The 72,089-nt window shown below is 36.5% G+C and overlaps 3 protein-coding genes, 1 long non-coding RNA gene and 2 pseudogenes across 5 annotated transcripts; 5 read left to right on the top strand and 1 right to left on the bottom strand.

Annotated features, from left to right (window-relative positions):
- Positions 1-12,554: 12,554 nt before the first annotated feature.
- Positions 12,555-12,647, top strand: LOC147515328 (small nucleolar RNA R71; annotated as a pseudogene).
- A 32,867-nt stretch (positions 12,648-45,514) lies between these two features.
- On the top strand, positions 45,515-46,051 carry LOC147515327 (uncharacterized). The gene has a single exon (XM_086592868.1). It carries the CDS (start codon positions 45,515-45,517, stop codon positions 46,049-46,051), a length of 537 nt encoding a protein of 178 aa, XP_086448994.1.
- A 565-nt stretch (positions 46,052-46,616) lies between these two features.
- On the top strand, positions 46,617-46,985 carry LOC147515326 (uncharacterized). Its single transcript, XM_086592867.1, has one exon. The coding sequence runs from the start codon at positions 46,617-46,619 to the stop codon at positions 46,983-46,985; it is 369 nt and encodes a 122-aa protein (XP_086448993.1).
- An 836-nt stretch (positions 46,986-47,821) lies between these two features.
- On the top strand, positions 47,822-48,690 carry LOC147515325 (uncharacterized). Its single transcript, XR_015213415.1, has 3 exons — positions 47,822-48,137; positions 48,233-48,299; positions 48,435-48,690. It is a non-coding gene; the product is annotated as an uncharacterized LOC147515325 (long non-coding RNA).
- Positions 48,691-52,973: 4,283 nt separating this feature from the next.
- Positions 52,974-53,960, bottom strand: LOC147515324 (receptor-like protein kinase ANXUR2; annotated as a pseudogene).
- A 3,839-nt stretch (positions 53,961-57,799) lies between these two features.
- Positions 57,800-60,222, top strand: LOC147515323 (copper-transporting ATPase RAN1-like). 2 transcript variants are annotated; one of them, XM_086594467.1, is made up of 3 exons: positions 57,804-58,992; positions 59,425-59,484; positions 59,584-60,222. In XM_086594467.1, the coding sequence occupies exons 1-3, from the start codon at positions 58,801-58,803 to the stop codon at positions 59,650-59,652; spliced, it is 321 nt and encodes a 106-aa protein (XP_086450593.1). In that variant the 5' UTR covers positions 57,804-58,800; the 3' UTR covers positions 59,653-60,222. The 2 variants fall into 2 exon arrangements, with proteins under 2 accessions (XP_086450594.1, XP_086450593.1); XM_086594468.1 differs by lacking the exon at positions 59,425-59,484 and having other exon boundaries at positions 57,800-58,992.
- Positions 60,223-72,089: the final 11,867 nt, after the last annotated feature.

Genomic DNA, 72,089 nt, shown 5'->3' with positions numbered 1-72,089 from the left:
GAATCCTTCTAACATTTCCATGCTTTCTTTTTTTTAAGAGCTTGTCATTAGTAGATGCTTGTTTTTAGTCATGCAGTAGCCCTCTTCATTATTATTTTTTGCATCTTAATCTTTGACTGCTCTCTTTGTCAAGGTCAGAATCTGCTGTCACATAGGTTAATTGCTTGGTTGTTGCTTGGGGTTACTCGAACCATTTTATTTTTGATATATTATGAGTGTTCTTTTGCTCAGACTTCATTTCCGATGTGTCCAAATTTGATGTCTCATGGACTGGTTTGTAGAATTCTTTTCCAACAATAAGTTATCTCCTGAAGCTCTATGCTTTGTATGGTGATTGTAAAGGTTATGTTTCATCTAACCTTATAGGTGTAGGTAATTTGGAGGAGATAGAATGGTTGATTAGGTTGGACCGAGTTCGTATGGACGAACTGCCTACATATCAAGTTCTCTCTTGGAAGTGGAACTTGAATCAAGTCTGACGTAGTTCCTCATCCTCTTTATATAGGCAAAGGGTTCTCGCATCCGATCAGATCCAGGTCTTCAGATCACTTGCGTGCCATGATGACAAGTTAAGGACATTTATGGTGAAGCGTACCTGAAGCTACGGTCTTGATGATGGTATTTAAGACTTATGTTACTGACCGTTGGTGCGAGCGAGAATCTGGGAGATCGCTATTGGAGAGAGGTCGTTCGTATGTAGTGAGTCACTATGAAGCGAGCTCGTGTGACGAAGACTTCATGTCGGTTGACTACTGATTAGTCAGATCGATCTCCATAGTTGAGTTGCTATGAAGCGAGCTACGAGGATGAGGATCGAGGGTCGATCTGCATTCATGTTTGTACTCAACACGTGCTTAATATTCATTGGATGTGAATATTACTCCCTCACAGTGATCTCTTAGTGAGGGGGTGTTCCACATGCACCCCTACTTATTTCATTTAGGGGGAATTCGACTTTTGTTGGCTGAGTTTCCCATTGCTTCCGTTGCTTAGTACTTAGTACTTACCTTCTGCACTTTGTTATTACTTCGATCTAACCTTCACCTTTTGTCTTTTCGTGACAAAAAGGGGGAGAGGTGTTTCAGTTCTTGTTTTATGTGCAGCTCGCTGATCTTATTGCTTCTGCAATTTCAAGCACTTTGAAGATCTCTGGTTCAGTTCTAGATTGGATTATATGATGTATTGAAGATCTTGCAGAGACTGTGTATTTGTTGTGGAAATGCTTGTGCTACAGATGAAGTCAAATAAGAAGAGAGCTGACTGATACTGAAGTGAGGGGGAGAATTGTTTTCTTTGCTGAACCGAAACTTTGTGTTTTGAGTTTTCTTGAGTCCTTTGTAATTATCATTATGTCATTAGCAGGAAGTCTTTTGATGCAATTTGTAAAATCCTATTTTTATTTATCTAATTAATTGTGGTATTATTATTTATTAATATAATTTTTGAAAATTTCGAAAATTTCGAAAATATAGAAAATAGAAATTTTGGTTTAGCAAAACTAGGAGAGAAACGTGGGATAGATAGTTATCAAGGATAACTCACGTAGCTAACTTTTTCTTTCTCTCCCACGTTTACAAAAAAAAAAAAAAAAAAAAACCCTACTGAAAAAGAAGAAGAAAATAAAAGAGAAAAGGGGAATGCAAAGTATTGGGCTCACCGCACTATTGATATTCATAATTGTTTACATATTGTAAATTTAATAAGGTGAGTTATATTTCTTTTTTTTTTTGTTTCCATAGAAATAGGATATGTTGTTTGTTATGTGTGATCATATGGATTGTATATTTGGAGTATAAAGCCATTAATGAACTATATAGAGTTTTGTGAAGAAGATGAACAGTTAACAGTAAACATCATTCCAAAAAACTTGTCTGCGCAGTCTTTTAATTCTGTTGAGATGGAGATCTTCCCTTACTCGGATGTCTCTCAAATATAATCCTTAGTTACCTGATACATTGAACTTTGACATATATAAATTTTAGACAGATCCAACGGTGGCGTTTCTGTCGAGGCACGCATAAGCGTGACTGGTCGTAGTATATACTATGCCAGAAAACTACACTGCGCAGTCATAAGTTTAGGCATAGATGAAGGATGAACACATATTGGATCTCCTCAAATTTGATCTGAATATTTACAACAAACAGTAGTCATACCCATTAATTTTGTAGGGCCATCCAACGGTAGGATGTAAGTCGAGGCATTGAAATACGAAACTATTGATTTTGGATAAAGTTGTGAATGAATGGAAAATGGTTAATCTATTGAATGGATTATTGTTTATGATTATTGTGCATAATTTGCTACTGCCTGAAATTAGTATATTTACATAAAAAGTGTAACCTTGGTTTATTTGAATATAAACATGGTAATTGATTGAGCTTGTGCAAACTGTCGCTCTTGGGAGTGTGTTATAAGAAATATTGTCTGGAAAGTATTGTTAATTGTTTCGACCAAATATGATCAAAACACTAAGTGTTGATAAAAGAGACGAAGAACATAGAAAAGTAATTGGAAAAATGATGGTGATCGGGGGAATGATGAGACTGTACCTTGCGGTTGCCTACGTACCTGATAAACGTAAAAAGAATATTTTTACTAATGAATAAAGCGATGAAACTCTAAACGTAAGTAAAACTAAACGATAATTTACGTGCCTAATTTATCAAAGATTTCTACTCTCAATCCTATTGAGATATAGTGGAGTAGATGATTCGTTCCACTCCTAGTTCTTCCGAATGTTAATGTTCTCTACCTATAAGTAATCTTAACAAAAAAGTCTAATGAGAGATTTACGAAGTGGCAACTAGACTACGATGCAACTACTCACAAGATGCAACTAGTCGACTATTAGAACAACTATGGGAATGCCACGTTGATTCTATGATAAGGAGTTAGAGGGGGATTGATTCCACCTTAACTCGACTTAATCCTACTAACGACGAATTATCGTAATCCGAATTGAACTGCTTCGCAGAACAATATGGTTATTCCTAATCCCTAATTACATATGGCATTCCTACCAATTCATAACTAGCATGTGAACGATTAAACCCATTCTCATGGTGAACTAATCGCTTCTAGAGTGGAAAGGACATTGCGACGACTCTACGATAATCGGAATCAAGCTTTCATCAAGGCTTCTCAACCCCCTCTAATGGAGGTTTAGCCGAGAATCATTACGCAATCATTTCCGATTAAATTAAAACTAAACATAATATAAAGAATTGAAATATACTAATCTAAATTAAACAATAATTAAAATCTAATTAATAACTAAGAATTGAATAACAAGTAATAAATGAAATCAGATCTAACACAAATATAAATGACAAGAATCGAAATTAACAAACTAGCTATTTTATTAATCAATCTAATTAAGAATAATGATTCTAGAGTTTAATCTAAAACAAGAATTGGATTTGAACTAAACTTAACATAAAGAATTAAATCTAGATCTAGAAGCTATTCTAATGACTACTTTCTATTCTAAGCTACTTTTATTTTCTAACCTAACTCTCTACCATTAACAAAGAGTGAAGCTTTGGTTTTTATACATTCAGATCCAAAAATCGTGCATGGGCTTGGAGCCATGTTTTGGGCCAGAGAATCAGGCCCAAAACCCAATTCTTTCAGTCCAAAAAGACCTCTTCAGCTGCAGTTGGCTTCAACAGACTTTTCGTCCACTTCTGCTCCTCTGATTGGGTCAAGGCTTAGACCATTGGAAAGCTCTTTCCGAGCCGGTCGTTTTGACATAAGGTAGGCCCCATTCTGAGATCTGAGTCCAAAGATACGGCCTTCAGAAGTTCTCACGACTTTGTGTCTTTGTTTACGCCCGGCGTCGACTTTTCAGCTTTTGACCGGGCTTTAGAAAGGCTGGTCTTCTTGAATCTTGGCCTTTAATCACGGAACTCCTTAGTAACCGACCTTTGCTCTTTTATCTCGCTAAAGTGGCACATTTCTGCACATAATAGACTTTGAAGCCTGAAATGCATAAAAATACGTGTCGTGTTAACTCTTAATTATTACTCACATAATTGGTCTAATAGTATGATCAATTACAGGGGTTAAAACTACAGTTTTGGGCTCTTATCAAACCACCCTAAACAGCATTTTGCTTGTCCTCAAGCAAAGATGAGAAATTAGAATAAGTGACAAAAATGGAGTTCTATCTACTCGTTTACTGAGTCGCGATTGCATTGACCATATGCAACAGGGCGCTTAAACCACTAGGAATTCCCTAGTGGACAAGTTATAACCTCGTGAGAGTTTTCCAATGAAAGGTACTCACAAACTTCATCTATACTACAACGACTAAGAAATAAAACTATTGTTTCCTTATTCATGCTCTAAATTAACTATACCTCTCACTAGAAATGCATATAGAGTAATCATGTCGAAACCCTAAGCTAATATATACATAATAATTAATCATCTACAATAAACATATATACAATGAGTAATACTATGAAATGCCTAGCAGGTTCGTTTATGAAACTTCGGATAAGCCCTTAAGTAGGTTCTCACAATAATAGTCAAGATACAACACTCGATTTTTCCACTCAAGTTTATTACTCCGATTAATGCGGGCACACTTTACCTTACAATCTCAATGACAACAAGGGAAGCCGGAGTCGATCAAACACATCTGCCACTTACTATCACACTAACCTATTCCTAATTGAGCTAGAGGTCTTTATTAGGTGTTCTTGGGGATTAGGAGATGGTTTAAGAAGGAAGGAAATAGATATTCAAAAAGGACAAGTCCGAGATAATAGAGTCTTGATTATGTAACTAGAGAAAACCTTGTTATTTACTTTTGCTTTTACACTTTGTTTCCATCCTTAGCCATATTTTTTTTTTTTTCTTTTTCTTTGGCTTTTGACTCCCTTTTATTCTATTTTTGGAGTTTTTATTTTATTTTTATTTTTATTTTTATTTTCTTTGGATGGAAACTTCTTTTATTTATTTTCTGAAGCCATTAACTAACTTTTGTTTACACAAGTTTTTCTCTTCTTCTTTCTTTCTCATTCTATTTTCAGACTTATCTAAATTGGGTAGGTTGAATTTTTTATTTTGTTTTGTTTTGTAACAGGGTAAAGGATTTGTGGTTTATGAAAGGCTAAAGAAAGGCTCAGAGGGGCAACTAGCGAAAAATAATTCATAGGTTTGAATTTCTGGCTATATCGATCCAAAGAGGGCCTAAATTCTCGCTTAGGATATGACATAGTGATCAAGCAAGTGGACGTGTGATTTCTCTATCCAGATTTTACTTCTCCCTTGTGTCATTTCTCAAATGTTTCGCTCATATAAGGCTTTAGGCTATATTATCACAGGATTTGTAGAATAAGTACTCTAGCCTAGAGTTCAGAAACTTACTGCTAACAATCATAGATACTCATGTAATATATTTATAGATAGATGCAAAGATTATTACCTACATATTAACCTAAGTTTCTAAAAATTATTCTAATGCAAAAGCTACGTGAGACTTCTAGATTATTAAGAGCATAGAGAAGGAAAACAATACCACTATTCCTAAGTGTATAGCATGAACTTATTTATTTATATTTTTGAATTTTTGAAATTTTAACTAGAAAACAAATGCCTATCATACATATCTATATTCTAACAGATGCCTTAATTACACGTGTTTCTATGCCCCCAAACAAGAAGCATGCTTTGTCCTCAAAGCATATAAATAAAGAGGGTAGGAAAATTACCAATGAAGCACGTGAAATTCAGGAACATCTGCAAAACAAAGTTAGAACGTACTAATATAGGAAATAAAAACTGACTCAACTCTATAAGAGTTTTACCCATTATGGGGTTAACAAGAATGAAATTGCTTGGGACATAAGTAGACACTAAATAGAATGAAAACTTACCTTATCTCCCACATTACTCATCATCTTCCTCATCCTCTTCTTCCATAAAGAAGTGAGGTTCCTTTGCGTCCTGCCATGCCATGATAATTTGCCAGGCTTCCCGCCATTTATCATCTATTATTGCTAACCTATTAAGAGCCACTTGGTCTGACGAGGTGTAGGGTGCAACCTGATGAGGTTGTATCCTCCACCCTTGCCAAGTCATTGCACGGAAGGATCGAATAATACTATTGGTGGGTCGCATGCGATTAATAACCGTAATCCAATCCGCGGAAACGTGTACAAAAAAAGGGAAAGAAACATAGCATAATACGGAATCGGAATGGGCATAAGAAGGTACTTATGCCTCATGCTATGATCGAAAGCTAAACTAGACATCAAGGTTCGGGAAGGTCATGACACATCGTCCCGTGGCTAAAGCAAGGAAAACGCAAAGTGGCATCATTCACAGAAGAAAAACGTCATTCCCTAAAATGTTTAGCATGATCCAAAACATAACAGTTCCTATGTTCATGGACAGGCTACCAAAGGCGACGTTATATTCCCCTTTGGTCCTCGATACGGAAAATGCCCGCCCCATACGACTCATGCAAAAACTCATAAGTGTAGACATACATATTATCTACCCAATAACACCATGGGTCTTGTATTTCAGCCGGGCATAGCAAGTCCAAGAACAAATGCTAGCAAGAACCCGTAATTTCCATTGGTTCATTATCAATGTTGATGGAGAACACTTGTTCTCCATCCGGTCTTTTAAAGAAAATGCGTTATCGTAAAAATAAGATGCTAGTGTTGGAGAATAAAGTGCATCGGGTTTTACCATAAGCGGCTCCCAATAACGTATGTGATCGCCACGAAAACTAAGCACCATAAGTAGTGCTTTGGAACAAATCTTCGAAAAGACTGTTCGGTATCAATGTTGGAGATGTCATCTCAAAATTACGCTCTGGAATAGCTGCGAATGATCCGAAACTACCAAAGATAAAACCGAAATTTTTCTGGTCCACGGAAGTTAGAGGCGCGAAAGCTCTCTTAGAAGCGAGTCGCTCTGAAGATTTGAATTCCAGTGTTTGAGCTGGTCGCTCACCTTAAGCGCTGAAAAGCGCTCGACAAAAATCTGAAAAAAAAATTGCGAGTCGCGAGTCGCGCCTCTAGGGCGAAAAAGTCGCCGGAGTTCTTGAAACTTCGAAAAATGAGACGAAACGTGGGAATCTTGGGAGTGAAAGGTGAGTGATGGAGGTTAGGTGTAGTATGAGTTGTGAGTGTAGAATGTATGAAGTTTATATAGGTTTTAAGTTGCTAAACCGGATCGGGAAGTTGCCAAAAGGTTTTCTGGCGGTTTAGGAAATACCAAAATTTCCAAACCAGAAAACGGAAACAACTCATTTTCTTGATTATAAAACAAACCTAGTATCTTTTAGGTTGAATTTATGATAGAATCTACCTATTTAATCGAGATTTCATCCTACCATGATACTTATTCATAGATATGCCTAAACGGCCATATTTTCACCTTGACTCTGCAATAAATTCTAAGACGAGGGTCATATAAAAATCATGCTGGAATAGATAAAACCACCCCCAAACAATTTGGGAAGGTGGGATCAATATTAAACAACCACGCATAATGAAAATAACCGCGTTATATTAAAATTTTCATTCGAAGTACATTTCACTACAAAATTCAAATTACGGAAATTAAAACTTACATTAAAATAAATAACAATAATGAAACTACAAATAAAAATAGAAACATCAACTGATACTATCCCTAACCACTCCGGTACTGGTAGCGGAGGGCACACACTCCGGAGATGGCTCCTGAGCTCTCGATGGGCCAGCACCATTCGTCATTCGGCGACGACGCTTGTTCCTCGATGGTGTGTCCTCAGAAGGAGAATCCCCGTGAGGTGGGAATCGTGCAAGCATGTCGGTCCGGAACTGACACTGAGCTTCTAGCTCGGCCCTCATCTGTTCCCACCTCTCATCCTCTCTCTGGGTACGGATCTCGAAGTTATGATGGATAGTTGCCTGTCAAGTCCGGAGGTCTTCGCAGATAGTGTTGAGCGAACGCATGCCACGATGAATTACGGCCATGCGTTCTGCATCTGACCAACACCTCTCTAGGGCATCCGCATCCAAACAAGTCAAGTCCTCCTCATCCTCCGAGGCATTCTCATTTCCCCCATCCTCCTCGGCATTTTCATTTCCCCCATCCTCCTCGGCATCTTCTCTATCCTCAGCCAACCTCCAAACTCGTTGGACACACTCCTTATAGATGCGAGGGTTTCGGTGTAGGGTGATGTAAGACCTATCAGATGCCGGAGCTGCTCTCAACTTCAAAGATGATCTTGGTTATCAACACGAGGGAGAGGTGCAATAGACTTCCCTACTCCCCTAATCATGCTAAGCAAAACTCCAAGATACGTAACTTCGTACTTCCGCTCCGGAGTATCCATAAGATGTGGAGGCGCTTCAGGCCGATGTCGCCGACCTTCTCCTTCCCGGGGCGTTAGAATCCATCGAGCTGCGGCCGGTTTGGTTCGAGGATGATCGGGCGAACACAATCGCGATCTCGCATTGTAGTTCCCTTCGTAACGGCTATCACGCGTTCATCAATGGTTCTACCCCATTATATTGGGACTCCTGCAACATGACATCAAGATGGATTCTAGGCGAATGCCTAGAATCTCGACCAACAACCCAAGAGTCACTTCCTTCCTCCTCTTCGCCACCATAACAAAATCCTAGTCCCTCCAACTCCCTCGTATTGTAGAACCGTCCGGACTAAGTCTTCGTGGTAATAGGCTTCATTCGAAAGTACCACAAACTATTCCAGATCTCTCTATCGATCATTTCACACCGTAAAAAAGCGCCGAAGTGGTCGCCAATAAAAGCTTGCTCTCCGCAAAAATTCGTTGTTGAGCCATTGGAAGTTTGAATACGGTTTGAGGTTTGTAGAAGGTAGGGGAAGCAATGAGGACACCTCACTAAAAAAGAACGATGGTGGTGGTGGTGTGGTGTACGGCGATGCGAATTTTTTTTTTTTTTGATTTTCCGGTGGTTTTTGTTGATGTAAATTGGTGGAGGTTGTGGGGCGGCGCGGTTGGAGTAGATTTGGGTTGGGTCTTGGATTGTGGGCGTGGGTTAATTAGGTTTTCTTTTTAATTTATTTTTTTAGGTCGGGTTTGAAGGTTTGTTAATGGCGGTTTGTGGAAAAAATGATGAACTGATGGTGAAGGTAAAGAGCGCGGGTGCTTGTTTTCGGCTGGTCAGGTTGGAGCCCAAATCGAAATTTGTGAATTTTTCGATTTTTTTCGCTAAACTTCAAATCAAAATTGCCGCTTAAGTACGGTCCGATTTTTACGAATGAGATATGGAAATGATCAGGACAGAATTTCCAATCCAATGATCCATAAAACACTCTATTCCGACCGTGGATGACATATAAGATAGTGGAAAACGCCTCGAAGTGTGTGCCTGACGTACGTTATGTGAACGACTGATCTCTAAATTCAAGATTATGTCAACCCGGATCGTAATACAATTAAACAGCCTAAGCAACTGTAATGGGACATAAACATTCTAGGGCCGAACATTTAACACCCCCCCCAAACAAATTTTTACAACAAAGCTTAGAAAATTTGTTTTTAGCAGTGGGTCTTTTAAAGTCAGATTCCCGAGACTTCCTAGATTACTATGTTTATTCTTTAATATATATATAAATTATATATATATATATAAAAAGAAAAACAATAAACAAGAAAGACATAATTCACCCCATAGAGAAACATGACTCAAAAATCTGAGAAAACATGCAAGAGTGGAAAACGTGAATTATGTCAAACGTGGACTTAGGATCCGGTACTTACAGCCACACACTCCGTAGGGAGGGCCCGGTTACCTTAATGGTGCACTCACCAATATATGGAAATGAAAGGAAATGTACCAAACACAAAAAGCCGAGTCGCTTATAGTCGATACTTTCGAGACTTTATCTAAACATATGTATGAACATGCAATTTATCATATATCAACAACCGAAATAGTTGTGGATCATTCCATAAATAAATATCACAGAAAACATATCCAAACACAATCAAGCACCAAGATTTCCTATGACGCAACCTAGTGAAATGAAAACGAAGTTGGATAACCCTATTACGTAACCCTATTACCTTCTTTTTCATTTTTGAACGAGTGGGTGTTCTAGTAAATAAGTGTGGAAAAGTGAATGGTTGTGGAGAATATGGTGGATATGGATAAGTTGTAGAAAGACAGCATGTAAACAATGAGGATGTGATTTTAGCACAAAACTCATTCATGGTGTGTGTAGGGACTGTTTCAAGTCTGAAAATGAAGGTGTCAAACGCTTTTGTCTTCTGAAGTATTTGTTTACTAGGTGGATTTAAAAACTTATGAAGCACAGAAGAAACAAAAGGATCGAGTGCAAACTCGAGATTCCGTTGAAAGTGTGGAAGGAGGGAAGTCGAGGTGGATGTTGTGGAAAGTAGTTCTTGATAGGGTGAATTATCACCTGCTCTAAGAAACTCATCGAATTGCTCATCTAGATTGGTCATATCCTCGTTACTATGATAGTCCTCTACATCTTTGAGAAAGTCATCTATCTCATCCTCATCCGTAATATGTGTATCGACTAGTGTAGGGATGGAAATGTTGAGTCCGAACTTCCAAAGGAAAGAAATTTGGGCATATGATTATCGGGGAACGTGTTGTTGAAATAATCTCGAGCAAAGCTCTCGATCATGCTAACCTCTCCATCCATAGACGAATCGGGTAACGTAATGTTCTTTGTTTTAAAAACATTGACTTCAACAACAAGATGGCCAAAAGACATGGACATTGAACCATCGCGACAATTAATGAGCGCATTGGCAGTTGCCAGGAAAGGACACCCTAAGATGATCGGGACAGAGTCGTTAACGACTTCTGTATCGAGGATGACAAAATCAGCCGGATAGTAAAAATCCTGAACTTTTACCATAACATTTTCGACCACACCCTTAGGATACTTAATAGACCGATCAGCTAATTGCAATGTCATTTTAGTGGGTTGCATCTCGTCTAGACCTATTTGTCTATACAAATAAAACGGGAGTAAGTTAACACTAGCCCCCAAAGTCTAATAACGCCGTCGTCAGATAAGAATCTCCTAAGGTGCATTATGACAAAGATAGGATCGACCAGGGTCCTTGTACTTAATAATTCCATTATATTCAGATAGAGTTGGGAATTGTTCTGTTAAAAAGGCGTCTTTTGGTATATTGGTCTTACGCCTAGTAGTACACAATTCCTTAAGAAACTTAGCATGGTGTGGTAGCTTTTTAATAGCTTCGAGGAAGGAAAGGTTTATAGTTAGATTCTTGAAAACGTCCTAACCTCCTCATAATTTGTATCCCTAGTTAACACGGCTAATTTTTGTGGAAACGGTGGTTTTACGTCTATATTTAGCAATAGTATCACCCGATGTTTAACCGTTGCTTTCTTTTTCTTAGGGTCAGGTTGTGTTATCGTACCTCTACGGTAGTAGGCTCTTCAGTTTCTATTTCGGTATCTAGTAAAATAGCAGGTGTAGGGGCTACTGGTGGGGTAACTATAGGCATAGTTACTTTGTTATCAACCACTCTGCCAGAATGGAGAGTGGTGATGGCCTTTAGCTCACCTACATTTTCATATTCATTACTAGTATTATCGGTTACCTCAAAGGCTGTATTTGTTGTTTTAGGATTAGGTATTTAAAGTGACACTGAAACACACCTTTGGGTTGGGCTTTATCTTGAGCCAACAAATTGGGTTAAATTATTAACGGATTGTAGAAGTTGTTGGTTAGATTGAGCCATGGTTTGGAAAAGTTTTTGGCTTACTTGTATGAAGGTGTCAAGACGATCCGGTTGTGTGGGTGTAGTAGTCACGGTGTGGTGGACCGAACTATTTCACGTGAATTATTTATGGGTGGATTTTGATAGTTATTATTTACCTAACGATACCTCTATTAGCATTATAATTATTATAACTACCTTGACCTTCAGGCTTGACCTTGTCGAGGTTGCACTTGGTTGTTATAATTATTAAAATTACCCCTCGACCACATCCTTATTGTCGTGGTGGAGCTTGGTTATAACTTTGTGTTGGCCTAACATATTGATTATTGTACCACGGAGGTGTGGCGTGTTGGTTATTTCTCCAACCGAAGTTGGGATTTTGTCTCCAAGGGGCGTTAGGTTCACTATTAATGGAACAAGCCCTGTTCATAGGCTATAGGGCGGTGGGAGTCGGGATGCTTAGGGCTCCAACAAAACTACATGGATTTGAATTTACATTCATGACGGGGATAGGCTTTTGTTGAACGTAAAATGGCCTCTACCTTTTTGTGTGAGTGATTCGATTAGAGTTTTAAGCTCGGGATCGTGTTTAATTTCAAACATATCGGCGGCTTAAACTGTATTTGATGAACTAGCGGGCGGTGGATATCATCACTACCCCCCCAGTTGTTATTTTTCCGCTTTAGTTTGATCCTCTAAAATTTATAAGCATCCGAGGCTCCTTTGCTTAAGAAACTACCCCCATTCATTATGTTTAGGACTTCTTTATGGTGGTGTAGAAGTCCTTTGAAAAAGGCACGAACTAACGTGTCTTTAAGCTAAGTTATGATGTGGACACTCTATAAGGAGATCGGTGAAACGATTCCAAGCCTCAAAATGATTCATGAGGATTTTGTCGAAAAGAAATGAATCTTGGAAAGCACATCATCCGTCTTTAGGGGTGGGTAAAAATGTTCCATAAACAAACAACAAGTTTAGCCCACGAGTCCACGAAATTAGGCGCCAAGCGCTTAACCAGACGCCGCCTTTATCGGGCTAAGGTGAAAGGGAATACCCTTAGTTTAATTTGTTCCGCACCGACCGTAGGATGGTGGAATGTTGTTAGGACTTGTTCAATCCTACGATAAGCCGATAAGGTTTCTCATGGTCTAATCCATGAAAAAGCGCGGGTAACAAATTAAAATATTTGGGGGATTCGAAATCCCCCACCGGGTTTGCTAGAACGATGCAAGATTTGGGGCTATCGCCAAGGCTTTGTAGAAGTCGAGAGAGAGGAGTCACTTCTTCGTCGGGCATTGTGTCGTGATGTGTGTGAAATAGTAGCTAGAGGTGTAGTGGGTGGTATACTAGATAGACTTGTTTGTTGACGTTGTTGTGTAATTACGTTCGTGTTTTTAGTTCGGACCTTAATCTCATACAAGGCTAAAACCAAACTTAGCTAAACACATCAACACTCCAAACAATTCGATATACTAGTATAAACCTCTAACGGAGATGCGAGGTATGGAAGAAAGGAATACCTGATTAAGTCCCTGCTTTCGCTTATGAATAGCGTCTTGTTTACGCGTGTTCAGTGTATATAACAAGTTAGAACACTGAAAAACTTGAAAAATCAAAGTTCGAATCAAAACTGTAGAATTACTGAAAAATATATCTTAGGGCTGGGCATGCGCAAGCCAGATAGTGCGAATGGTCGCTCGTGTTCCAGTATAGAGCAGAGTGCGCTCCTTATAGGCGCGATCCCGCTCAGTGTAATTTTTCAACGATGAAATGGAAAACCACAGTACGAATCAAACAAGGGTGGGTGGGTGAAATGGGACTTTAAGAAAAGTATTTACACTACGAAAACAATGCGAATGTGAAACTAAGATGGCAGCGGCGCCATTTGATAAACGTAAGAAGAATAGTTTTACTAATGAATAAAGCGATGAAACTCTAAACGTAAGTAAAACTAAACGATAATTTACGTGCCTAATTTATCAAAGATTTCTACTCTCAATCCTATTGAGATATAGTGGAGTAGATGATTCGTTCCACTCCTAGTTCTTCCGCATGTTAATGTTCTCTACGTATAAGTAATCTTAACTAAAAAGTCTAATGAGAGATTTACGAAGTGGCAACTAGACTACGATGCAACTACCCACAAGATACAACTAGTCGACTATTAGAACAACTATGAGAATGCCACGTTGATTCTATAATAAGGAGTTAGAGGGGGATTGATTCCACCTTAACTCGACTTAATCCTACTAACAACGAATCGTCGTAATCCGAATTGAACTGCTTCGCAGAACAATATGGTTATTCCTAATCCCTAATTACACATGGCATTCCTACCAATTCATAACTGGCATGTGAACGATTAAACCCATTCTCATGGTGAACTAATCGCTTCTAGAGTGGAAAGGACATTGCGACGACTCTACGATAATTGGAATCAAGCTTTCATCAAGGCTTCTCAACCCCCTCTAATGGAGGTTTAGCCGAGAATCATTACGCAATCATTTTCGATTAAATTAAAACTAAACATAATATAAAGAATTGAAATTTACTAATCTAAATTAAACAATAATTAAAATCTAATTAATAACTAAGAATTGAATAACAAGTAATAAATGAAATCAGATTTAACATAAATGTAAATGACAAGAATCGAAATTAACAAACTAGCTATTTTATTAATCAATCTAATTAAGAATAATGATTCTAGAGTTTAATCTAAAACAAGAATTGGATTTGAACTAAACTTAACATAAAGAATTAAATCTAAATCTAGAAGCTATTTAATGGCTACTTTATATTCTAAGCTACTTTTATTTTCTAACCTAACTCTCTACCATTAACAAAGAGTGAAGCTTTGGTTTTTATACATTCAGATCCAAAAATTGTGCATGGGCTTGGAGCCATGTTTTGGGCCAGAGAATCAGGCCCAAAACCCAATTCTTTCAGTCTAAAAAGACCTCTACAGCTGCAGTTGGCTTCAACACACTTTTTGTCCACTTCTGCTCCTTTGATTGGGTCAAGGCTTAGACCATTGGAAATCTCTTTCCGAGCCGGTCGTTTTGACATAAGGTAGGCCCCATTCCAAGGTCTGAGTCCAAAGATACGGCTTTCGGAAGTTCTGCTGACTTTGTGTATTGTTTCTACCCGCGTCGACTTTTCAGCTTTTGACCGGGCTTTAGAAAGGCTGGTCTTCTTGAATCTTGGCCTTTAATCACGAAACTCCTTAGTAACCGACCTTTGCTCCTTTATCTCGCTAAAGTGGCACATTTCTACACATAATGGACTTTGAAGCCTGAAATGCATAAAAACACGTAATCAGTGTTAACTCTTAATTATTACTCACATAATTGGTCTAATAGTATGACTGTTACAGGGTTAAAACTACAGTTTTGGGCTCTTATCAGTGCCCAAATTATCGATGGGATCAAGTCTCAAGAACGTAGTTCTGAATGAAAAATAGTTTGGTATTTATATAGGTAGAGTAGAGAGTCCTTGTATCTCAAGTAATCTTAATTGAACATAACTCTTAATTGATAATTATCTCATTGATAAGAAAACGAATCTAGACATAAATTAATGTACATAAGTGGCAAGTCATGTGGCTAAGGTTCAGCCTTAGACACATGAAAGTTAATGGGCCCGTACATTGATCCATGATATGCGAATCGGGCTTTAGCCCTGTCGATTAAACTAATAAAGTGGAGACTCCTACCAATGGACGCTTTTAACGTAGGTGGGGGTCGAACACCGCCCCCTTTTGGCATGCGAACAAAGTTCATATGGCAAAGAAGAAAGAAAATGAGCGGAATGTATAACGGCGTCGTCGGCAAAAAGAAATAATTGGAAAATTGATTTGTTGAAAAAAATAAATGAATTATCGAAACGAAATAATGTCAAACTAACGTATACGGGACGCAATGTAGTTAAATAAAAGATGGCCGAAAATGCATAGAAAAAAATAAAATATGCACAGAAATAAAATTGCAAAATAATTCGATTGGCGAAAACTGTACCGAAAGCGTCACGTAATAACACGAAATTTGAATTCAACGATGCATGCCAACGGAATAGCGATACTTGGATTATACCGTTGAAAATTAAACGTAGGGGCAGTTTAGTAAAAATAGTAATAAAAAGAAGTTAAATACTAATTGGACTCAAAGTGTTCGGATGTGATAAGAATATGGAGTAGATAAGAATTGAGATGACGGATGAAGTTTGGAACAAAAAAGAATCCCACCGATACTAAAAAACAGCTCGAACCTTATATAAGTGTTGTGCCGCATATTCCAACCTATGAAAAAACCATGGACGCTCATCAACCAGTACTGGATCAAGGCTCCCAATAGTCAAGTATCGCGGAAACACGCAACTGTACTTTGTTCGCGAAACAACCCTAACAACCTGACAAGAGTTACAGCTGCACTCCTTCGCGTTGCCTTACAGGTACGTTTCCTCGACATCAATCTTGGTTTAGATATAGATTTACTTAGGTTTGTTTAGAACGTTGCATGTGGAGGAAACACTGGACACTCAAAAATACGAAGGCTGAGGAAGAAACGCTGTGAAGGCGATACTGACGATGACGCCGATTAAGCTTTGGGTGCGTTATGAACGGTGGTATCGTGTTTTTCCTCTCCCTTAACCGTTCTCCACCCGCATCTAATCGGAACAAAAAGAATCATGAAGAAGAAACTCGTCATATGCAAAAACACAACTCTGTTGTCGTGAAAGAATTGTTGCATCTTTTCCTTAGGAATGTCTTCTGTATGGAACATGTGGTGGCGACACAAAAATATATTAACTTTGGTTTTTGTTTTTTTTGCTGTAGTGATCCTGAAGACCTGCTGGAGAAGACGGTGAGAAAGAGGTACTGAAGATGGCGCTCATGTTCAAACTCATATTAACCAATATGATACGGTGCAGCGCTAGTTAATAAAGGGCACCGTACCTGCTCTTTTGTAATATGGCCAGGTGCATCCGTAACTGAAATTACAAAACATGATACGGTGCCATGCTAGCCAAGGAGGGGCACCGTACCTGTGTTGCCTTGATCTGACCCGGTTCATCCTTGTGGAGCTAGTGCATCCGGTTTTTGAGCTATCCGACCCGTTTTTTTTGCAGGTAGAAACGATCAGATTACACGGATGAAAGATAATCGAAGAAAAAAAACTCGATGATGATCGGAGACTTGGTGAGGTGGAAAGAAGGTGACAGATCTGACTACCAAAACCGCGTCGATGGTCGCTAAGGAAATACAGAAAATACTAGGACTCGAAAATTTGAGATGGAAGAAGTGTAACGAATTTGAAACGAAAAGTCGAAGAAGATGAAGTAGTAATGGCTTACACACAATTAAATTGCAGGAATACAATTCCGTTGAATAAAGAAATTGCGCAATTATTGGAATGGTGGCAAATTGTACCGGGACAATTGCCAATATCGTTCTGGTTAACCTTTACGAGAGCGCACCGTTTACAAAATGAATTTAACAGAAGGTTTGGGGCTCAAGAAATCTACGCGTTGATACGACCGAAAGCCATACTGACGAAAGGGTACATAAAATTTGAAGTTGAATTCAAGGATTCAAACATAACTTTTAAAGGGTTCCCAAAAGTATACACCGGATGGGATAGATTTCTGTACCGCTTGCGAGGGAAGTGGAATCCGATAGAGTTTAAAGTGCCGAACAAATTTCGAGGTAAGCCAAAACATAAGTATTGAAAATTGTATTACGACTAAACTGTTGACTAACACGAGTTATTTTGTGTCTAACAGAAAACGCGAGTACACTACCAGACATTGAATTGGACAAGGAAGTGGAGAACAACCTTCGTTTCTTCTTTCATAAATGTTCTGACGAAAGATTGGTAGATCTGAGCTATTTTGATGACATTGTTGATTTCCAACACTATTGGGGTATTGAACAACAACCCGATAGGTCCAAGGAGACACATAGTGAAATGGCTAAGAAGAATAAGATTCTCGAATGCAATATTTGGCAAAATTATAAGCGATAGTGAAAAAAGAAGATGGAATGAAATTAACACAAATGAGAACTAGTCTTTGAGCTTGCCAAGCACAAATAGCGAATTGTACAAAAAAAGATGTTCCACAAGAAAACGGGCGAACGGAGACCAAGAGAGACAACCAACATTACAATGTATGATGCCTCGAGGGACGAGACTGCAATGCACAAAACATCCCAGACGAAATATAATACATTCTCAACATAAAGAGGAAAAGGTATGTACCATAGAAAACATAGATAAGTAAAAGTGTGGTGAGATGTAATATCTCGCTTTGGTTTAGTGTATACAGGAAAAGAATGGCGGGGAAAAGAACGAAACAGTGATACTTACAAAAGATAGTGCAGTGAAGAACACAAAGTCGGTGAAAGAACACAAACGGCAAAACAATATGCAAGAGCAAAGAATCTAACCACCACTGGCAAGTACTGTCCGGGGTAATACTACTCATGGAGGAAAACCACAGAATCTGTTAACAGTAAGTTGACCGTTGACTTTTACTATTGCGTTAGGACGGTAAAGAAATTTATATCCAACACTAAACCGATGAAACTGATAGATGAAGCAAAGATGTTCAAGTCTGGAAGACGAAGCGAAGGTATCGCCAGGGACCACGCCAATGGAGGGGCTCGAAAAATATCAAAACTGTGACCAGAATACGGAGAACATCGGAGAATATGACAGAGCAGTGTCAATGATTTTCGATAGTATGAACCGTGTATGATTTTTTTTTTTTATCAGTTATTGCAAACTTGTGTTTAAGTCTGAAAGATTGATGAAAACAGATATTTTTCGACGCAGGTTAAAACGGCGGTAGTACGGGCCAAAGAAATTCATGAAAAAGTTGTGAAGAAAAGTATCGTTCCGAATGAAGTCAATGCCGTAGAAGAAATAGAGAAAGTGAAAATACTCAACCGAAAATTGGAAGAGGCAAACAAAGCGTTAAGCGGAACCAACAGAGAGTTAGAAGACGAAAACAAAAACTTAACTGAGTGGACGGAAGAAGCTGAGCAGAGATCGTACGAAGACTTTGGGAAAGCCTGTGAGATAATGGAAGAACACAAACACTTAAAAGCAGATGTGATAGAATTAAAGGCACTCGTGGCGACCAAAGATCAAGAACTTAAACGTGCGCAAAAAGAGGCAGAGAAAAATAACAAGCGAATGACAGATTTAAATGAGCGGCTCGGCCAAGATCACGTGCAAATGGCACATTGTGAATCGTCCGTAAGACAATTGACTGAGACTTTAATAGAAACGGGAGATGAACTAGAACGTGAGAAGATGAATTATAAATATTTGTACGAGTTGTATATGCAAAAAGTTTGTAAGAAACCATTGGATTTTCCCAAACCAATGATTATGTGATTATGCGTTTGTAATACCATAGAGCTAAAAATTCTTTTTGAATAAATTAAAGTATGTGTTGGCAATTGAATATTATTGTGATGTCAGATAACATACCTGTAGAAAACTGACATGTTGTTGAATTATATAGATAACACGAAATAGAATGAAACGCCCCCAATGCTAACTTTAAGCTTGCAAAATTAGATTGAGCGAAAAAATGCTCCGACGCAGAATTGACGAAACGAAACGGGGTAAGTTCATCAGATATTAACATAGCGCGAGTAACTGACTAAGCGAGCTAAAATCGTTCAATTTAGACTAACAAAATTAAACGTGGTAATTTCGTCAGATTTTGTCAGAGCGATAGTAACGACTAAGCGAGCGTAAAAGCGTTCAACTTAGACTGACGAAATTAAACGTGGTAATTTTGCCAGATTTTGTTGTAGTGATAGTAACGACTAAGCGAGCGTAAAAGCGTTCAACTTAGATTGACGAAATTAAATGTGGTAATTTCGCCATATTTTGTCGGAGCGATAGTAACGAACTAAGCAAGCGTAAAAGCGTTCAAACTTAGACTGACAAAGCTAAACGCGGTAACTTCGTCAGATTTTGTTGTAGCGATAGTAACGACTAAGCGAGCGTAAAAGCGTTCAACTTAGACTGACGAAATTAAACGTGGTAATTTCGCCATATTTTATCGGAGCGATAGTAACGACTAAGCGAGCGTAAAAGCGTTCAACTTAGAAATTAAACGTGGTAATTTCAAATTGATTTTGCTCGGGCGATAGTAACGACTAAGCCGAAATGCGAAAAGCGTTCAACTTAGACCCACGAAATTAAACGCGGGTAATTTCGCCGATTTTGTTGTAGTGATAGTAACGAATTGCCTAAAGCTGGCGTAAAAGCGTTCAACTTAGATTGAAGAAATTAAACGAGGAAACTTCGTCAGATTTTGTCGTAAAGATAGTAACGAACTAAGCTAAGCGTAAAACGCGTTTAAACTTAGATCGACGGGCTAAACGCGTGATAACGTCGTCAGATTTTGTTGTAGCGATAATAACGAACTAAGCGAGCGTAAAAGCGTTCAAACTTAGACTGACGAAGCTAAACGCGGTAACTTTGTCAGATTTTGTCGTAGAGATAGTAACAAACTAAGCGAGCGAAAAAATGTTCAAACTTAGACTGACGAAGCTAAACGCGGTAACTTCGTCAAATTTTGTCATAAAGATAGTAACGAACTAAGCGAGCGTAAAAGCGTTCAAACTTAGATTGACGAAGCTAAACGCGGTAACTTCGTCAGATTTTGTCTGTAGCGATAATAATGTTGCGATGGAAACAAAATTATGTCATTATAACTGAAGTGAAAGAAAGACTTTATTGATCACCAAATCTTGAAAAGTGCAAAGATGATAACAGAAAAGAAACTATTGAACTGGAAACAGACTAACAAATTTTTGTCCGGTTTTTTGTCCAACTTGTTAATTTTGTCCGCTCACTTAGTAAAATAACTTGTTGCGACGAGCAAAAAACGAACACTGTCAGGGGCTATTGAAAATAAACCAACAATGTCAAAGCCCCATTTTGCAAATGACCAAGGTTTATGGATTGGATGATGCTTCGTCGCGAAAAGTTGACCCATATCATATATCATGTGTTTGACAAGGCACACACTTCTCGGACAAATGCTTAACATCCTTTGACATGTATGACCACCAATACCATTGGGTCATTGCTATGTGAGTGAGACTTCGCCCCCGGGAATTCCTGAGCATCGTCAGCTGCATGATCCTCGTCGGTAGATACCGAAACATTATTAGTGTCAAGCTCATTGGAATCATCTGACAGCATAAGTGGTTAATCCAGTGTTGTCGTTACAGTGACGACTTGATTTTTCACGGATAAGTATGTAATAGAATCAGGATGTCTTACATCATAACGTGGATACTGTACAATATTGATAGATGTAAAATTTCATGCAATTCGTTGAACGAAGTCCAAATAAACGCCCATTCTATCATTGCGAGCCGTATATTATCATTCAAAGTGGCTAGCGACTAATTTAGAATAATTAATCGTAACTTAGTTGCCCCCAACTGAAGAGTTGTACGTATACCGCAAATGACAGTTTCGTACTCGACCATATTATTTGACGCGTCAAATCCCCAATGTAGAGACCTCTCAATTATGTCTTCATTCAGCTTCAAGATGACACAAACAAGACCGGAGGCAGACTTATTATGCGAACTATCGGTGTAAATTTAGCAAGTAGCTAATATATCCGATAAATATTTCAAGTCATCGCCCCCGGGAGGTAATGACAATTAGAAATCGACGTTTTCCTCATCGAGTAATGCTTTCGACATAGGAATATCATCAATAAGAAAGTTAGTCATTAGCGAAACCAAAGTTTGTCTTTGTTTAATTGTATGAGTGTCAGAGACAATGTTGTAAACGCTAAGGTAACTTTTCCATTCTGCGACTTGATCCGTAGACGTTGCGAAAAAACTTGCGCAGCGGATATTCGACAAGTATAAACTTCGACTATTCCTTCTTTGAAATAAGTTTAAGACGTCTGACAGCATGAAACAAGGCCAGTGTAATATTTTCAATACAAGAATGCCTCGAGACATATGATGGACATTATCCGCAACAGATGACGAAGAATCGTCAGAGGCAATAACTTCGTGTTGAATAATTTGGCGCATCGGTGGAACGGTAGCCGGGTCGTATGCAATCGGATGTTGAAAAGGAATAGGAGGGAGTAGTTTGATACCGCCAGGTTGACCTGGAACCGCACATTCGTGATGATCATCAGTAAATGCATCGAGAACTTAGGCTCGTCGAGTATTCGTCATAACTTTTGTAGAACGTGATCGTCGGTTTTGCATAAGAACTGCAGACGGCGCCAATTATGTTTCGACCAAATATGATCAAAACACTAAGTGTTGATAAAAGAGACGAAGAACATAGAAAAGTAATTGGAAAAATGATGGTGATCGGGGGAATGATGAGACTGTACCTTGCGGTTGCCTACGTACCCAAATTATCGATGGGATCAAGTCTCAAGAACATAGTTCTGAATGAAAAATAGTTTGGTATTTATATAGGTAGAGTAGAGAGTCCTTGTATCTCAAGTAATCTTAATTGAACATAACTCTTAATTAATAATTATCTCATTGATAAGAAAACGAATCTAGACATAAATTAATGTATATAAGTGGCAAGTCATGTGGCTAAGGTTCAGCCTTAGACACATGAGTTAATGGGCATGTATATTGATCCATGATATTGTGAATTGGGCTTTAGCCCTGTCGATTAAACGAATAAAGTGGAGACTCCTACCAATAGACGTTTGCCACGTAGGTGGGGGTCGAAACATTAATCGTGGAAATTTATTTTGTTTTGTATAACATATATACTATATGGATGTGAAATCATTAGAAAAATTATGACAATATTAGAATAAGATGGACATTTCCCATACTCATGATATGATGATTACGTATTCCATCTCTAGGAGATGTGACGTGAATACGGGTTGGATATATTTGATGTTTTGATGCATTCCATCCTTGTGAGATGTGATGTAAATGCAGATTTGGATATGTTTTATGACGCATTCTATCATTGTGAGATGTGACGTAAATGCGGGATTAAAATTTATAACAAGGTTCCATCTTTTTAGGGGAGGAACTAATAAGAGATGTGACGTAAACCTTGGATATGTGGATTCATATAATATTTTATGACGCATTCCATCCTTGTGAGATGTGATGTAAATGCGGGATTAAAATTTATGGCAAGGTTCCATCTTTTAGGGGAGGAACTAAATGTCCTTTGCCTCACTAAGAGATGTGACATAAACCTTGGTTATGTGAATTTACATAATATTGGTATTTCACGAGTTCAAAGTGCGGAAATGGGAAATGGTCTTTTAGGAAATATAAAAGATGACTAAGATAATTTAATAAATCATGGGGGGAGGGGGTCTTAATTAAAAAGTTTATTAATAATTTATATAATACTTGAGACATTATTTTTATATTTTATTGTTATCATTGAATTAACTTTGTTTTGTAGGAGGGTGGGCTACCTAATCCTTATTGCAGGGATGAAGCCCACTCTAGACTGTTAGGTGCTAAGGTATTGTATACTTCTTAAAGTTATTATTTAGATAGTTGGTTACAATGTTATATTAAATTTTATGTATTATATTGGTATGTACTACATGGATTGCACGTTAAGAGAAACTCTTGTCAGTTGGTGACAAGGGATCGATGTCTCTAACGTAGCCGAATAATGTAGACGTGGTATACGTAACTTCATGGTGATAATGTGTATTGTTATGAACTATCATGAGCATTGCATTTAGGGCACTCACACCAGCATTTTTAATGCTGACTCCAGTTTTCTTTGCATTCGGGAGTATGTTCCTCATGGAACCTAGACCCTTTGCAGGAACCGCAGCAGTAACTGTTTGAGTTGGAAAACCGTGGAGCTACAGTTGGAGTAGTTGGCTTTTCTTAGGAGTTGTTTTTCTTTGAAGAACTACCTTTTTGATTGTATGTTGGATTTTGAGTTAATAAGTTGAGATGTTCTCGTTTATATTTATTTCGGTTTGACGTTCCTCGACATATCAGGATGATTGTAATTTAGAGGTTATTCATTTTGGATTTATGCAAGTATTTTTATTCCAATATTTGTTTTTTTGCTGTAATTAAATGCATGTTTATCATAAAGGTACGATATGATCTCGGTTCACGCCTCGAGATTTGTAGGATTTGGATGATGTGGAAATAGAGTAAATATCTATTTGTTGTCGATTCAGATTCTACAAAAAATTGGGGTGTGACATAATTTCTAGTAAATTGTTTGTAAGGTCTCTGTAAGGTTTTGTCACGAAATTGGCCAAAAGGGGGAGATTGAAAAGCCCATATTGTGTTTGGCCCATTTCGTGCCTAAACAGTGTTCTAGGCTCATCAGTCAAAGAAGAGTTCGGTGGTAACTATGGAAGAAAAAGAGATTGGCGGAAGATATTGGATATCGATCAAAACTATTTGGTTGTTAAGAGGGATTAAAACAGATGCGAGATTCTCGGATATGAAATCTTTTTGAGAGAGTTATAACAGAGTTGATCTAGTGAGTTCGAGGTTGCTTTAAAAAGAGAAAAACGCACATAGTCAAGTAGAGCTTTTTCACCAAAAAATTTGCTGGAGATATTGAAGTGGATTTCTTCATCTTGTCAATCTAGTGATCTTATTGTTGCGACTACATGATATCACTAAATTGAGTTCTTCCATACTTGTTTATTGTTGGTGGCTCCTGCGAAATGAGGCAAAAGGTTACAATATTGGGGAGTACGATATTTGGGTAATCATGGGACTTGATTCCCGTTGTGAGTTTTCTTACTTTGTAACTGATTGATTTATATAGTGGATTTTTATCTCACTACCTGAGATAGGTAGTGATGTGGATGTTTCCCCGTGATTGGGTTTACCACGTTAAAAAAATTCTCTGTGTTCTCTTTGCTTAGTTGTATCTTTATGTTTTACTTTCTCTCCCTGTCATAAATCATCGTACTAGTCTGTTGCATCATTCAAAATTCATTTAAATATATTTGGAGGAATTTTCAGTCTGTACCTTGGTGGGAACTGTGGTAAGTCAATTTGCCACCCCTTCCAAATGTGATGGTAGAAACAGGAACCTTCATTCTCTTTTCTAGCACATAATAAGATTCCAGTAGGGTGTGTTGCCAAAATTGCGCAATTATGGAGTGGAAATATGACAAAGATGTAGGAGGTTAAAGTTGCATCTTCAATGAGTCCTACATTCACGTAAATGGATCTCGTAGTAGGCTTAATCACCAATACTGTCAGGTGAAGGTATTCACCTTTGTGAACGTAGGGGCGTACTGGTTGATCAACTTGAGAAGAGTTAAAAATGACTTCTGAGTGCTGCAAGCTCTTGCATTCAATAGGAACTCTCTTCAGGAAGCTACAACCTTTCTCAATACAACCTGGCTCCTTTTCATCTCTCTTCCTCCCAGATGCTTGCACTGTTTTCTCATAAGCTCGAACTTTGTCCTCTAAACCAATGGGAAGATCTTCTATATTTTTCATAGTGTATTCAATCACCATGTCCATATGTTCTGCTGCCAAATTTGTACCTTGCAGAAGCTTTTGAATGAGTTCAAGGAGTTCTTTCGCTCATGATCATCAAATACTGGCCAGGTCTCTGTGGTTGCCCATTCCCACGGATTACTTTTTCTCAATTCAGAATTCCACAGGGATTCAACTATAGGCAATGTAGCAGAAGTATTTATTGGTGTCCAAGTTCTACCCTTAATCGCCGCTTTCCAATATCCATCAAGTGCAAAACACTGGACATAATCCTGTTCTGTTGACAATACTTCAATGTGATTTTTCTCCATAAGATGCTCAATATGCAATCTATCATTACCATGCAAATGGCTTATTACAGCAACAGCACATCCGAAATTTCCAGTTACTATTCTCCCTAACAAAAGCCAGAGCTTCTGATATAACATCCCTTGCCCATGTATCATTTCGTTTACTATAATAATCCAAAAGATGTTCAGTACTCACCTCAAGCAAATTTTTCATCTGATCTTGACTCAAAAAGCGGAAATAAGGTGCTATCTTTTGCCACCCAGACAAAAAGTTCTGTGTGTCCTTCTTCTGCATAAGTCGTTCCATTCAAGGAGAATGTGAAACTGGCCCAGATAGATTGTCTACTCCAAACAAGTCCACTGTAGTAACACGCACTAGTTTCTCCTTCCTTAGCTTTTCTTTCGTCTTAGTTGCCTTCTTGAATTGACCTCCAATGGACCATCTGAGACCTTTTGCGCGCTTTTCTTCATTTTCAAGATCATCCTTCGCTGTTTCCGAAGTAGTAGTACTACGTCCCTGAAACACGATCAGAAAGTTGTTCTTTCACTTTAACAATCATTTCTTGAGGAGATGAAATCTTCATTATACTCTCATCTTGAATAATATCTTCACCTGGATTAATTAGTTCATCTATTGCGTATGCTCGATTGCATTCCTACAAACTTAAGACAGATCTCCTTTACTTTGAATTAATTTGGTTGAATTAATTTTGAATATACTTATTGTTAAGTAAACAAGAAAATCAAATTGATATAACAAATATATCATGAATAAACCTTTAGTTCAACAAACAAACAAACATTTTAGTTCAACTAATGAACTTAATTTACCAATTATTAAATCCGAGCCTAGTGAAGATTCACTATGTCCTTAAGACAGATTTTCCCCCTCACAGTGCTTGAAGGTTGATGGGAAACTGTCTCCCAAGATAGAACTGATTTCTTTCTATAGAAAGCAAGCACTTCAATTCTATAGACTCAGCGAACACAACATAGTATTTGACTAAGAATAGAAGAAGAAGAGAAAGATCAGAACTCTGTGTGATCTGGTGTGTCTTTCTCTCCAAATTTATCCACTATTTATAAGTGAGTGGTGCCTCTTCGAAACAACACATACAGTGACTCTTGGGAAAAAGTAAGCAACTCTTTGAAAAGTCACATGTTTCGAAAAGACACACTATTTTGGCATAAAACATTGTTTCGAACCAGTGCCTATTTCGAAAGGCCACACCTTTTCGGCATGATGCACTGTTTCAAACCAGTGCACATTTCGAAAGGTCGCACATTTTCGGCATAATGTACTGTTTCGAACTAGTGCATCTTTTTTAAAAGGTTTTTCTCACTTTACATACTGTTTCAAGAGAAACCCATTTCATCTCAATGTGGGATAACTTGGGAGACAAATTACTCATTCATATCTCAATGGATTTGTGCAAATCCATTTTTCTAACAATCTTTTCAATCCCATCAGAAGTACGTACTACCTAAAGTTTCATAAAGTAAATTTGCGTAGAATAAAAAGAACTCAAGTGATCTATGTGATGAAGAAGCAGCCATTCTTGCTACTCAACAACATTCTTGAGGTTTTTTTTCTTTTTTTGCCTAACTGTACTCAACTCATCAGCAAGATCTTTACATATCGGATCGGTGCTTGAACTTTATTAAGATCACCGCATGAGTTAGCGTAAGGTTTGAATTCAGACAGAGATGTTTGAGAAAGAGCTCTTTGATGATTGAGAGCATTTGGGGCTCATTTCTTGATCTCTGAAAGATCAGGTTCATCTTTCTTGTTCGCCATTAATTGAAAGCTAGTTTGATTGTTCTTGGTTGAATAATGTAACAAAGAAGAAGAAGAAGAAGAAGGTGATGAAGAAGAAAGATTCTTGAAGGGTTCTGTTTGGTAGTGTGAGAAGTAGTTGTGTTTCGAATGTGAAAAATGGCTCGCTCTTGTTATAAATCTATTATTGGCGGTTGAAGCAGTTAAATGGATATAACCGCTATTTGTAGCAACTTGAGTCCAGTTGTCCAAGATTCTAACAAGTAACAAACTATACACGTGACGCAATCCCAAGTATACAATAAATGAGTAAACACCTCATTTCTCACAAAACAACTGTAGAGGACAGTGTTTTGTGATAATGACTTACAAAACGGACCTAATTTCTTGATTTTAATAACCCTGCAAGGACAAAATAAGTTGGCCTGGTTTATTTTATATTTCTTAAATACCACTTTTACTCTTTCCTGTTAATAAACAAAATTACGAGTAAGAAAACCCAAAACCCCTTTCTTCTCCAACTAACCTGACTTTTTGATTCATGACGCACCTCATCAAACTACAAATCGAATCCCTTCACTATTTTAATCAAACGAAATTACGAGAGAGAAAACCCAAAACCCCTTCCCTGTTTTAATCAAACGAAATTACAAGAGAAAAAACCTAAAACCAAAGTCGAGAAATAGACGAAGTTGTGCGTAGCTTCAGTTATTTTAAAGAAGTTGAACAAAGATGGCAACCATTATCCAAAAAATCAAAGACATTGAAGATGAAGTATCACACCATTATCTTTTTTTCTTTTTCTTTTTTTTTTATTTTAACCCTGGTGGATCTTTAGCTCAAATGGGCGAGCACTTTGGAGATATCCAAAGGTGATGGTGGTTCGATTCCACCAAGATCCTCTAAAATTTTAATGTTAATTAAACAATGATATTTGTTCATTTTTTACTGTTGAATACGTATTGTTCGTAACTACTTTAAGTATGAACACGTATTGTTCATATCTATTTTGGGTATAAACATTTATTGTTCATATCTACTTTGGGTTCATGTTTTTTTGTTGGTATGAACACGTATTTTTCATATCTGTTTTGGGTATGAACAATCAATGTTCATATATGTTTTGGATATAAACATTTATTGTTCATATATGTTTTGGGTATGAACACTCAATGTTCATATATATTTTTGGTTCATGTTTTTTTAAGTAGGTATGAACAATCAATGTTTATATATGTTTTGGGTATGAACATTTATTGTTCATATATGTTTTGGGTATGAACAATCAATGTTCATATATGTTTTGGGTATGAACAATCAATGTTCATATCTGTTTTGGGTACATGTTTTTTTTGCGTATGAACAAGGATTGTTCATATCTGTTTTGTTCATACCTATTGTTCATAGCTAATGTTCATAATTTGGGGTATAACAATTATTGTTCATATCTGTTTTGGGTTCATGTTTTCATAGCCACAATCAATGTTCATAGCTGATGTTCAGCATGGGTAGGTATGAACAATCAATGTTCATACCTATTGTGGGTATGAACAATCAATGTTCATAACTGGATCAATATTCATACATGGATAGGTATGAACAATACTTGTTCATAGCTCAAATAGGTATGAACATTCATTGTTCATAGCTAATGTTCATAATTGGGGGTATGAACAATCAATGTTCATAGCAATTGTCCATACATGGATAGGATCATTGTTCATATCTATTGTGGGTATGAACAATCAATGTTCATAACCGGGTTGTTTTAGTTGGGTCGGGCCATTTATTTTTTTCTTCAGGGGTATACTTGACCTTTCATCTATCCGAGCCGTTCTTATTTCGCATCAAGGGTAAACTTGAACTTTCATCCACCCGGTCCTTGTGAGTGATTACAAAAATAACGTGTCCTCTGGAGTTCTTCTTTCGGCCGATTTGTCCTCTAGAGTCGCTCCCTGCAATTTTTAAGGCTGTGTACTGTGTCTAAAATTCATGTCCTACATAACAATTTTGGACATAACATTAACCAAAACAATAAAAAAAATAAAAAGTAAAAATCACTCCAGTGCAAAGATGGGTAGGCTAAATAAAATTCAGCCAACTCCTTCAGAAAGTTTGAGTCGACTATTTTACAAAGGATAGAACTAACTAAACACATGGCCAGGTACAAAAAAAAAAACGTCCCAAGTAAACTGTAATTGATTTTTTTTTGTGGCTGGGCCATATGGTGTAGTCGCCTCCTTTTACAAAGCCAAAAAAAATAGGCGCAACTACCACATATGGCACAAGACAACCAAAGTTTACGAAGTTGCTCCTGATTGGTTGTGGTTGGTGACGTGTCAACAAAGAAGAAAAACGCAAACTCACGAGAAAATGATCCCAAAGATATAATCCAAACTAAACACTCAAAAAATTCCCTCTCTCTTATGGTTCTTCTTTTTTTTTTTTTTTTTTTTTTTTTTTTTTTTATGAAGTCTCATATCTAGAGAAAGTAACAAAACACAAATTGCAATTGGAGGGTATAACATAAGGGATTTTTTTGGCAACTCAAATATATTAAACCAATAAAATTTGATTGTGCTGAATTATAAGAATTATAAATTTTAGAGACCTCTAAATTTTAATACAAAATCCGATCCCACCTTGGTGTCTCTAACATCCATGAAACTAGTGATTTTAATTTCAATGAAACTCATATTTATTATAGACAATTTGCACCTTTATGGTTTTATCCAAAAAATTAAAACAAAATAATCATCAAAATAAAGGTGAAAAACCCACTGAATTAAAGGGTGATCTTGGACACACCCATAAAAACACTCCGTACCCCAACTTTAAAATAAATAAATAAAATTATTTAAGACATATTTAGGTTCCTAAATTATCTTTTTTTTTATTAGGCGTACCCAAGACAAAACAAGTCATTTACTTATTCTTCTTTCTTTAAAAAAAGTGTTCTTGAATTCTTCTCCAATAATTTACCTCGCTCTCTAACAACATTTCTCTCACCAATAAACATGATTACAAATCAACAACTAATTATTTTGAATTATGAAGTGTAAGATTACAAGACCATATGTTGTTGCTACTGTTTTTTATTTTATTTTTTTTGCCCCTATTGAAAATAACCCAAATGAATTTGGGAGATATTATTAGATTGAAGTGGTTATTAGGGTATGACAAAAACTTTAGTTAGTTATGGAGTATGGGAGTTGTAACGCCCGTATTTTTAAATACGTATTTTTCTATTTATTTATTTATTAATTTAATTATCTATTTTCAAAATTCGTCGGGTTTGGACTCGGAATACGTGGGCCTGGTTTTTGGGCCCGAGTCTGTGTTGGGCTTGGGTTTCAGACCCAAGTATATAAACACATTTTTCTAGAAAATAGGGTTCAGAGAAAAATAAAATAATGAAAATGGAGGTAGAGATGAAAGCTGGATTTCTGGAGGGTGGAGCGCGACGGCTCGGACTTGGAGAAATTCGTAGAGAGCTGTTTATACAGGTGAGTAGATTAGTTTCTATCTCACGAGATATGTTAAGTATTCTGGTATTAATATTCGTCCTGTCAGTAGTAAAACTATGGTTATTAAAACTGTTTAAAATCTGTTGAACTCCGAATATTTGAGATTGAACTGTCGAAGGTTGATTTGGGCTCTAATGGAGCCACGCCCTCTCGCTACACAAAAAACAATGGTCATGTATATAAACGATGGTTACAGACTGTTTTGTAACTGTTTGTATTTTATTTATTTTCGGTTATACACTTGGTGTCGATTGTATTAAACTGTTGAGGCTTGTTGTGGATTGGTTGATTGAATGGGGTTAGGTGGCTGTGGTGGAGTGTTGGACTGAGGAAGGTCGAGTGGGGGCAGTGAAGCCTTGAGGGAGGCGTCAATGGCGTTACTGCCATTACTGGGATACTGAGAATTTGGTTTTTGATTGTGATTTTCGTGTTTGAACTGTGTTTGTGGTATTGTGGGTTGGTGTTTTGAAGGGGGGGTAGTGTAGGGTGTGTGGGTCGGAAGTGGTAGAAGCCGTTAATGGCGGCGCGATTTGGCTAAAATTCGCGATGGCACCGGTGTTGGGCTGTTTTTTTGTTTGTAGTTTGGTTGATTGGTTTTGTTGATTGTATTGTTGAAGTGAGGTAGTGTAGTAGAGTGAGGGGGCAGCTGTTGGAAGCTTGAGGCCAGCCATTAATGGCGGCAAGAAAGGTCAGATCTAGTTTGGTGAGGTTTGGTTTTACTAACATTGGGGGTTTTCGTTTTCATTAAAGTGGTATGGGTTTCTAAGAGGATCAAAACCGATTGGTTGAAATGGGGGGTTGTGTGGAGGTTTGTGGTGGCTGGATTTTGGTGGTGGTGGAGGAGAGAATGGGTGAGGAAGAAGCACTGTTGACGGCTTGTGTAACGCCCGTATTTTTTAATACGTATTTTTATAATTATTAATTAATTAAATTATTTATTTTCAAAATTCGTTGGACTGGACTCGGGATATATGGGCCTGGTTTTGGGCCCGAGTCTGTGTTGGGCTTGGGTTTCGGACCCAAGTATATAAACACTTTTTCTAGAAAATAGGGTTAAGAGAATAATAAAATATTAAAAATGGAGGCAGAGATGAAAGCTGGATTTCTGGAGGGTGGAGCGCGACGGCTCGGACTCGGAAAAATTCGTAGGAGCCGCTCATATACAATTGAGTAGCTATTTTGCTATTTCAATCAACTTATGGTTTTCTCGTGTATTGATATTGTTCATTATCCGTTGTATTGGACTTCGTGCCATTAGTTTTATTAAATTTTGTTTAATTTCGATTTGTATTAAGAGTTTAAACCTGCCAAAACTTTGGTAAAATTGGTTTTTGAACTTAAAAGCTTGAAGCTTGAAACTCCCACCACGGCGCTAATGGCGCCGACGTCATCGCTTTGTGTGTTTTTAAATTTGTCGGCTTGAATGGGTTATTCTTTGTGTTGTTTGGTTTGGAACTTCAAGGACGCCTTGAATGGCGGTCGGATCGAGGGGACGACCCTACATCTTGTCTGGCCGGTTGGGCTGTTTTGGATTAGGGGTTGTCTTGGTTGGGTGAGAATGGATGAGTGGGGGTTTGAGTGAGTCTGGAGGTTGGTTGTTGGTGAATGGACAAGCTGCCAAAGCTTTGAGGGAAGCTTTAATGGCGCCGAACGTTTTACTGTGTTACTGAACGATGCGTTTTTGTCTTGATTTTTCATTGTTTTGAACGATTTTGGTTATTGTTGTTTTGGGGGTTTGATGAATGGCGGTTGAGGGGTCATCGATTGGAGCTTGGAGCAAGCTTTAATGGCAGTCCGAAATTTGTAGATCTAGATTGGTGAAGTTTGGTTTTTTTATCTTTTGAGATTGTTGCCTTTGTTAATGTTAGTGGGTTTTTCATTTGGAGTAAAACCGCCTAGTTTAATGGGGTGGTTGTGTGGAGGTTAGTGGTGGCCGGATTTTTGGTGGTGGTGGAGGAGGAGAACTGCTGGAGGAAGGAGATGACCGGCTGGGCTTGGGCCTGGGTCGGTCTCTCTTGGGCTTAGCTAGTTTAAGTGGTTGGGCCGAAATGTTTTAGTGGCTTGGCCGAAATTTCGATGGAGGAAACTCCAAAATTTCAGTTTTAGTTTTATGTGGGCCGAAATCTAATTTTAGTGGTTGGGCCAAAATCTGACTAGTTTTCTTGGGCCAGTTTGATTAGTGTGTTGGGCCAATTTTGTTTTCAGTTTTTGGGCTACTTTCTAATATTGCTTGGGGCCAGTCCATTGGACTTAGAATAGATCTAATTCGGTCTTTAAATGTTTAGACTTTCGGGTTCTAAGGTTTGGGCTTGGCCAGTTGGGTCCGAACTATGACCTTGGTCATGAGCCCATGAGCCATGCACCTTTGCCTTTAGCCATGAACCATGACTATGACCCTGGACTTGTCGAACACGAAAACGACAATTTGACTTTGACCATGACAGTTTGACTTTGACCATGATATGTTGACTTTGACCAGGCCATGTTGACTTTGACTTTGACCATGACCTGTTGACTTTGACCGTTGACCTTTGACCGTTGACTTTGAATGTGGAATGTTGACTTTTCTAGTTTTTCACATATTTGATTATATAAAATATTGTCGATATTATATAACTTGGTTGGTCATTATCTAATTTAGATTTGACGTGAGTAGTGTGTAAATCATATATATATTGGGCTTTGATTGTGGATTGTGGACTGTTTATTTGTGCTACGTTTTATGTGTATATTATATGGACACATATAGTAATAAAATGCTGTGGAAGCTGGTATAATTTGGTGGTCATTATCTAAGAAAGATTTGACCTTGATGTTGTGTATTTTTGACACGTGACGATATTGAGATATTAGGAGATATTATATTCCTAATACGTTATAATAAAAATGTATGTGATACGTTGAAGCATTGTGACATGAGATAATATGCTGGGATATTTATATTAATGCAATATCTTGGAGAAATGTATATACACTCCATTATTTTATATGTGAGATGCTAATATAGTATTGGTGAATATTTACCCACGGGAGTGTGGTGTAGTGCAATAATATATTGGCACGTGAAAGAATGAAAGTGACTATGAGATATAATTGAGATGTTTCTAGATATTATGGCTTAGTGCAATAAGGTAATTGACACCGCATGATATAGTAGAAATGTTTATGAGTCATTAATGTATGACACCTGAATAAATTACGTAACGAAAATCCTAGAACCTGACTACCACAACTCATGTGATTGGCCCTTCTGGTGTTTCAGTAAAGCTGAATGGCCCTCCTGGCGTAGCCGAATAATGGCTTGATTATTCCGTTCACAAAATAGAACGATGATGCGCAATATTTTATGCCGAATAGTGGCATTACTTACATAATTGCTTCCGTGTGAGGATTTACCTGGTGTGCGGCATCCCGCTCAGGGTGGTTACGCACGGAGTGGTTCATTATGTAAGGGGAGGCATGTGGATGTACATGTTCGGCGTTGGGTTGCGATTGTGGTAGCCGAAAACTAGGTAAGACATAGATACGACGTGATTTTAGGGACACACAAAGAAAGCTTTAATTAATGTAATTATGGTAATATGTTGGTAAATGATATATCTCTAGATAGATGATATAATATGCTTGGTTGGTTTTTGTTTAGTTAGAACCTAAGGCGCCTCGATGGAGGAACTACCTGCCTTATTTATTATGCGTATAAGTTGTTGTGTGGTTAGTGGGAAGTTAATGCGCCTCAGTGGAGGAACTACCTGCCTAGATTATTGTACTTAAGGATCTTGTATTAGTTGTTGAAAGTTACGGCGCCTCGGTGGAGGAACTAACTGCCGTATGGAGTATGTATATATTTGTATAAGTATATGTTGTTTTTAGAGCTACTCACACCAGCATTGTTTATAATGCTGACCCGATTTGCATGTTTGCTTATCGAGTGTGTTCATTCAATGAACATAGTTGATAAGTTTTGACAGGTTTAGTGATGAAGAAGATTGGTTGCTGCTTGTGGTTTGCGTTAGCATTGCATCTCAGGTTGTGTTTTGTTTTCCCTTGAGGTGATATAGATTTTCAGTTGAGATAATATTATTTGCATTTTCATTTGTAAATTGTTTTATAATGAAGAGGACTTTGTTTAAGTTAAAATTTTTATTGGTTTTAATTATCCGCATATTTTAAAACTGTTTATGGGTTTTTGGGAGTGGAGAATGCGTCACACCTCGGAAATCGAAGAGTCGGGGACAAATAATGTTTTTCCGAATTCTGTCGAAATTCGGGGTGTGACAGTTTGGTATCAGAGCATTTGGTTAGCTTAGACTTAGGTGAGTCTAGGTGATTCTCGGATCGTAGTTTATGGGTAGTGTTTAGGAAGTATTATTTTCAAAACTATTTCCGCTAGTTGTTTTATCTTTACAAATAAAATGAAAGAGATATAGAAATAAAGAGAGTCAATATTCTTCTTGATTTGTTTGTACGTGTGGTGTGTATATTTATATTAGTTACTCTGGTGGAATGCATATGAAATGATTGTATTTTTCCTTATCATATGAGGAGTGGTTATATGTATAATATGTTAATTATTAATGGATTTGATCAAAATGATGTGTACTGCTATAATGTTGTTTTGCTGTTGGTGATCATTTTCACATGGAGTATGGATTAAGTATGACAACCTGTTTGTGAACTTTGTATTTGAGTGTTAGGTTATTATTCAAGAAACGATAAGATATTTTAATATATATTGAATGAGTTGTATTATCTGATGACTTTATGACGTACTAAGTAAGGAACTAATTGCCTCTGTGTTGGAGGAACTATCTCGCCTCACTCGTACACTTTAATGGATGAATAGTATTTTAAAGTATAAGAGATTAATCTGTTAGAGGTGATTAGTTAGAAATAGATTGAATATAATAATAAAATATACGTGTATTCTTTTTGAGATGTGTATACCTGTGTATACACGTGTATTCTTTTTGAGACGTGTATACTTGCATGATACACGTATTCTTTTAGATGTGTATAATCGTATGATACACGTGTGTTATTTTTTTGAGAAGTGTATACTTGCGTATACACGTGTATTCTTTGAGAGGTGTATACTTGCGTATACACATTTTATATTATTGTATATAGGTGAACTATTACCGTATGATTATATGATTGATTAATATCGTTAAATTAGTTTCACATGATTTTTGCATATTCGAGTATTTATTCTGAATTGTTTTGCTTCAGTCTATATGATTTCGATAGAGGAATATGAATTTTTTTTTTTTTTTTTTTTTTTGAATACGTGCTATATTTGATCCAGTTGCAAGCATGAATTATGATTCAAGGGTGGTTTTAAAATTTAATTTTTCTGAGAGCATGACTAAAGTAAATATAAAGTTTTATTGTAGTATCAATGACATGAGTGATTTTTGTTTTAAGTGTATTAGGACACTAATTTTCTTTTATGCATGATATGAAAGACTCCATAATGTTTTATGCATGGATGAACTTATCCTGTATTATTGATTAGTTACGTAGGATATTATTTTTTTCGTAGAGTTTGCTACGTGTCAAGAAATTGCATGCTAAAAAGATATGATATATTTGTCTTGTGTTTAAGTAACAGTAATAATTTGTTTTAATATAGACAGTTAAACTGTAATAGGTTTGTAATGGCATGAAAATATATATTCTGGAATTAATTAAAATAATTAATACCAACGATATCTTGCTTAAGTTTAATCTCGGTACATTCTTGGGTATGTTCTAAGTTAATAACCTACGTTATTTGTTCAGATAGTTTTACTTCCTAATCTCGGGCGAGATTCTTTTGAAATAATATATAGTCAGAATGCTTGTGATTTTTTAATAATGTTTTTTATAATTATTAATTAATTAAATTATTTATTTTCAAAATTCGATTTGGACTTCCTCTCGGATATGTGGGCCCGGTTTTGGGCCGAAGTTCAGGTGTTGGGCTTGGGTTTTGGGACCCAAGTATATAAACACTTTTTCTAGAAAATAGGGTTAAGAGAATAATAAAATATTAAAAATGGAGGCGAGATGAAAGTTGGATTTCGGAGGGTGGAGCCGACGGCTCGGACTTCGGAAAAATTAAGTAGGAAATTGCTCATACATTGAGTAGCTATTTTGCTATTTCACCGAACTTATGGTTTTCTGTGTATTGATATTGTTCATTATCCGTTGTATTGGACTTCGTGCCATTGGTTTTATTAAATTTTGTTTAATTTGAATTTGTATTAAGAGTTTAAACCGCTGTCCGAAACTTTGGTAAAATTGGTTTTTTGAACTGTTAAAGCTTCGGAAGCTTGAAACTCCCACAGACGCTAATGGCGTCGACTGTCGTTTTGTGTGTTTTTAAATTTGTCGGCTTGAATGGGTTATTGTTGTGTTGTTTGGTTTGGAACTTCAAGGACGCGCGAATGGCGGTCGGATCGGGGGCGACCACATCTTGTCTGGCGGTTGGGCTGTTTTTGGATTGGGGGTTATCTTGGTTGGGTGAGAATGGATGAGTGGGGGTTTGAGTGAGTGCTGGAGGTTGGTTGTTGGTGAATGGACAAGCTTCCAAAGCTTTGAGGGAAGCTTTAATGGCGCCGAACGTTTTACTGTGTTACTGAACGATGCGTTTTTGTCTTGATTTTTCATTGTTTTGAACGATTTTGGTTATTGTTGTTTGGGGTTTGATGAATGGCGGTTGAGGGGGCTGTCGATTGGAGCTTGGAGCAAGCTTTAATGGCAGTCCGAAATTTGTAGATCTAGATTGGTGAAGTTTGGTTTTTTTATCTTTTGAGATTGTTGCCTTTGTTAATGTTAGTGGGTTTTTCATTTGGAGTAAAACCGCCTAGTTTAATGGGGTGGTTGTGTGGAGGTTAGTGGTGGCCGGATTTTTTGTGGTGGTGGAGGAGGAGAACTGCTGGAGGAAGGAGATGACCGGCTGGGCTTGGGCCTGGGTCGGTCTCTCTTGGGCTTAGCTAGTTTAAGTGGTTGGGCCGAAATGTTTTAGTGGCTTGGCCAAAATTTCGATGGAGGAAACTCCGAAATTTCAGTTTTAGTTTTATGTGGGCCGAAATCTAATTTTAGTGGTTGGGCCAAAATCTGACTAGTTTTCTTGGGCCAGTTTGATTAGTGTGTTGGGCGGTTTTGTTTTTTTTTGGCTACTTTCTAATATTGCTTGGGGCCACCCATTGGACTTAGAATAGATCTAATTGGGTCTTTAAAATGTTTAGACTTTGGGTTAAGGTTTGGGCTTGGCCAGTTGGGTCCGAACTATGACCTTGGTCATGAGCCCATGAGCCATGCACCTTTGCCTTTAGCCATGAACCATGGCTATGACCCTGGACTTGTCGAACACGAAAACGACAATTTGACTTTGACCATGATAGTTTGACTTTGACCATGATATGTTGACTTTGACCAGGCCATGTTGACTTTGACTTTGACCATGACCTGTTGACTTTGACCGTTGACCTTTGACCGTTGACTTTGAATGTGGAATGTTGACTTTTCTAGTTTTTCACATATTTGATTATATAAAATATTGTCGATATTATATAACTTGGTTGGTCATTATCTAATTTAGATTTGACGTGAGTAGTGTGTAAATCATATATATATTGGGCTTTGATTGTGGATTATGGACCGCTTATTTGTTTGTCTTTACGCTTTTATGTGTATATTATATGGACACATATAGTAATAAAATGCTGTGGAAGCTGGTATAATTTGGTGGTCATTATCTAAGAAAGATTTGACCTTGATGTTGTGTATTTTTGACACGTAACGATATTGAGATATTAGGAGATATTATATTCTTAATACGTTATAATAAAAATGTATGTGATACGTTGAAGCATTATGACATGAGATAATATGCTGGGATATTTATATTAATGCAATATCTTGGAGAAATGTATATACACTCCATTATTTTATATGTGAGATGCTAATATAGTATTGGTGAATATTTGCCCACGGGAGTGTGGTGTAGTGCAATAATATATTGGCACGTGAAAGAATGAAAGTGACTATGAGATATAATTGAGATGTTTCTAGATATTATTATGGCTTAGTGCAATAAGGTAATTGACATGCACGTGATATAGTAGAAATGTATATGAGTCATTAATGTATGACACCTGAATAAATTACGTAACGAAAATCCTAGAACCTGACTACCACAACTCATGTGATTGGCCCTTCCGCGTTTGAAGAAGTTTGAATGGCCCTCCCCGGCGAATAAATAGTGGCTTTGATTATTCCGTTCGCAAAAATAGAACGATGATGCGCAATATTTTATGCCGAATAGTGGCATTACTTACATAATTGCTTCCGTGTGAGGATTTACCTGGTGTGCGGCATCCCGCTCAGGGTGATTACGCACGGAGTGGTTCATTATGTAAGGGGAGGCATGTGGATGTATATGTTCGGCGTTGGGTTGCGATTGTGGTAGCCAGGGAAACTAGGTAAGACATAGATACGACGTGATTTTAGGGACACACAAAGAAAGCTTTAATTAATGTAATTATGGTAATATGTTGGTAAATGATATATCTCTAGATAGATGATATAATATGCTTGGTTGGTTTTTGTTTAGTTAGAACCTAAGGCCTTCGATGGAGGAACTACTTCCTTTATTTATTATCGCGTATAAGTTGTTGTGGTGGTTAGTGGGAAGTTAATGCGCCTCGGAGGAAACTACACCTAGATTATTGTAAGAAGGATCTTGTATTAGTTGTTGAAAGTTCTGGTGGCCTCGGTGGAGGAACTAACTGCCCGTATGGAGTATGTATATATTTGTATAAGTATATGTTGTCTTTAGAGCTACTCACACCAAAGATTGTTTATAATCTTGACCCGATTGCATGTTTGCTTATCGGGTGTGTTCATTCAATGAACATAGTTGATAAGTTTTGACAGGTTTAGTGATGAAGAAGATTGGTTCTTTGCTTGTGGTTTTATGCGTTAGCATTGCATCTCGAGTTGTGTTTTGTTTTCCTCGAGGTGATATAGATTTTCAGTTGAGATAATATTATTTGCATTTTCATTTGTAAATTGTTTTATAATGAAGAGGACTTTGTTTAAGTTAAAATTTTTATTGGTTTTAATTATCCGCATATTTTAAAACTGTTTATGGGTTTTTGGGAGTGGAGAATGCGTCACACCTCGGAAATCGAAGAGTCGGGGACAAATAATGTTTTTTCGAATTCTGTCGAAATTCAGGGTGTGACAGCTTGGGCTTGGGCCTGGGTCGGTTTCAGTTTTTGGGCCGGTCTAATTTCATTTGTTGCTTGGGCCGAAATGTTTAAGTTTTTGGGCCCGGTTTGTTTTAGTTGTATGGGCCAAATTCTATTTGCTATTTGGGCCCGGTTTTGTTTTAATTTGTTGACCGATTCGATTAAATTGATGGGCGAACCATTTGTGCGTTGGACCAGTTTAATTAGTTTCCTTTGGGCCCGATCACTTAACTGTTTTGGGCCAATTTATAATATTGCTTGGGGCCAGTCCATAGGACGTAAAATAGATCTAAATGGGTCCTTCAATGTTTAGACTTTCGGGTTTTAAGGTTTGGTTTTGGCCAGTTGGGTCCGAACCATGACCTTAGCCATGAGCCATGAACCATGCACTTTTGCCCTTAGCCATGAACCATGGCTATGACCATGAACCTGTCGAATATGGAAACGATAGTTTGACTTTGACGATGACAGTTTGACTTTGACCATCGACCGTTGACTTTGACGGTTGACTTTGACTTTTGACCATGGCATGTTGACTTTGACTTTGACCATGACATGTTGAGTTTGACTGTGACCATGATGTGTTGACCTTTGACCGTTGACTTTGACTGTTGACTGTTGACCATTGACTTTGAATGTTGACTGTGAATGTTAACTTTTTCCAGTTTTTCACGTATTTGATTATATGGATAAATATAGTAATAAAATATTGTTGAGATTGTATAACTTGGTTGGTCATTATCTAATTTAGATTTGACGTGAGTAGTGTGTAAAGCATATATATATTGGGCTTTGATTGTGGACTGTGGACTGTTTATTTGTGCTACGTTTTATGTGTATATTATATGGACACATATAGTAATAAAATGATGTGGAAGCTTGTATAATTTGGTGGTCATTATCTAAGAAAGATTTGACAGTGATGTTGTGTATTTTTGACACGTGACGATATTGAGATGTTAGGAGATATTATATTCCTAATACGTTATAATAAAAATGTATGTGATACGTTGAAGCATTGTGACATGATATAATATGCTGGGATATTTATATTAATGCAATATCTTGGAGAAATGTATATACACTCCATTATTTTATATGTGAGATGCTAATATAGTATTGGTGAATATTTGCCCACGGGAGTGTGGTGTAGTCTGATAATATATTGGCACGCGAAAAGAATGAAAGTGGTTATGAGATATAATTGAGATGTTTCTAAATATTATGGCTTAGTGCAATAAGGTAATTGACCCCGCCGTGATATAGTGGAATGTTTATGAGTCATTAATGTATAACACCCTGAATAAATTACGTAACGAAAATCCTAGAACCCTACCACCAAACTCATGTGATTGGCCCTTCCGGCGCTTTGTTAATCTGAATGGCCTTGGTGCCCCTCCGGCGTTTCAAAAAAGCCGAATGGCCCTCCCCGGGCGAAATCGAATAGTGGCTTTGATTATTCCGTTCGCAAAATAGAACGATGATGCTCAATATTTTATGCCGAATAGTGGCATTACTTACATAATTGCTTCCATGTGAGAATTTACCTGGTGTGCGGCATCCCGCTCAGGGTGGTTACGCATGGAGTGGTTCATTATGTAAGGGGAGGCATGTGGATGTACATGTTCGGCGTTGGGTAGCGATTGTGGTAGCCAGGGAAACTAGGTAAGACATAGATACGACGTGATTTTAGGGACGCGCAAAGAAAACCTTAATTAATATAATTATGGTAATATGTTTGTTAATGATGTATATGTAGATAGTTGATTATATATGGTTTTGCGTAAGGGTGGGTCAAACTAATTACTTGGGCGTAGACGACCCACTCGTGATTGAGCATGAAATGAGGAATGCGTATATAATATGTTTGTTTGGTTATTTGTTTAGTTGAACCTAAAGGCCTCGATGGAGGAACTACATGCCTTATTTATTATGTGTATAGTTTGTTGTGTAGTTAGTGGGAAGTTAAAGGCTTTAGTGGAGGAACTACCGCCTTTAATTATTATTCTTTAGGATGTTGTATTTGTCGTTGAAAGTTAAAGGCTCGGTAGAGAACTAACTGCCTTATGGATGGTGTTTATATATGTATAAGTATATTTGTATTTTTAGGGCTACTCACACCAGCATTGTTTATAATGCTGACCCGATTTGCATGTTTGCTTATCGGGTGTGTTCATTAAATGATCATGGTTGATAAGTCTTGACAGGTTTAGTGATGAAGAAGATTGGTTCTTTGCTTGTGGTTTGGCGTTAGCATTGCATCTCGTGTTGTGTTTTTTTTCCTTCCCTTGAGGTGATATAGATTTTCAGTTGAGATAATACTATTTGCATTTTCATTTGTAAATTGTTTTTGGTAACGAAGATGACTGTTGTTTAAGTTAAAAATTTTATTAGTTTTTAATTGTCCGCATATTTTTAAACTGTTTATGAGTTTTTGGAAGTGGAGAGTGCGTCACACCTCGGATATCGAAGAGTCGGGGACAAATAATGTTTTTCCGAATTCTGTCGAAATTCGGGGTGTGACAGGAGTGGTTTTATGGGTGTGTCCAAGATCACCCGAATTAAACCCTTTAGCAGAAAGAAAATAGTGGAAGAGTTAATGAGAAATTTACTGAATTAGTGGAAAATTTGTTATGTTAGTGAGACTTGAGAGAAAGATAAGACAAAGAGAATAAAGGTGATAGAGAAATACTTTAAGAGGGAATTTGGCTCATTTTCTCGTGAGTTGTTATTTTCTTTTATTTTTTGACACATCATTCTATTTGGCCAATAAGAATTGACTTCGCAAGTTTTTTGTGTGCTGGGCCATATTGTAGTCGCACCCCAAAAAAATGGGCCGCCGTGTGTTGTAGTCGCACCCCAAAAAAATAGGCTAAGCGTGTTTGATACTGGGTGACTAGTTGACTACTAGAAATAGTGACTTAACTTGACTTAACTGGCATGGATTAACTGGAGGTAGTTAGTGAGGGGGGTGAACGGTGAACCCATCTTATGGCTCCTACCTCCTTGCCCATCTTTGCAATGGTCAGGTGCAGGGTGGATTTACCAATTACCTCCTCTGAAATTCAGCATTTATTATGGTCACCAAAAGTGACTTTTGTATGAAGTTCCCAAGCCCTCAATTTTTAATGGCCTTTCTTATTAAGAAATTATTTAGTTTTACTTTTTTTCTAACATGCATTTTATTTTTAAGGATTCATTATGCTTCTGATGTTGAATTTCATGTGAGCATAAGGAAAATATTTTTTAGGGTTAAAATTGAATTAGTTAAACAGTATAAAGACACTAATAAGAAGTCCATATTAGATGTAGTCATGTCTCAAATAAATATTAAAATTTTCTAATGTTTCCCATCATTTTTAAACCTCATGCGCAAATACAACCATAATTTTCGTTATAATAGATATATACATTTCAAAAAAAAAAAAAAACCCCTCTCATGCAGGATTGAACAACAATTCTACAAATCCTATCAGGATGCGTCTTTTACATATTCACCAGCAAGCAAGAATAGGAGTTCTCAAGATACAGACATATTACACGATGTTACAACTAGAGGTACAAATTTATCATCAAATTTTTCTCTATTAATTATCTACATTATAATTTAATGCATGTTGGTCTTTAGAGTTTGCTAACACAGTCTATCTACGTTTTGTTACTTAGTTCACCACATTCAAAGCTCAAATATATTGTCTACGCGTATAGCATCAACACAAACTTCTAGGATTAGCAAAGGGTTTTATAGATGCGCGAGAGGATTCATTCTGGATCATAACTTCACTTACATGATACCCACTCCGACTAATTGTCAATATTGTGGAGCAAAACAATTTATTCATGAAACCCCATAAATTTGTTGTTCTAAAGGTAGAATAAATCTTCCAAGGCCAACAACACCAGATTAACTAAAAGAGTTGTTTCTTGATCAAGGTGAATGCGGACAACATTTTAGAGAAAACATACGTTCTTACAATCATATTTTTTCATTTACTTCGATGGGTGTTGACCTGGATAAAAAAATTGCAAGTGGTAGGGATGGTGTTTTTTCATATCGTGCATGGGGTTCTATTTATCATAAAATAGGGAGCCTCTTACCAACACCTGGTAGCAAACCTAGATTTTTGCAACTGTATATCTTTGACACTGATCATGAGATTGAAAATCGTCATGCTGAAAATGAAAATTTAAATATACACATTATTTCAAAGATAAAATCTATCTTGGATAATTGCAATAATCCATTTGTAGGTGTGTTTAGACAAATTGGACAGAAGGACGACTTACAACAATACAGACTAATCATTAAAGAGTTGAAAATTGATCTTAGGGAATACACATTGCCAACAGAATTGCAAGTTGCCGCTGTCTTGATTGGTGATAATGATCCAGAACTATTGGAACCAAGAGATATAATAGTTCAAACACAAACATGCCATATTCGTCCAATTCCAGACACCGCGGGATATTACGATCCATTGCAATATCCTCTTTTATTTCCATTCGGTGAATATGGGTGGGACCTGAGTGTACATCGTAGTAGTACAAGAAGAATTAGTTGTCGCGCTTACTATTCTTATATTCTTCAGGTAAATATAAAGTTTTTCTTTGCTTTTTGCAATATTTTACTGTCTTCCCTTTTTAAAATCAAATTCATTTTTATAATTATAAATAATTCTTCATTATATATTTCAGATTCGTCCTTGCGAGGTATCTTTGTTCCTTCTTGGTTGTCGCCTTCTTCAACAATTTGTTGTTGATATCCGTGTAAAAATAGAAACAATGGCACTCAAATATTATCGTGATAATCAGGCAAACATTAGAGCTGAATTGTATCAAGGTTTACAAGCTGCTCTAAATTATGGAGAAACCAATGTAGGTATGACACTTTTTGTACAGTTTTCTTATTGATTTGTTTTGTTATGTTATAGTTACCTAATATATTTAATTGTGATAACTAGGCAATATTGGTAGAATAACGATACTTCCATCCTCTTATACGGGTAGTCCACGTGATGTGCATCACCATTATCAAGATGTTATGGGATTAGTAAGGAGGTACGGAAAACCCGATTTATTTATTACTGTTACATGCAATCAATCTTGGTCCTCAATTATTAGAGAGATAGATGTTGGTCAGCATACACAAGATAGACCTGATGCAGTCACTAGACTATTTCATTCACTGTTAGAAGAATTAAAAGATGACCTATTTCGCAAGCATATATTAGGCAGGGTTATTGCACAAGTTCATGTTATAGAATTTCAAAAAAGATGACTGCCCCATGCTCATATATTGCTCATCCTTGATGAAAATGATAAAATAAAAAATCCTCAAGATATAGATGAAATAGTATCTGCTGAAATTCCTGATCCTGAGACTGAGCCTGATTTGTATAATGCAGTTGTAAAGCATATGATGCATAATGCATGTGGAATTAAAAATATGAATGCTGTTTGTATGAAAGATAGACGTTGTAAAAGTGGATTTCCAAAAGCATTTGCTTCCGTGACTTCACTAGGTACGGATTCATATGCTGCATATTTGAGACGTGAAAATGGGAGGCATGTCCCTAAAGGAAAACATACACTAGATAATCGTTGGGTAATTCCATACAATCGTTATTTGCTTTTAAAATATGATTGTCATATAAATGTCGAGATTTGTTCCAGCATAACTTTTGTTAAATATTTATATAAGTATGTCTATAAAGGTCCAGATAGGGTGTCGTTTGGGGTTAGTACTAAGTCGTGTGGAGGTCAGGACGAGATATCTGAATTTGTTAATGCGAGATGGATCTGCCCACATGAATCTTTTTGGAGACTTTATAAGTTCCCTTTGAATGGAATATTGCCTTCTGTTGTAGCTTTGCAGTTACATTTGCCTAATAGACAACAAGTTACTTACTATAGGCATGAGAAAGTTAAAGATATAGTAGATAACGAGCACAGATCCAAGACAATGCTCACAGAGTTTTTTTAAAACTAATAGTATTTCTGAAGAAGCACGGAAACTTCTTTACTTGGAATTTCCAGAATACTTTTATTGGGATCTCAAAAGAAAAGAGTGGATACGACGCAGTCTCAATCGACGTACGATAGGAAGAATGAATAAAGTGTCTCCTATTGAGGGAGAACGCTATTATTTACGCCTGTTATTGCTCCATGTCCGAGGTCCGACATCTTTTGATGATTTGTTAATAGTGAATGGAACACCATTTTCTACTTTTAAAGAATCGACAGAAAAAAGAGGCTTGCTTGAAACCGACGATAGCATTAAGAGTTGTCTGAGAGAGGCAGCAACTACACATATGCCTTCCGCTTTGAGACAATTGTTTGCTACAATATTAGTCTATTGCCAACCAAATGGTGTATGAGACTTATGGGATGAGTTTCATCCTTTTATGATAGAGGATTATGCCTCATCAAGCGATGGAAATGCTAATGTTGATAATTCGATTAATCGCTTGCTTAAAGATCTTGATAATATTTTAGGTCAAGTTTAGAGCGGTAAAGGTATTTCTGATTACGACCTCCCCAAAATGACTATGAACAATAATCATGATAGTGGTTTATCACAATTAATAAATGAAGAGATATCTTTGGAAATCCCAGAAGAAGATATCATGGCCATTCAAAACCTAAATGTTGAACAAAGATTGGCTTTTGATAGGATCATTCCATCTGTTAAAGAAAAAAGAAATTCTATTTTTTTCATAGATGGACTAGGCGGCACAGGCAAAACTTTCTTATATCGAGCAATTCTTGCTTACTTAAGGAATGAAGGTCATATTGCAATTGCAACTGCAACATCCGGAATTGCAACAATATCGTTATCTGGGGGACGAACTGCACATTCTAGATTTGGCATTCCAATTAACATAGATGGTTCATCCAGTTGTAGATTTAGCAAATAGTCTGATGTTGCCAAGCTTTTGTGCCTTGCGGACATACTTATTTGGGATGAGGCAACTATGGCTCATCGACATGCTTTTAAGGCTGTAGATACATCCTTTAAAGACTTTATAGACTCCGATCTTTTTTTTGGTGGGAAAGTCTTAGTTCTTGGAGGTGATTTCCGTCAAACACTTCCAGCAGTTCCTCGTTCTACTATAGCTCAAACTATTGATGCATCTGTAATCAAGTCTTTGTTTTGGTCAAAAGTTGAAATTATTTATTTAAACCAAAATATGCATGCTAGAAACGATCCAATGTTTGCTGAATTTCTGTTGTGTATTGGTAATGGTGAAAAACCTTATGTGATTGATGACATGATTATATTGCCAGATGATATGATAATACAATGAACTGGTGAACAATCAATATATGTGTTAATAAATTTTGTTTATCCCTCTCTAAGTTTTAATGGATGTAATAGTGACTACATTGTTAATAGAGCGTTGTTAGCACCAAGAAATGATGTTGTAGATAAACTTAACAACAAAGTTATAAGACTTTTTCCAGGGGAAGAAACAATATATTATTCATTTGATAGCGTTCCTGATGATGTTCGTAGCTTATATCAACAAGAATTCTTAAATTCTATTGCTCCTGGGGATTGCCACCCCATGAATTAGTATTAAAAAAAGGTTGTCCCATCATGCTTCTTAGGAACATTAATCCAAGCATAGGATTTTGTAATGGTACTAGATTAATTTGTCTTCGGTTTTATGAAAATTCTATATATGCTGAAATTGCATCTAGACAATTTAGAGGTAAACGAGAGTTTATACCACGTATACCTCTCAAACCAAAGGAACATGAACAGATGCCCTTCATTTTCACAAGAAAACAGTTTCCAGTTAAACTTTGCTTTGCTTTGACTATTAACAAATCGCAAGGACAAACTATTCCAGTTGTCGGTATATATCTTGATGATCATGTTTTTACACATAGACAACTATATGTTGCATTATCGAGGGGCGTTTCAAGGAATAACACAAAAGTTTTGGTGAAAAATGGAAACTTACCTAGACATAGTGGAACATATACAAGAAATGTCATGTATCAGGACATATTGTTTTCAAATGGTGATGAAGAATCATCTCATTCACAATAATCAGTAACAGGTATTGTCTCTCTCACTATTATTCTTAATTATTATTATTGTTAATATTATTATTTTCTTTGGCTAATCGTCTTTTTCACTTACATCTTTGATTAGTTAGGCAACTGATGTAATCTCCTCTGCATTGCAAGTTCCTCAACCCAAACCCAAATTACTCGGTTAGGTACGTTACACTTATAGTAAAAGGGGCATTTTCGCAGATTCTTATGTAACCTTCAAAGTATAGTGTACCTTTTGTATTGTCATTTTTATTATGGTTATAGCTGACATTATTGTACTATCATCATAATCTAGACAGGAATCCTTTCGAAGAGCTTCACCAGACACTATGTAGGTCACCCGAACTTAAAGCTGCACTTTACAAGTTCAATACCCAGAAAGCAGAATCGGAAGTACATGCTTATCAAACACTATGTGGCCTTTTTGTTTGATGCCACACATGTCAACCTTTATCTATTCAAGATCTAAGCATGTACAAGTTACTTTCTTATAGGGATCCAATCGATACGTTCGTTTCATTGGAAAAGTATAAAAACAAAAGTGTACAACTAATAGATTTTGGGACTCCATGTCTTCAGCTTGAGCTTTTGACTTCAGTTAGCACCTTTTGTTCCACAGTGATCAAAACAGAGTTATCTTCTGATTCTAGATATCACAAAGCATGATGGTCCAACATTAGCGTACATGTTGCTAACATTGCTCTCTGGGCAATGTAAACGGAGACATGGTCAATTGCGGTGTAGGTAACTCGCATTAGCAACACCAAAACCACCCAAACAAAATGATCATTTTCTTAGAAGAGATGGTTAGAAGACTACAGAAAATGAAAAACAATGACAGTTTTCTGTACTAATTAAAGAAGGCTCTATAACTCTGACAAGTTGTAACTACATATGATGTACTTCAAGAAATTTACTGAAGGCTACATGACTGCACCATTTCATTCAGTTATATTGTAAATCAGCAAGAGTAGCTTTAATACTAACTCAAATATTGTGGAAGACGCTTCAATTCTATCACTATACAGAAATTATTTATTCAGAAGATCACCACCCTTTGCCTATGAGCCACAACCAATCAAGTGTTACGCCTGCAAATATCCCTCTTAGTAGAAATGAAACTAGGTTACATTGACACTCCGTATCGGATCGGACACAGATAAGAATTGTCGGACATGGCAAAATATCAAAATTCGAGATAAATTACATGCAATATGTGTCTGACACGGACACGTTGATAAGATTAAAATTGGCAATTTCACATTTGCACTCTGGGAAATTTACAATAGTGGCAATTTTGATGTTGGCAGTCTGTGAAGAATAAATTCCTCGAGATTTTACACTCTCAGAATATTTTTGAGATGCAAAATGACAATCATGTTTGAAAAATGATCCATCATATGAAAATTATAGTTTTTATTGTATTCTTACTGCTACCATTAAAAGTATTAATGCGCCTTTGAAACATTGTAGACCCTCTCATTTTTGGCATGGTTTCACTGTCAATTATTTAAAAGGCTTTATTAGGTAATTTCGCTTCAAAGTCATGGTTCACAATATTCATATTCACTTTAATTTTTAGCACCGGATATTACTCTACCTTTTAAATTGGCAATTCTACTTCTCCAAATAAAAAAATTGGTTACTCAAATAGAATTTGGAATTTTGCATAAGTATTGTAACCTGACCGACATATGTACAAAACTTGAAACCTCCTGAATAGGCATAATGAATATTTGTCAAATAACAAGTGTATCACTTTCAAATAGCCCATTCTCCTATGTCCGTGTATACAACACATGGAACCGTTTCAAATGTGTCTGTTCAAATGTGTTCTGACTTTCCAAATGTTGCCAACTTCCAATCAGTTGCTACAAAAAAAAAAACGTTTATAACTGTTCTCATTAGAAATGTGATTGTCACTATAAATATGGGCTTCTACTTAAGTTCAAATCCCTCTGTTCTTCGCCTAATCCCGCTGTCTCTCTTTTTCAAGACCAAGGAGGAGAGCGACAAAATAACCTATACTATCCTCATCAACCTTCAGAAACTACATCACTTTTTTATGGAAAAGGTATATTGCTTAAGATATATATTTTCATTTCAAAATTCCAACATTAATTTTGTATGCTCTCTGCCTACTATTACAACATGATCGTTTGATGAATTTATTGACATCGGCTTCCTGCTTATTCTTCAGGTTCAAATGGATATGGAAGAGACTCGATACCATCCTTTATCTAACATATCTGTTGGAATGGATAGACGCAAAATCAAGGTTCGACTAACTAGAAAATGGAATGTTGTTGATCAAAACATTCTGTTAGACAAACAAATAGGCAACATAAGGATAGATATGATATTAATTGATGAAACTGTAAGTAGAAAAAGTTAAACTATTATTTTAATCATTTCTTAATACACAATGATAAAACAACTTAAACCTTATGATCTTTTTGTATTAATATTACAGGGAGTTCAAGTACATGCTACTGTTCTGAAACGGCATGCACAATCACTATCGCCTCTTCTACAAGAAGGACAGGTTCTTCACATTGAAAACTTTAGTGTTACATCAGTTCTCAATGACTATCGTCCTGTTCGAAACAAGTGTAGGCTTTTTTTCAATTGGGACACAATTGTTAAGACAATTAATGGAATACATTCGGAAATCCCAATGTATGGCTTCGATTTTCTTGAATTTGACGATTTAGCGACTCGTTTCGGTGATATTAGAAACTGCTCAAGTATTTAATCATTGTCTATTTATAAAGTTATCGGTTTAGATCATTATTTTAACACAACTTTTTGTTGCAGATGTTTATGGAAGATTAACAAAAATTTCAGAAGTAATGGAGACCACAGGCGGCACACTCAGAGAAATTTATTTGGACAACGGCCGGTATTCATTTCTCCTTTCTTGCTTATATAATTTGTTAGCATATTTTGTCTATTTTCTTAAATATACCTATATGCTAACAACTACAATAACAACCAGCAGAAGCGAGGCTAAGGTTACCCTCTGGGGAAATACAGTCAATTTAATAGACAAAGATGTGATTGAAACTACTACAAGTGGTCTTGTTTTGGTTGTCACTTCACTGATTGTCAGGGAATTCTTTGGTAATGTTCAAGCTTATCATTTATTTTTAATATAACAAATTTACCCCTTCTTGCTTATAATTTAAAAGTATTGTTAATACAGATGAATACCATTTCTCATTGACAAATTCAACTTAATTGTTATTTAACTTGGAAATCCCAGAAGTTAGAAGTATCATGAACAGGTGCTCATTTTTATTTCTTTATTTTTTCGATGAATTTCTAGACATGGTCTTCACATTGATAGTGTATTGTTGTTGATACATGAAATCCTTTCATGATTGGTTTTCACGATTATACAGTTCTGACGATGGAAAAGTTGAGCTGTTGATTGGTTCTTCATCAACTCAATCAAATGTGGAAGAGAGATCTGTAAGGAATAGAAAGACGCTTTCAGAAATTGCTGCTGAAACCACTAAAGTTATACGTACATATATAATTTATAATATATTCAGGGTTAGTATACATTAATATTAGAATAACTTGGTGTGGGTGAGTTATAACAATTGCGATATGCAGGGAACAAGCTTTACATGTGCAACAACAATTTGTGAAGTAATACATGCATATGAACCTTATTACGACTCGTGCGATAAGAATAAATGTCGGAAGAAACTGGTTAATCAATAGTGCAACAAATGTAATAAATTTGTCTCATCTCCAATACCAAGATATAAATAATAACATATTTCAATGCGTCAATCTTTTTTAGTGCAATCTTCTTACTAAAAAAAAGCATCAGGTTTCATTTACAAGTACGAATTAAGGATCATACGGATACCTTAGAAATGACTGTATTTGGAAATGAGGCCGAGTCGTTAGTGCAACAATCTGCATCTGAGTTGAAAGATATCAATCAATCGGTAAATCAAATTTTATCCTTTTTAACACATAGTGTACTGCATGATAAAATAACTCTATTCCTTTTAACTTTTTTTTTTGGACAACCAAATGGATCTCAAGTTGTTAAAGACATATTGAACAAGCTAATTGGCTGTTCATTTGTGTTTGAACTAAAAGTCAGTGAATACAGCTTTCGGGGTGAAGTAAGGCAGTCATTGACAACTACTAGAGTTTTTCCAGACCAATTTGAAACGGTAAAATATATTCTAACATTTTGTATTATAATGTACATATCAAGATATCTATATATTTAAACAAATACATTATTGTGTATATATAGGGTACAAACACATTGAAAGCAAATGAAGATCTTAGTACACAATTGGAATGTGTTACTTCAAACATAGAAGTTGAATGTGAGGTTAGGTTCACGGTCACACTTCTATTCCACCTATGCTTTTTTTAAAATTTAGTATAGATATTGTTATACTCACATTTTATTACACTGTATGATAGGAATTTCCTACTACAAAAGAGGATAGTACTTCAGAATGTTTAACCACCAAACGCCAGAAATATAAGAGAATGCGGAAAAAATATGACTAGGGTATTGCATGTTTCTGACATCCATTAAATGCATTAAATAGCAACCTTAAATATTTATCTATTACCTTTTGAAACTGATATTAATATTTATGATTCGTGTTACAGGAATCAAGCTTGGTGCGTGCTAAGTGGAAGAAGATTAAAAGAAATGATTTTGTAATATATACTTAATTCATTATATATTTTAAGAGATGATGACTCTAAATATTTTCTATTTCAATAAATTTCTGAACAGACATCTAGAACCCTTGGTGGTCATGTGATGCCAATTGATTCAGTAATGTAAACTATTTCAATAAAAAGTGTTGTTGTTCATCTATTGAGCTCTTGCCTCCATGGCTTCCATTAGTCCCACTGTTAATGGCTCCAATTGTTCTACTTGACCTTTCATCTGCAATGAGGCTTGCACCATTTGGATTTTCATGCAACTGGAGAGCAAACTCAAGGTTCCACAACACGTCACCCATAGATGGGAGATCCTTCCCTTGATCCGACAATCATTTGGCAAATTTGTTTAAGCACTCGGGGTTCACCTTTCCCTTTAGCTGACGATCGATAATGTCCTCGAGAATTCCCTTCCTTTGGCAGTGCAGAGCTCAATCATCTAGACTTACTTGCTCCTTTGGAAGGGTAGGGTTTAGTGCAGGCCTTGCACATAAGACCTCAAAGAGGACAACACCGAAAGAGTATACATCAGATTTGTCCGTCAACTGCTGTTGTCGGAAATACTCAGGATCCAAGTAACCAAAGCTCCCTTTCACTACAGTACTAACATGGATCTGGTTGAGATTTGGACCTGTTTTTAAGAGTCCAAAATCTGATACCTTGGCGACCCAATTGTAGTCCACCAGAATATTGGTGGTCTTTACATCCGAGTGAATGATGGTGTACTTGGCACCTATATGAAGGTAGTAAAGTCCTCTAGCGGCTCCAATGCAAATCTCCAACCTTTGCTTCCATGAGAGTTGAGGGTTGTTGCTCTTATATATATATGCTCCCTTAGAGTGCCATTGCCCATGTAATCATACACCACAATCATCTCATCATTCTCTTCACAAAACCCAATCAAAGAGACCAAATGCATGTGTCTCAACTTCGACAGCATCTCAATTTCAATCTCATCTCTATGTCGGCAGTTCCCTATTTAGAAAAACTACCATTCCATGGACCCTAACATCAAGATGGAAGAGGGCGGCTCAAAAACTTGACCACGTACTGGTGCATCTCATATACATTGCGAGAGGCCAATGATTTCAGTGCGGATGTTGCAACAAAGAAGGAATCTACTATTATCAACATCGGAGAAACAATTTTAGAGCACTACCAGACCCCCATTCATCACCAGTATAAAAACAAGCCCTAAAAACAATTAATGAACTAGAAACTATTACGTACAATTCATATATTACAATACCATTGTAATAGAAGCTAGATAGATACTCAAACTAGATTTCCAACCATTTTATTTGTTTATTAAGTTCTGAGATTATCTCAAAGTGTAGTGAGTGCTGGAGAAGTCATATGAGAAATGGAATAAAGAACTGCACCAGAGAAAGAGTGTATGATTGATGGTGCTCTTTGTGGCATTAACAATACTTTCGAATGTGTTGTACATTAGTTCTTTCAATAATAATAATCAAATTGCAATCTTTACCATAACAAATTGCAACATACTTGCTATCATTCCCGTGCGTAGCACGTGCCCTCCACTAGTATATATAGTCTGGCTTCTAAAATGACCTTAAATAAGTACCAAACTAAGTACCAAATCTAAAATAACTCACAACTTCACCTACAAAATGATTTAAAACCTAATTTTTTGTGGATATGATCTAATGACCACAAATAATATCTCTACAAAAATTCAACTCGTTTGACAATTTTTAACATTGACAAAAGATGATTGCAAAAACTACACATTTCTGGACCGTTAGATATTTTTTAAAAAGTGGACAACAATTTTTATCTAAGTTAGAGAATATCAAACGAGTTGAATTTTTGTAGAAATGTTCTTTATGGTTAGTAGATCATATGCACAAAAGATTATATTTTAAATCATTTTGTAGGTGAAATTGTGGGTTGTTTTAGATTTGGTACTTATTTAAGGTTCTTTTAGGAACCGGACTATATATATAACCTTAAATAAAGACCAAATCTAAAACAACCACAACTTTATATATATATATATATATAAACCGGACTATATATATAACCTTAAATAAAGACCAAATCTAAAACAACCACAACTTTATATATATATATATATATATATATATATATATATATATATATATATATATATATATATATATATTTTAGTGCTGATACATTTATCGGGAAACCATAAATGCATAATATCATTTCCTAAGGGCGTTTTAATTGGGTACTTGATGCACCAGACGTAATTTCACCATTATGCTGCCTGATCCAGTGGCAGGGATTGATTGTGAACCTGCGGAATTCCCAATGAGGTATCCAGTTTAGCAAACCAAAAGAAGGGAAAAACCGTCTAAGTCATAGAACAAGGCGCTTCCAAGTGAATGTCACAAAAGCAACTATAAATCTTTTGAATATATCGCAAGCCATATTTGGCAGTTAGCCCACTCTAAATACAGTGAAAAACTAAAATGAAATCAATAAATTTGAGAACATTTCTAGGTGCTTATGTCAAAGTAGATGCGTGACTTGTCCCACTTGGAATTTCAGCCAAGTTTACATGATTCAATACGATCAAACTGACTACAAACTGCATGTATAAGACAAAAATCAGAGCCTACACTTGATAAATCAGCAAAGTTACAAAAGTAGCTAGAAAGTTCAACAAACAAGCAAATTCACACATTCCATTTAAAGTTGGTACTCCAATTCACAGCTAAATTTCTAAAATCACCTGTGCGCTCTCTTTATTTTCTCACTAAACCCATGTCTTATGTCAAGTTAATACTAAAGAACAACCGAAGGAACATTATCTGCACAAGAAATTTGGTACCTAGACTAGGCAAAGCCTCCTAACAATTTAAATCTCAAGTGGACTTAAAATCTGAAAGAGATATCTCATTAAATAAATCAATACTAGTAATTTCCCATGCTTATGCCACTCATGCTATTGTTGTGTGCCTTGAACAAAGAAAAGAGTTGATTCAAGTAACTTTTTCAGTACATATTACAGCTAAAGAGATGAACATCTCGTAGACAAAATAACCAAAGTTGGGTGGTATCGATGCCTTTTACACTTACAATATATTAAGCACCAAAAGAAAATAAATTGATAAATTAAAATACACTTCATGATTAGCTTTAAAATTAAAAGTATGTACAAAAAAAAAAAAAAAAAAAAAAAAAAAAAAAAAAAGAGGGTAAGTTACAAACTGCATAGTCATGCATCTGAACTTCTGAACTTAAAAGGGATGGAGTGAGTAGTCACCCTCGAATTATAGTGGTGACCTGTAATTTCTGCTAAACAAACAAAAGCAAAACCTGGAATATTATAATTTTGCATTATGAAGCAAAACCATCTTATATCATATTAAACACACTACACATAACCTAAAACATACTCATCAAAGTGGATAAGTTAATGTATCATTCTCGAATCAAATAGAAGCTTTGTAAATAAAAATCGTTTAGTTACCAACTCACCATTTAAAATATAAATAAATAAAAAGAGTAACAGTAAACTACATTATACATAAACCACAAAAGAGAGCTAAGCAAAAGCATGTTAAATCTTTTTAAGGCTCGCAAGGGAAAGCAATTCAAAGGAACAGAACCAACCAAAAATCACAACCCTCAACCCCGGCCATCATAATGAATAATTAAATCCATCAAACTAATAACTAGTTCAAACTTAAGCTTGCAAATAAAGAACTAAGGAAACAAAATACGCCTCTTTGACAGAGCACAGAGCATCACTATGTTTTTTTTTTTTTTTAAAAAGATATAAACATCCTGTGGTTTCAAGATGGACACATCTTTAATGTGCTGGATGGATGCATGGATGGACACATCATTTATTTGTACCAACTACCAACCAGTAGCACCAATTTTTTTAAAAAGTGTGAAAACTATAAAAATAATAAAATTGCCTACTATTGAAAATAGTGTGTGCACTGAGCCACACCCCCGCCATGCATTTTGAGCTCACAAAAAAAGGGAGGTGCCTGTTATGCAATTTGCAACATTAAAGGATAAAGCCAATGAGCCATAGAACAATAGGAACTCAGAGGAAAGGTATACGAAACTGAATAGAATAAGAAAATATATAAAATTGACTAAGTATAAAACAAAACATAAGGCAATTTATCAGACATCATATCCTTGCTTTGGTGAACCCCCATGAATAAGAAGAAGAAAGCAGTCTAACCTGACATTTACCTACCCATACAGCAGAATTGGGCTTTAATTTGTGGTCAAATTCATATTGCTAGTCAACATGAGAGAAAAAGGTTAAAAAAAATTACGAAAAAAAAAAACATTTGTACTTAGTCCTAGTTGTTCATGGAGTGTGTCGGTGTTCAATTATGATTCATGCAGACATATAAGTTGAAATAAAATTTCTTGACACCCGATCTCTTATGAACTTCATTGCACAATTCTGTTCCTTTAAAGATCATCAGGTGTACTGCACCAAATACTTCACCCTGTGGACAATGTGTCTAAATTCCTAATGTAACCCAGTAACCGTACTTCCAAGGATTTTAGAAAAACCAAAAATTGTGTTTGCAATGATAAAAGGGAACTATTTTTTTCTATACCTTTTGCTCCTCCAAATAAAGTACTCAAGTAATCTCTTTTTATATAGACTTCAACCACTCACTTTCTGGATGGGGAAGCTGAGAGCTAACCAAACTCTAGTCAACTTACTGGCCATCTACATTTCCTAAATTTACTCTCAGCAAGCTCAGGAGGAGGCCCCTTCGTATGTAGCGAGCAATAATGCATCTATAAAATGTGATCCTTCCAAGTTTCCAAATGGCTAGTTATGAGTCAGTTAAACACTGACACACTTGTAACAGCATTGTGAGTTCACTAACATGGATATTTCTATATATACGATTCATCCCTATAAAATAAAAATGAAAACAAAGTGTCATCCATTCCTACAAGGCGACAATGTTATAAAATGGGCATCAATTTTCAAAACCCCTCCAAATTTCCAATACTAATCAATAATATAACAAAACCCCAAGCTATGTATACATTTAACAAGCTAATATAGATCAAAGATACAAACTTTACACAAAACAAAACAAAACAAAACAATAAGAAATTTACCCAATGTAAGTATGGTCCTTGAATCTCGGACAAAGTGAGCACTGAAGATAACAGGCAAAGAATCCACCTTTCTTCTCTTCCCTAACTTCTTCTCTAACACAATCTTCTTCATTTTGATAGAAATCAGAAATAAAGATCTTGAACTTTGCTCTTCTTCCTTCTTTTTTCACTTTTAAGTGTTTTTTCTTTCTTTGTCTTGTTTGCTTTCTGCACCTCATTTTCTTCTTTTTGATAGAAAGTTGAAACTTGGGTTTCAAGTCTTTTGAATATATTTCTTCCTTTGGTCTTTGTTTTGAGGTTCGTCCTCTTCTTTGTGGTGTAATCATTTGCTTTTTTTGTCTATTTGTGAAAAGAAACTTTCGTTCTACAGGTTTGCTTTGTTTTTTGAAGGGTGATCCTGGACACACCCATAAAAATACTCCCATACCCCATAACTAACATAAATTTTTGCCGTACCCAATAACTGTCTCAATCTAATAATATCTCCCATATATTTTTGGGGTATTTTCCATAAGGGCAAACGAATTAAAAAAAAAAACAAAAACAAAATAACGACACGTCTATTTTCCGAGTATTTTGTACCCTTTTTTTTAGTGTAAGTTTCTTTTCGCATTCTTCTTCATCCTTTCGCTTTCGTTGTATCTTCTACCCAAAAAAAAACCACCTTTCGAGCCTTGCAAAAAGGAATTGGGTCTGTTATATGAATTGGGCGTAGTCATTTTGGTGAATGGTGAATGGTTGTTTGAAGTGGGCGCTGGTGACACGCTGAAAGTTATTCCTGGTTAAAAGGTTCTAGTTGATGGTGATGTCGTATGGGGTTTAAGTTATGTTGACGAGAGTATGGCGACTGGTGAATCTTCACCTGTTCTGAAGGAGGCTAACGCTCATGTTATTGGAGGCACAATCAATATGCATGGCGCTCTTCATATAAAAGCCACAAGAGTGGGATCTAATACTGTCTTGAGTCAGATAATTTGTCTAGTTGAGGCAGCTCAAATGTCCAAAGCTCCCGTTCAGAAGTTTGCTGATTTTGTAAGTATTAATTAGTTAGTAAATTTTATAAGCGTTTTGGTTGAATTTTTGGGCTCCATATTGATCCAATTCAATTATATGCTCAGTGGAAGGCTGGAAGCTTTTCTCTTTCTAGTACTTGTTTGATTCATATTATGGGTAGTATATTAGATTACTAGTACATGCTGAACTTGCATGTCACTATTCACCAGTTCCTTTTTGAATGAACGCATGATTAAAAGCGGGCATCATTGACAGTATGATAGTTTCATAGGAAAGTATTGAGAAACTTAACAGATCAGTAGTTTGAATATCCATATTGGTGATTTCATACTTCTTCTATTAACGTTTTTAGTCTTTGTTCGACTTTGTAGTTTAATTTTCTCGATGTCATCGGTACTTTAATATAAATGTGTCACCTTATCCTTATTGTAGTTATTTTTACTTTAACAGGTCGCAAGCATTTTTGTTCCCACTGTTGTTAAGCTGGCTTTGCTAACTTTTCTGGGGGTGGTAAGTTAACTTGATATAGTGTGAAAGCAGTCAACATTCACCAGCAAATAGCTTCTGTTTTGAGATTTTTTAACTTGAAGAGCAATCATGATTTTGCAGGTTGGCATTCAAGATGTGAGAGCTGAAGTGATGCCTGCTGGAAAGGCTGATGTTATATGTTCATTTTAGAGGGATGGAAGCATAGTTGCAATGGTTGGTGATGGTATCAATGATTCTCCTGCCCTTGCAGTAGCTGATGTTGGGATTGCAATTGAGGCAGGGACTGATATAGCCATAGAAACTGCTGATTATGTGTTGATGAGGAGCAACCTAAAAGATGTTATCACCGCCATTGACCTCTCAAGGAAGACATTCTCCTGTATCCGTTGGAACTACGTTTTTGCCATTGCCATCCTAGTTGCTGCTGGTGTATTCTTTCCATTGCTAAGAATCAAGTTACCGCCTTGGGTGGCGGGGGCATGCATGGCCCTTTCATTTGTTAGTGTTGTATGCTCTTCTTTACTTTTGAGAAGATACAAGAAACCCAGGCTTACTACCATACTAAAGATAACTGTAGAGTATAAGATAGTTTCAACCTCAAAAGGAAATGTAATTGAGGTTGTTTGTAGTTTTACATTGTCCATACCTGGTCGGTTTGCATCTGTGCGTCCCATTAATGTACATGCCTCTTGTAACACGTGTCTGTTTTCATAAAATTTTCCAATTGAGTGAGAAGGAATTAATCAAAGCATTTTTTTTTTGTTTTCTTCTGACTCCGTTTCTCTTTTAAAGTTCTGAGGCGATGGACAGAAGTTGGGTTGCCAAGGGAGAATACAATTGGTCAGATAAAATTTTGAGACTTGAGAGCTATGAAAGTGACATTCCTAAGGTACATTGAGACTTGATACTGTGATAGGTCTGAAAGTGATACTAAAAAAACTTAATAGTTTGGAATTGGTATGATAAGCGCAACGAATTATGACAAACCAAACATTAAAATATTCAAGAGTAGTGCATTTATTTCACTGGAGAAGCTGAATAGCAGTCTATTATACAAATCGTGAAAGAGGGAAAACAAGATAACAACATAAGCAGAAGTAGCAAAACTTGGTGTTTTTGGTTTTCCAGCATATGTATTTACTTCAGTGGAGTAGCTGAATTGCAACCTTACACATTCCAGGAAAGAGGGACGCTAAGATAAGAGCCGTAAACAGAACTGACAAACTTGGTGTTCAATAGTCAGATTCCTAGGCTAGCATGGAGCAGGTGACCCGGGTAGGAACTTGGTAGTTGGAGACACCACCTAGACTTGACATCTTAACCATTACACGAGCAAATTCCCTCCTAAAAGCCGAACCATCATCAGACGCATAGGCCTTCACCAGTGCTGCAGTTTTCCGTGTCGCCATCAATTGTTGATCAGCAAATAGGAGTCCTCTCCCTCTCATCAAGCTCACATAGTAGTGAGTGTCGAAACCAGCTTTTGAGGACATGGATGGTAATAGAGTCTGGTAGTACATCATCTGTCACACCCCGAATTTCGACAGAATTCGGAAAAACATTATTTGTTTCCGACTCTTCGATCTCCGAGGTGTGACGCACTCTCAACTCCCAAAAACCTATAAACAGTTTAAATAATGCGGATAATTAAAAACCAGTAAAAATTTCAACTTAAACAAAAGTCATCTCCATTACAAAAATTTACAAATGAAAATACAAAAACATTGTCTAGATTGAAAATCTATATCACCTTAAGGGAAAACAAAATACATCCTGAAATGCAATGCTAACGCAAACCACAAGCAGCAGCCAACCTTTTTCAACACTAAATCTGTCAAAACTTATCAACTATGTTCATTGAATGAACACACCCGATAAACAAACATGCAAATCGGTCAAGATTATAAACAATGCTTTGGTGTGAGTAGTCCTAAAATACAACATATAATATACATATATATACACAATCCATAATGCAGCTTAGTTCCTCCACCGGGCGCCTTTAACTTTCAACGACTAATACAACATCCTTAAGTACAATAATCTAGGCGTGTAGTTCCTCCAATCGAGGCCTTAACTTCCCACTAACCACACACCAAACTATAATGATCATAAATAAGGCATTTAGTTCCTCCACGAGGCTTTTAGGTTATAACTAAATTACTAACCGACCAAACATATACAATCATCTATCTAGAGATATATTATTTACCAACATATTACCATAATTATATTAGTTTAGACTTTCTTTGTGTGTCCCTAAAATCACGTCGTATCTATATCTTACCTAGTTTCCCTGGCTACCACAATCGCTACCCAACGCCGAACATGTACATCCACATGCCTCATCCCCTTACATAATGAACCACTCCGTGTAATCCACCCCGAAATTTAATGCCGCGACACCGTAAATCCTCACACGGAAGCAATTATGTAAGTAATGCCACTATTCGGCATAAAATATCGCGCGTCATCGTTCTATTTTGCGAACGGAATAATCAAGCCACTATTCGGCTACGCCAGGAGGGCCAATCACATTACTTACGCCCGAAAGCCATTCAGATTAACTGAAACGCCAGAAGGGCCAATCACATGAGTTGTGGTAGTCAGGTTCTAGGATTTTCGTTACGTAAGTTATTCATGTGTCATTCATTTATGACTCATAAACATTTCACTATATCACGTGCATGTCAAATACATTATTGCACTAAGCCACAATATTTAGAAAATATCTCAATTATATCTCATAACCACTTTCATTCTTTCACGCGCAATATATTATTAGACTCACGTCCACACTCCCGGGCAAATATTCACCAATACTACTACCTCATAGTAGCATCTCACATATATACTAATGGAGTGTTTATACATTTATTTCTCCCAAACATATTGCATTATATATATATCCCAACATATTATATAATATTACAATATCCACATCAAATCTTAATTAGATAATGACCACCAAATTTATACAATTTACAACATAAAATGCAGCACAATTAAACAGTCCATAGTCCACAATCAAAGCCCAACATATATATGTTTTACACACTACTCACGTCAAATCTTAATTAGATAATGACAAACCATGTTATATAATGTTCGACAACATTTTATTATTATAATAGTCCATAAAATCAAATATGAGAAAAACTGGAAAAAAATCAACATTCCACAGTCAACGGTCAAAGGCCAAAGTCAACGGTCAACGGTCAAAGTCAAAGCCGACATGTCATGGTCAAAGTCAAACTGGCATGGTCAAAGTCAAAGTCCAATGGTCAACGGTTAATGGTCAACGGTCAAAGTCAACGGTCAATGGTCAAAGTCGACACGTCATGGTCAAAGTCAAACTGTCATTGTCAAAGTCAACCTGTCGTTTCCATGTTCAACAGGTTCATGGTCATAGCCATGGTTCATGGCTAAAGTCAAAGTGCATGGCTCATGGCTAAGGTAATGGTTCGGACCCAACTGGCCAAGCCCAAACCTTAGAACCCGAAAGTCTAAAACCAACTTATTAATTCTACCCGACCCAAATGGGATCTATATTAAATTATATGGACTGGCCCAAGCAATATTAGAAACTGGCCCAAAACAGTTAAGTGGTTCGGTCCAAAAATTGAATTGAAACCGGCGCAAAAACTTTAAATTAAACTGGTCCATAAATTAAACAAAGCAAATAGAAAAGGGCCCAAACAAAACTAAAAAGAACTGGCCCAAAACTTAACATAAAAACCGGCCCAAACTAAAATAGATTTTTGGGCCCAACCAAACAAAACAAGCTAAGGCCCAATAACTGAAACTAGAATCCGGCCCAAACCAAAACAACCTAAAATCGGGCCCAACAACAACCAAGGCCCAAGCCCAACCCGACCTACATGTCTTCTTCTTCTTCACCCATTCTCTCCTCCACCACCACCAAAATCCGGCCACCACAAATTCTAATCGCCTACCCCTTCCAACCTAGCGGTTTGACTCCAAATGAAAAACCCCACCTCTTTAAAGAAAACGAAAACCCCCAATGTTAGTAAATCCAAACTCTTCTCAACCTAGATCTAAAATTTTCGGCTGCCATTAATGGCTTCTCTCAAGCTCCAATCGACACCATTTACAACCTAACATTCACACCTACATCAACAACCTAACCTCAACCCAACAAAGCAAAACAACACAACTGATAAGAGCCCAAAACTGTAGTTTTAACCCCTTAATAATCATACTGTTAGACCAATTATGTGAATAATAAGTAAGAGTTAATACTGATTACGTGTTTTTATGCATTTCAGCTTCAAAGTCCATTATGCAGAAATGTGCCACTTTAGCGAGATAAAGGAGCAAAAGTCGCCAGAACTTCCTCAATGCCATATCTTTGGACTCGGACCTGGATTGAGGCCTACCTTATGTCAAAACGACCGCTCGGAAAGAGCTTTGCAATGGTCCAAGCCTTGACCCAATCAGAAGAGCAGAAGTGGACGAAAAGTCTGTGGAAGCCAACTGCAGCTGAAGAGGCCTTTTTGGGATCGAAAAGAATTGGGTTTTGGGCCGATTCTCCGCCCAACCCATGGCTCCAAGCCCATGCACGAATTTTGGATCTGGATGTATAAAACAAAAGCTTAGCTCTTTGTTAATGGTAGCTAGTTAGACCTAAATTAAGATATAGAATTATAGATCTAGTTTTATTAATTAAATTAAGTTTTAGTTCCATTTAAATTCTTGTTTTAGATTAAATCTCTGAATCATTGTTCTGGATTGATTAGATAAATAAAGTAGTATTTTTTATCAAGTTCGAATTTGTCATTTCCATTTTAGATCTAAATTCAATTCTTGTCATTGTTTTATTCCGACCATTAAATTAGATTCATTATTGCTAAATTAAGTAATTCTCAATTTCTCACATTATGTTTAGTTTAGATTCAATGGTAAATGTTAGATTGATGACTCAAGGCTAAACCTCCATTAGAGGGGTTGATGAAGCCTTGATGAAACCTTAGTTGTTTAGTATAGAAACGTTGTAGCATCTATTCCACTCTAGAAGGTCGCGTTTCGCCATGAGAATGGGTGGGCGACCTCACATGCTAGTTAGTACTTGGTAGAAATGCCATGAACACTAGGGATTAGACTCGGAATTCTTGCCGTGGCGTAAGAATCGAGATACCACAATCTATGCTAGGTCATTAAGTTAGATTCGAGGTGGATTCAATTCCCTCAATTCCTTATCTAGAGTCAAACAATAGTATTTCCATAGCATTTGTAGTTCATTTCTAGTAATCATCTTAATTAAGTATCGTAGTATAATATTTCGTAAAGCTCTCATTGACTTAAGAGCGACTAGTTAGACTTAGAAAACAATCCATGCTAAGGAACTAGGAGTGGAACGAACTTCGTACTCCATTTAGTGCAATTCACATTGAGAGTAGAAGCTTTGATAATAGACTCGTAAAAGGACAAGTTTAGTTTACTTACGTTGTGAATTAATAGTTCATTTCGTAGGTAAACTACTCATTTTATAATTATCAACAACCAATTAAACCAAAAACAGCCGAACCACCGGCGCCATTAACGCCACCAACCAAGCTTTGGCAGCACCTTACCAGCCCACAACCGCCAGCATCAAACCACCAACCCTCAATACACCAAAACAGTTCAAACATTACATAAATACAAAACAATCAAATTCCTAGTATCACAGTAGCATAAACTATCACTGGCGATTCCTTGGTTGACATTGACAAACCGGGCAAGCTTTACAGAGCTTCGACAGTTTTTAAGGCACAGTTCAACAGTGTTTTCTAAAGACAGTCCAAACACATTTTAACAACTACAGAACTACCAAACGATTAACAATAACTGAATAAATGAACAGTAAAATCTAGTGAAAACATTGGACAGTAAAACGGTTTCTGTATTCCGGTGAAATAGCAAAATAGCTACTCACCTGTATGAACAGCTCCTACGAATTCCTCCGAGTCCGAGTCGTCGCGCTCCATGCTCCAGCAAACCAGCTTCTCTCTCTGCCTCCATTTTCATTATTTTATTATTCTCTGAACCCTATTTTCCAGAACAATGTGTTTATATACTTGGGTCCGAAACCCAAGCCCAACACCGACTCGGGCCCAGAAACCAGGCCCACGTGTCTCAAATCCGGTCCAGCGAATTTTGAAAATAAATAATTAAATTAATTAATTAAATAGATAAAAACGTATTTTTAAAAATATGGGCGTTACATCATCCCTATACCAGGTGACGGTGGAAAGAGCCGACTAGTACTATTGCTGCAATATGCTCTCAACTGAACTAGGAAATCAGCAGATTCTCCCAAGTATAATAGTCTTCTGTGTTCTCCCATTTATTAAAATTTGATTTTGAATTTTTTTCTTCATCCTCATTTGGTTGGTATTCATCCTCATTATTTTGGTATGATTGGTTCAAATCAAAAGTGGGAATTTGCATGTTTATTGATGAGATAAAAGAATAAGAGGTTATTGGAGAAGAAAAAAAAATGCAGTCTTTTTCTTCTACAACTGAATCACGTAAAGTAAATAACTTGTTTTAGTCAATAAATATTTTGGGTATGTCTAATAAAAAAGAAGGGTAATTTAGAAAGCTAAATGCATCTAAAATTATTTTATTTATTTATTTTAAAAGTTGGGGTACGGGAGTGTTTTGTTGGGTATGTCCAAGATCACCCTTTTTGAATTCATATTTGTACTATGTTTAGAAACTGATTATTACGTGATTAGTGAAATGCACATGGGGTGCACGTGAAGGGAAACTCTAAATTTACACTTCAATTAAATAGTTTCCATTTTTACTACTGACTTACTACTAGATAACTGCAAGCAATGGGGGTGTGAGCGGAGGTGGAGAAGAGAGAAGGAGAGATGGATTTGTGGTGGGGGGTTGAGAGGGAGAAGGAGAGTGAAGTAGAAATTGCTCCAGAATAAGGACAGACAGAAACCAATCAAAATATTTTTTGGGCCACATACCCCCTGTCGACCCAGAACGTTCGCTCCGCTCACTTGACTAATATATTAGTATATTGCAAAGCCGTGAGAGAGAGAGAGAGAGAGAGAGAGAGAGAGAGAGGGTTTGGCGAAGAAGAAGAAGAGAAGAGAGATTGAGGATAGACAGAAACCTACCAAACAACCTTTTGGACCACTACCCCCACCCGGCCCAAAAACATTCGCTCCGCTCACTTGATTACTATTATTACTATTAATTTACCACTAATAGAAGTTGATAGGGAGCTTGTCAAGTGAGGTTCCAGCCAAAATAAAATCTTGAGCCCTCCTCTTTTCCCCACTCACGCCCCCATTGCATCGCAGTAATTGTAGTAACTTATGGTGTGTGAATCCCACAAAATCAAACACGTCCTAAAGTTTATGGGGAGATTGTGGGGGCCGTAGGCGATTTTTTAATAGGACCCTAAAAAAAATTACCATTAGTCCATTATGCACAATTTTTCTGTGATTAATTACTAATTTAATTGCCTTTCATCAAAATATATATATATAAAATGTTCCACTGGTATTCCCATCAGTTTCATTCCATTCCTTGTTTGAATCTTTATAATGCATGTTATGCATATCCATATTACCAAATTATAGCAGGTGCCGACTAGCAAAGTCGGTAAAACTTTTGGGTGATGATACCAAAGGTCTGGGGCTCGAACATCTCGTTTAAAAATAAATACCAAACTATAGTGTTGGGTACCTCTGTCGGGGAGGGGAGGGAGGCTAGATAGTTTACCCTCAAAGCCAGCTTTGGTTTCAGTTTTAATAAAGATGACTGCCCTTCAAAGTTTTAGAATTGTTGGAGCAAGTGATTTAACAAACAGATGGAGTTAGGGAAAATGTGGTAATTACAATTAGCTAATACAACAAACCACCTACTAGTTATTACCAAACATCGTCATGTAAAAACACAAACTAAAATGATAAATCTCATATTTGTTCCTGATACAATAATTAATTGGCACTTACAAGTGCTCAAACTCAAATTTACGGCTACAAAAAATAGCTGTTTTTTTAAACCAATTCATAAAAGATCGGTCTATTATTCCATCATTACTGCTAAAATATTGCTATGCTTCGAACATCACCGAGTTCATACACGCATCTGAGAGTATGTAGCAAACAAGTAATTTAGTAAGTTGTTCATCTGTGCATATGGATTTGCATATATAGTGTTCATCTAAATAAAATAAAATGCATACAAAAAGTTTAAAGTCCTTCAAAAAAACCCAGTTCACCAATTTGAAAGCCCAAACAATACAAACATCGTATCAATATCAAGATAAAATTTAAAGATAGACAAATAACTCGTCAGCATTAGTTTTCATTGCCTTTAGGAAAGAGACACACTGAAAGAGGAGCAAGCCCCACATTCTCTATATTTTAAGCTCATTAATTAGGCATGAAGAACGTTGTAGTGCCTTCCTTTGCAGTGTTACTCAAAACTCCATAGTAAGACTCATACAACTTGATTGTTACCACCTCAGCACCATTAGGAGTGGACAATGCTTTAGCAAGATCAGTAACTCTATCACACCTCAAATTCCCAGACAATATTTAAGACAATTATATTCAATTATCTGGAAACCCGGGGTAAAACAAAACCCATAACCCTGTTATCAAACACGATATATACAAAACAGAAATCAAAAGATGACTAAAAGGAACAATCCTTAAATCATATTATTAAACTACAAAGAAACTAACCAACTCTATTACATCTGTCTCAAAACAAAACCGTACCCTTCAAAAAATCTTAAACCAGAAGACTCCAAGAGAAACTCCAAATCACGTGTCCATATCCACTGCACTCCACCATCTATGTTCCCAAGAACACACCCACGTTGCAAAACAAAGCAACATGGGTCAGCAAATCGAATTTGCTGGTATGAGTAGACTAACAACAATATATATATAATAATCTTTCAAATATAACATTACCAACCATTTCAACTTGGAAGACAATATAGTTCCGTTTTCCAAAACGGCGAATAGTTTCTTCCCAAGTAAGATTTCATCCCCAATATACAAATTCCAAGAATCTCATATAACAGTACTCATCATTCCCACTTTCCAAAATAACTCACAACATAAATACCACTTACATTCCATTTATTAAATGCACATATGATAATCTAATTAAATATGAGTTTGGTATACCTTACCTTTAAGCCAACACGTCGTCTTAGGGTAGGATATTTACGTCCCTGCATAAAAGATTAATAGATCCTACCATCCTGCAAAACAGAGTTAGACATCACAATAAAATGATTTATCTCAGCTAGTCAAATTTCCATTCATAACCAAACCTCATTTAAGACATTTAAGTCTAATTGATATAACCTGGTTCATCCTGCATATTCGGGGAATACCACTTATCATAATACCTATATCAAGGGTAGTCATTTATATGACATCATTACATCATAAAGTTTCTGCGTGCATAACCATAGATCTCAGACTATCACAAGTCATTAATATTTTCGTAATAACATATCCAGTTATAGTCATTTCGCAGTCACATAGAAATCACAATCATTTACTAATATTATTCACAGTCACACTTCACATTCATAACATCACACAATTCATATACTTTTACTTAAAAACCACTCGTCTACTTATGAGAATGGGGAAATATCACATCCAAGGAGTACATTCATCCTTTGTGAGTATGAACTCATACAAACCACGTATATATTTCTCATAAGAAATCATATATGTCATAATATATAACTTCATCACACGTAAAATCAATATTTTTACTTTGCTTATTAATTATCTTGTTGGCTCATTTATTCAAAGACACAGCCCAACCTTTAGTTCCTACTCCACGATTTGCACTACACACATTTGCTAAATCACACATATCCGTGTGCCTCACTCACACCGAGTACTACTACAAGACATATGTCCCAAGCAGGATATCGCCTCCAGTAAACATACTTCCATCTTGTAAACTCGTAACTTGTGAGTCACAGTCATCTCTGGCCTTTCCATACACATAATCACAAAGCCTCCTTTGGGCATAACAAAATATCAGATCATTCATGACACATTCAATGAATACCCATCATAATACTAACAGGTCATTCATGGCACATTCAATGAATACATTAGGTCATTCCCGCCACATTCAAGGAATACCCAAACCTACATTCACGTACATTGAAGGAATATGACCAACCCGCAAGACGAATACCTTAACAAAATTTAAGAGGAGAAATCCAGCACGCACAAGATAAGTATATTAATACATACGAAATTATCCAACAGGAAACCAACATGGAAATTACCCATTATATTTTAATTGTTAACCTTGACACCATATCAAACAACACTTGCATCATCCGTTCTAACCGATCTTTTGTCAAACCACAAAACATTAATAATTACGATAATAGATTGTAGAAGCGAATATATATCAAAGAAAAATAAAAAGAAAAATCTACTCACTCATGATACGCTCCTGTTGCCAGCAAATCCCCAGCAAGAAACCTTCATTTTCTTCTTTGAGTAAAACTCTCTCTCTCTCTCTCTCTCTCTCTCCACTGTTTTAAAACTCTCCGTGTAAACCCTTTTTTTTCAAAAACCCCTTAAAAATAGGGAATGGGGTTTATCCTCTTTACCCTATCTCTTTCTAATATTTATCCTTTTTATTTTTATCTTATCTCTTATTATTATTTTTATTATTATTATTATTTATTGTACTAGGAAAATATTAAATAAAAACACGGGGTGTTATAAACTCCTTCTGAAAAAAGCTTAGTCCTCTTGAGTTCGGCTTAGGCTTTCAAGATTGTATATATATATATATATATATATATATATATATATATATATATATATATATATATATATATATATATATATATATATATATATATATATATATATTTTATTTTATTTTTTTTTTTTTTTTTTTTTTTTTTTTTTGGGTTCTGTTGTTCACCTTAAATCATTTGTTTGGAGGAATGGTTTGATGGTTAATGTTTCGACAAGATTTGCCTAAACACACCAGTTAGGCCTGGAAGTGATCTTTTTTGGAGGAGATTGCAAGGAGATGGTTGTTGGGGAGAGTTGAGGCCGGTGGTGTGTTTAGGCAAATCTTGTCGAAACATTAACCATCAAACCATTCCTCCAAACAAATGATTTAAGGTGAACAAAAAAAAAAAAAAAAAAATATATATATATATATATATATATATATATATATATATATATATATATATATTTTTTTTTTGGGTTCTGTTGTTCACCTTAAATCATTTGTTTGGAGGAATGGTTTGATGGTTAATGTTTCGACAAGATTTGCCTAAACACACCAAAGGGCCTGGAAGTGATCTTTTACGGAGGAGATTGCGAAGGAGATGGTTGTTGGGGAGAGTTGAGACTGGACTTCGATTTTGAAGTTGCCTACGTACCCAAAGATATTGCTTAGGATCAAGTCTCGATTGCGTAGTTCTGGAAAATGATGAAGGTTGGATTTTATAAGTAGGATTGGTGATAATTACTTCCTCGTTCTCCAATATTCCAATCATGGGATGAAGTTGGAGAACTGGCGGGAGAACTGTCACACAATATGAAGTTGATGGAAGTGAATCTTGAATGTGGACGAAGTTGTGGAAGTTCTTTGACTCGCAAAATATGTGCGCAATTGATATTGATTTTATGTGTAGGTATGTAGGCTTTGAACATGGGCTCTGAGTGTGGGCTTTATTGTAGATAAGCTCTGAGCATGGACTCTGAGCGTGGGCTTTTTGGGCTCTGAGCATGAGCTTTATTATAGATAAGCTCTGAGCATGGGCTTTATTATAGATAAGCTCTGAGCATGGGCTTTTTGTAGATAAGCTCTGAGCGTGGGCTTTTTGGGCTCTGAGCATAGACTTTATTATAAATAAGCTCTAAGCATGGGTTCTGAGTGTGGACTTTTTGAGCTCTGAGCATGGATTTGTATTGAATTGGGCTTTTATTGAGCTATATTTGTAGGGCCGGAACATCCCCCTCTCTTTGTTACATGGGCAAGGCCCGTGTGGCAAAGAAGTAATAATGCTTTGTTTTTGGTAGGTTCGTAAATAGAAGTGGTAGCTGGTAGGCAAATATCTTGTAGAGCAGAGCGTTAGATATTAAATTGGCCTGTAAAAATTCCAAGTTATTTGGTAAATGTAATGACAATTTGGTAAATTGTGGGTAAGAAAAGATCAAAGGATTGGTAGTTTTTTTTTTTTTTTTTTTTCAATATTGGCTAGTGATGGTAGTTTGGTAAATATAAAAGGATTAAAGAAAAGAAAGTGGTCGACATTGGTATTGGGCTTTTGCTAGTGGGCTAATTAGATATTAGCATTAGATATTAGGATCACCCAAAACAGGGAGAGAACATCACAGCATATGGGCGGCATATTTATCTCAATCTCAAAATCAAGAATATTTCTTGCAATTCAAAGGGATCGGCATTTCATAGGATAGGCAGTTCAAAGGGTCGACAATTTAAGGATCGGCAATTCGCATTTCATAGGATCGGTAGTTCAAGGGGTCGATAATTCGTAGGATCGGCAGTTCAAAAGGATTGGCAGTTCAAAGGGTCGATAATTTAAGGATCGGCAATTCGCA

The sequence above is a fragment of the Coptis chinensis genome, chromosome 2 (genome assembly GCF_015680905.1).
Source record: "Coptis chinensis isolate HL-2020 chromosome 2, ASM1568090v1, whole genome shotgun sequence".
NCBI lineage: Eukaryota > Viridiplantae > Streptophyta > Magnoliopsida > Ranunculales > Ranunculaceae > Coptis > Coptis chinensis.
Note: the sequence above shows the minus strand (reverse complement) of the source record. Positions and strands in the feature narration are given on the sequence as shown.

Excerpts from the sequence above, each read along its gene's own strand:
- LOC147515327 (XM_086592868.1), top strand. The coding sequence starts at position 45,515 with ATGAATGCTGTTTGTATGAAAGATAGACGTTGTAAAAGTGGATTTCCA.
- LOC147515326 (XM_086592867.1), top strand. The coding sequence starts at position 46,617 with ATGAACAATAATCATGATAGTGGTTTATCACAATTAATAAATGAAGAG.
- LOC147515323 (XM_086594467.1), top strand. The coding sequence starts at position 58,801 with ATGGCGACTGGTGAATCTTCACCTGTTCTGAAGGAGGCTAACGCTCAT. Across the intron at positions 58,993-59,424 it reads TTCAGAAGTTTGCTGATTTT|GTCGCAAGCATTTTTGTTCC; the intron begins GTAAGTATTAAT and ends TTACTTTAACAG. Across the intron at positions 59,485-59,583 it reads TGCTAACTTTTCTGGGGGTG|GTTGGCATTCAAGATGTGAG; the intron begins GTAAGTTAACTT and ends ATGATTTTGCAG.